The 60,948-nt window shown below is 37.7% G+C and overlaps 4 protein-coding genes across 7 annotated transcripts; 2 read left to right on the top strand and 2 right to left on the bottom strand.

Annotated features, from left to right (window-relative positions):
* Window positions 1-4,906: 4,906 nt before the first annotated feature.
* Window positions 4,907-9,781, bottom strand: LOC108676698. 2 transcript variants are annotated; one of them, XM_018164825.2, is made up of 3 exons: window positions 9,119-9,781; window positions 7,530-7,781; window positions 4,907-5,723 (listed from the first exon to the last, which is right to left on the bottom strand). In XM_018164825.2, exons 2-3 carry the CDS (start codon window positions 7,779-7,781, stop codon window positions 5,340-5,342), a joined length of 636 nt encoding a protein of 211 aa, XP_018020314.1. In that variant the 5' UTR covers window positions 9,119-9,781; the 3' UTR covers window positions 4,907-5,339. The 2 variants fall into 2 exon arrangements, with proteins under 2 accessions (XP_018020314.1, XP_018020313.1); XM_018164824.2 differs by lacking the exon at window positions 9,119-9,781 and adding an exon at window positions 8,726-9,110.
* A 4,773-nt stretch (window positions 9,782-14,554) lies between these two features.
* On the top strand, window positions 14,555-15,534 carry LOC108676696 (myosin regulatory light chain 2). Its single transcript, XM_018164823.2, has one exon. It carries the CDS (start codon window positions 14,667-14,669, stop codon window positions 15,177-15,179), a length of 513 nt encoding a protein of 170 aa, XP_018020312.1. The 5' UTR covers window positions 14,555-14,666; the 3' UTR covers window positions 15,180-15,534.
* Window positions 15,535-16,152: 618 nt separating this feature from the next.
* On the bottom strand, window positions 16,153-40,088 carry LOC108676695 (kinesin-like protein KIF23). Of its 3 annotated transcripts, XM_018164819.2 has the most exons (17): window positions 39,908-40,088; window positions 27,099-27,285; window positions 26,653-26,856; window positions 26,227-26,441; window positions 25,819-25,992; window positions 25,384-25,582; window positions 24,958-25,093; window positions 24,645-24,844; window positions 24,106-24,264; window positions 23,768-23,930; window positions 23,066-23,265; window positions 21,981-22,115; window positions 21,367-21,531; window positions 20,425-20,508; window positions 19,695-19,853; window positions 18,884-18,980; window positions 16,153-18,316 (listed from the first exon to the last, which is right to left on the bottom strand). In XM_018164819.2, exons 1-17 carry the CDS (start codon window positions 39,916-39,918, stop codon window positions 18,186-18,188), a joined length of 2,619 nt encoding a protein of 872 aa, XP_018020308.1. In that variant the 5' UTR covers window positions 39,919-40,088; the 3' UTR covers window positions 16,153-18,185. The 3 variants fall into 3 exon arrangements, with proteins under 3 accessions (XP_018020308.1, XP_018020309.1, XP_018020311.1); XM_018164820.2 differs by lacking the exon at window positions 19,695-19,853; XM_018164822.2 differs by lacking the exons at window positions 19,695-19,853; window positions 20,425-20,508.
* Window positions 40,089-40,669: 581 nt separating this feature from the next.
* LOC108676712 lies at window positions 40,670-57,166 on the top strand. The gene is made up of 5 exons (XM_018164842.2): window positions 40,670-40,927; window positions 50,875-51,014; window positions 52,238-52,407; window positions 52,586-52,904; window positions 54,307-57,166. The coding sequence occupies exons 2-5, from the start codon at window positions 50,875-50,877 to the stop codon at window positions 54,497-54,499; spliced, it is 822 nt and encodes a 273-aa protein (XP_018020331.1). The 5' UTR covers window positions 40,670-40,927; the 3' UTR covers window positions 54,500-57,166.
* The last annotated feature ends 3,782 nt before the right edge of the window (window positions 57,167-60,948 follow it).

Here is a 60,948-nt window from a genome sequence, read left to right as displayed (position 1 = left end):
TACAATTTCACACTCACAAACTAAACTTTCAAGTATAAAAACTCATTCACATCTTTGATTACTAAATAGGACAGCTTTTCAATATAATCTTTTATGACCTCAGAATTGACAAGATCCGCTATTGTTATTGGTCAAGGTGAAAAGTATGGAATTTCACCTGACAGCGGCGACAAGCTGCACATTTTGTTTCAAGGGTTCACCATGGACACGAAGCATCAACATTCAGCGTTCAAATTATGACGTCTTTGTTGACGCGTTTATCCGGCCAAGCGCAACAGTAAAAGTGAATAGTAATTAAAGTCAAACGATAAAGTTAGTTTCAATGATATGTTATGATGACACTTGACCGATGACTTATTTATAATAGTTCTTATGTATTTATAATAGTCTATTTGTTAGCACTTCGTACTATTAGATACGTACTATCCTAAACTATATCAATAAATACGCCATGATGCGATATTGAGAGTTTCATGATCATTCACGAAAGGAACACCTTTATTTAGAGCAGAAGATAACAACACAACGGTAAAGGGGATCACAAACTACCATGAGCCTATCAAGTGCAGGTGCATCTGGTGCCACAGCGCACAATGCCCGCACTGCTGTCGTCACGGTAGGCAGGTGCTGCCTGAGGCGCGTCACTCGTTCGAACCCCGGTGCCCCTCCCTCGTCAGAGGGCCGTAGCCCTTCCTCTTTTTTTGCTCCAGCATTTCCCTCTCTACCTCTAGCTATTCCATGACAAACCGTCACACGATACTTCATTTGCACTTTACGATAGGGATAGTTTTCTTACGATATGTTGAAAAATCTTTGTGCGTTTGTAGCAAAGTCTCAACTTATTGCCGCTTCATCAACAGAAGCATGAATGGCAAACGTTGAATGAGGAAACAACGATGATGAGATAGCAGAGCGTTTAATTATCATTTCCATTATCGTGAAATCCTTTGGACGATTTAAATTGCAATCTGAGAATTATGCCGTTTGAAGGCTGTGAGCCTTCAAACCGTACCTCGGTTGCGTAGCAAGCGTTGCCGTGAGTGCCGCGATCAATGTTTAACCTGAAGGCGCAAGAGGTGCCTTATCTGTGAGACGATCAGCCACAAGCCCGCTCCACCGTTTAATTAAGTCCTTATCGCATCAGACGCTCGTTCACTATACCGCGCTGATTTTGTGCAGCGGTCAACCCTTGCTCAGAATTTCAAATAACTTCTCATAAATCATGAATATATGACAAGGCGCTCCTTATTGGTTCGTGAAGAGTTTCACATCTGCTTTACTTCAATGTTGCAATTCAAAATATTTTGGGTTTCAATTGAAACTTCACGATGAAATCAATAAAGCATTGATGGTATTTAATATTTTCGATCTTCCAAAAGCCTTTATTGACTTGAATTTATATCTAGAATGTGATGATGTTGCTTCAATTACTTGAAGCTCTTACATAAATTGTTTTATAGGTAGCATTCCTTCATATTTTACGTATATTTGGCGGTATGGTTCACCTCTTAGAGATAAAATATTTATTTTCCCCATTGGTTTTATCATAGAAAAATTGGTCTAGGCTTGGAGGTAACATTGTCATACTGTAAGTTGGTCTTCAGATACAGATAAATTAACTTCTTGATGCTCTCAAAACAATCTACGGTCTTTACGTCTAAGATTTAATTTACTTATATCAACATGGCCAAAAATAACGAATGAGAAGAAATTTGCATCCCAACTTACTGATTCTCAACAAACCAAACTATGAAAAGATTTTGCTACTGATAAATGACAATTAATACCGGAGCTTGCAAATTTATACGACCTATTTGTATTTTGATTACCAATAAATTCGCTAGCGCCATGCAGCACACTTAGTCCTACGGTAGTTCGTTACGATTTTGAGAACTCTATAACAAAATGACACTTTTATTACATTATAATGAATTATATTTTTCATTATTTTTTTAATCGTGGCTGGAATCGATGGTAACACTAGGCCTTCTGATGCATTATTGAGTGAGTCGACCTCGGCTGGAGAGTCCCCCACTTCATCACAAACAAATAAATAAAGGTTTGCTTTACAATGTTTACCCGAATAATAAGTGCTTTGCAAGCATTCTGTCTGGTAGCCATAGAAATTGTACTAAATGTATTGTGACCAGGCAATACTAGTTCCAATATCGTCTTATTTTTAGTTCTAATGCTCAGGTAAAAATTCCTCGGAAGTCAAAAAGGTAAATATTATTTGGCAGCGTCGCGTAAATATTATTTGGCAGGAGTTGCAGTAAGATAGAAATTATTGTTAATGCATCAGTTATTGAACATGTCGAATCACTTTGTATGAATTCGTACTGTAATTACGTGTCATCAAATTTATGCGAGTTTTGACTGTGAATCGCCAAAAACTTGTATTTTCCTGTCCTATTTAATTGAAACCAAATATATGTTGCCAACTTCTTCACTCAAGTCAAAAAGAAGTAGGAATTTAAACTCATAAAAACACAAATCCTGCAAAAATATCTATGAGTCTATGAAACCTCACACTAATCAAGATTATGAAATTATTGCATGAATGTTACGCTTCGTAGCTTGCTGATTTCAGCGCTGAAGCAAGTGTTGCATTGCTAGATCATTAATTATAGCACTGGCCTAGAATAACAGCGTGCTGGTTAATGGTAATGTAGTGGTCATAGCAACCCGCAGAAGTTTCTCAGTTAATACTGATTTTAATACGACAGCTTGCGCGCTGCAGCTATAAGCCATATAATTTACGTATTTTTACATTTAAAACATGTTTCCCAATTGTTCTTGCATCAGCCGACCCGAGTATTGGGCACTTGAAGAGCAGGCGTTTTCAACGTGACGTGATTTCGCGACCGTCAGAGACTTGCCGAATACTTCTGTTGCAGAGAAAAGCGTAGCCATCAGTCTGAGGTCACTTTAAAATATCTATAATGTATTGAAATAATTGAGTGCAATTAAATCTTCTGAATTAGGTAATGAAAAATCTTCACTAAATTTCGTACGAGGCAAACCTAAAATAATAATAATTATTTTTAATATGTAAGTTGATGAAATAGGAGGACAATGCTATAACCATTCGGAATTTCATATGATATCTAAGAAATATTTTGCCTGGAGTTACTGCAGCTTTAAGGCCTGGCCTCACAGTCATTTGCGAGAAGGGGAGATTGAGAAAGTTTATTGAAATGTTCATATATTTTTGAAAATCTGAAAGCAAGAAGCCATTGAGATCAATTCGAAATTGCTCGTAGAAATTTTAAAGGTGAAATATAATGCCGGAATCAGAACAATACTAACATTGCATTTCTTTAACGTGAAACTCTTTAACAAGATAAGACGTTTACTTACGAAAAATGATGTTCTTTATCGCATCATTACTCGATGTATGAATTGTTTTACCATTTAACGGCCATTGAACTCCAATCTCTGCGTATTATTCCGAAATTGAGTAGCAACTTAGTTAACTATATTGAAGTATGCAAGTGAGCATTGATATGGAAGCGAAATATTTTCAGAAAAGATTTTCGGAGAAAATTTTTATCTGTGATGATATTAAGTAAAAGAAGTTTAATTTCTACACTTGTGCAACATGTTCATTCTTCAGTTCATCACTGCTTATTCCATTTTATGATTTAACAGCGGCAATTAATCATTACAAATATTTGCATGAAGCTCAACCTTGTTAAATGGTCATACACGCGCTCATCTACTTCGGATTCAAGTCTCGGACGCTTATAAAGAGACAACAGTGAAAAAAATCATGTTTTCGGCGACTCAGGAAATTTACAAATGAATGAATGCTAGAGTACGTAATGAAGTTTGATTTGGTAGTAGCAATTATCGTGATGACATGAGAGCTTTTCATTGCTGACATGATACGGTCTTTAAATTTCATGCAATTTCTGGATCAGTTAACATAAAATATATATATTTTTAAAATGCTGGAATAACTACAATTTTTTGCCCTTGCCGACGTTTAAATGAATAACAATCTACTAAATTGTAAATGAAGTCCAAAAGGCGATTTCCAATAAAAACTATTATTGGTTATTTCTCATAATTCTTTAAAACATCAGAATATCTACAAAATATAATCATTAGCTTTTAAATTACAATTTTATCACACTAGGATACCAATTTTTTATTGCATTCGGAGCTTTACATCGATTTTCATTTTACAAAGACAAATGATGCTTGAATGCAAACAAACATATACGATTCTATTTTACTAAATCAAAATAATGCCAGCCAAAAAAGTTTGAATCATAACGATTCATGCTGAATTGATTTCAGAAATTTGACTATTGATTCATGTTATCTGTCGAGGATGAACTAAAAATATAGAGGGCTTAAATATTTTAATTTTAAATTTTAAAATCACAAGGTAATTTATAATTTTCAAGTCTTTATTATAAGTGCAGAGGAAAATTGCGGTTATGGAGGTTTCGCTTCCTTGATGGAACTTAATTTCGGTTTTTCATTCGGTGAGTTAGAATTTGCTAAACTTGTATAAGCTGAATACGAAGCAAAATAGGTGCTAAAAAGTTGCGTAAATTAAATATATGTGCTTCATATAGTGAGAAAAATGGAGGATGCAGAAGTTCGAAGTAATTGTACAGATTATCGTATTATTGAAGAAGATACCAACTCCATCACGAGTCATTGTAAAAATTTATCCAGAGGTGATTTTGTGCATGGCAGTTCTTGCTTGAATACGTGTTGTAAGATTGAAATTTCTGAACAGGTTTAAACGATCTTACTTATTTTGAAGAACTTGCAGGGCAAAGATAAAGTAAAAAATGTATTGTTTTTCTGATTTCAGCAAGTAAGTTAATTATGTTCAGCGAGAAATTTTTTAACATGTCATTCGAGCATGAAGCAAATTTTTTATTACTTCAGTTTCCGATGAAAAATATCACAAATACATTTATAAAAGCTTTTAAAATCTCTCGATCCTCCAATTCCTCTCAAACCCAACTGCCAACGAAGCGTATAGTTAAAATTTTGATCGAAAAATGTTCGGGTAACATAGTTCATAGTGATGTTCATATTGATTCAAATCTTCTTGTAATCCATTAGGTATTTTTATCAATAAAACATTATTCGGACACGAATTTCAAGTTTTTGTCACGATAAGATGTTGATTTTGACTTAAAATATGTAGTCACGTGTTAAATTGAAATCGATGGCAACTACCAGGAACATAACTCAACCGCGCAATTAATTGTGCCGTTGATTCCTTTCATTGTTCTTTAGTCTTAATTTATCATTCAGTTGGATGATACAAACAAAGATCAAACATTGATTATAATGCTGATGGTATCTCACTAAGTTTGATTGAACTCTTCTGGTTCCGGATGAGACAGAAACTCGGAAACAATATCTGCGTTGATGCTTCCGTCACCGGACAAGGGACTATCCGTTTCCAAAGTCTCTCCTGTATTGAGCAAGGTTGCTTGTGGCTCCACATCCAGTAAATTTGCCGTGTCTATTTTGTTCGATTGAAATCCGGAAATCAAAAGTTCTGGTGAAGTCGAGTTGGGAGCTTCGGACACATTGGTCTTTCGGTTATCAAGCCACGGCATTCGTGTTTCGTAGGGCTTGGCGTTGAGCGGCGGTGAGATGAGAAGCAGCCAGAATACTCCACAGCTCATCACAATGAAGGTTAGGATGGCGGAGTAGCACGAGAGTGGGGTACAACCAGGCTCCACCTGCAACAAATAAAAATCCAAATAAAACATGTACGCAGGTGGAATCTGAGAGTAGAAAGTAACAGTTCAGAATTTATAGAAAACAAAACGAATAACGACATTAACAAAACTAAAGGCAGGGGCTGTCGTTTGGAAAACGAAACAAAGCATTCAAAAGTGAAATAAGTGGAATAGCTGACGTGATTGGTACCGCCACTTGACTAGAATTGCATTAAAGACGTATCCGAGCTGGCAATGAAATGACCTGCATTGCTTGCCCAATGGGCGTACCAGCCAGAAATGACGAGATTGTAAATGCAGAACATAGCAACGAACAGTATGGATAGACAGTAATTTAACGTCTTGGTATGCAGTGAATTGATTAAATGATATCATTGACTTTTAATGATATAGTTATTCAGCTAAGAATATAATATGCACATGATTATAATCTTTTATGAAAATATTTCTGAATTTCACGAAAATAATAAAAGTCACTTCTTAGCGCATGTGGCTTCACTAAAAAATGCAGAAGTACATAGGTGGGAGAAATCTCTATTTCTGAGATGGGGTCAGGAGATGTAGAGACGTGTTGAAGGAGTTGAGGTTTAATCTAATGATGCACAGGTAATGGAACTTTATTACCGTTGTTCATGGTGAAAATTCCATGCCTGTTTTAATTTAACAATTTAATATTCCCCGTCCGATCTGTCGCTCGTTATCATGGTGGGGTTGGCTAATCCCTCTTGCCAATGGAATCAACTCCATCCCACTTTTGTTTTAAGCATCTCGCTGTTTAACGAGCTTAGGCATAAATCATCAGTTCTAGATAGTCTAAAAGCTAAAAATTAGCAAAAAATTGGCTACGTGATGCAAAAATTTACAGTTGTAAAGTTACATAGAACTTCTTGGGCGAGTACATCACTCGGGGCCCTCGGGCTACGGCAGTGAGTTGACAACGAGGACTTGAAACATTGGATTTACGTGTCGTTGAAATCAAGGCCCATTTATTACCAAAGTGTACTTCCTTTTGAACCCCTCTGATACCAAAAGATGTCATGTTAGAACAGATTTTTATGTGTTTTTAATTTGCCTACGAAATGAGGATATCTTCTCTGCCCCACCCTGAAGGACGAAAGCATCTGGAAGTTCATCACTGCAGACAAGCTAAGGTTCCGTTAAGCATAGAATGTCGGTGGAAATTTGCGTTAATTAAAAGTACTAAGCTTTTTTTATGAACGTTCAAGTTTCTTGATTTAGAACGAGCAGTAGCATTTTTCAGACTAGACTGGTCGAATGTTAACAAATTAATCATTTGATTAAACGAGAAAAATACTGAGTTACACACTCAGTATTTTTCTCGTTTAATCAAATGATTAATTTGTTGACATTCAACCAGTCTAGTCTGAAAAATGCTACTGCTCGTTCTAAATCAAGAAACTTGAAAAAAAGCTTAGTATTCTTAATTAAAAGTTTTCGAAAATTGGATACGCGACCTTATTTGATCACAATGAAGTTGATCACAATCCACAAATTGAGAGAAAATTTTAAAATGAGAGAACTCTCAACATTATGACCAGGACCAGGCAATAAGTCCAGCAGCTATCTCAATCAATTATCAGTTATGGAAAGATCGGGTTCCAAAGGCCGGATCCCTTGTAAATCAAGTCACGAAAAGCGAAAGAATCGGCAACAGGCCATGGGCCTATTTCTACAGGACCGACACTTCTATTCTAACCTATTCTAGGGAAAAGCCAGCTTACGCCAAACTGATCCCGTTTGGGCCATCATCTATACATCATCTCGGCCATCATCAATTTCACTCACGATGAGGTAAACGAAAGGAACTTTGAACTCAGTCTTGATTGGTTCAGCTTCCTCATCACCAGCCACTCCCTCCTCGCCCTCTTCCTGGAGCTCGCCGTCAGCAGTTTTTTCAGTGTTGAGGTCATCACCCATGCTCATCGGTTCCTCCCTAACCACAGCCCCGGCCTCGACATCCAGGTCTGCAGGCTGGCCCTGGTCGAATGTGCCTCGTGTGTCGGTGCACAGCGCAGCAGTGTCGCTAGGATCAGCCATCTGCAACACGGAACTCTGTGAGAAGTGGCGTAAAGTGAACTGCATTTTAATCTGGTATTTGTGATCAGAACTCCGCATAGTGAAAGCATAGTGAACGGAACTGAGTCGCAAAGTTCCAAAATTTGTTTAATGAAAGTTTCGAAGAGAAGCGACGGATAAAAAGTAGCAAGCGAAGAAAACGTGAAATTATGTTGTATGGGATAAATCTTGCGAGCAATGATTACGAATTCAGAGGTTTGAAAGGTTTTTGCAAGACTATAGATCCAGAGAAGCTCAAAAGTTCAGCAATAAAATCGCACTTGATAAATGATCAAATAGTATTAGTACCCATTTGGTTTCAAAGTAACATATTTGGCTCAATTATCCTGAAGATAAAAAAAATTTGTCCTGGATTGCGCAGCCAGTTTCATACCTGAGGGAACAGATTACATGCAGTTGAACAATCATTCCACATGCAAGTTTCGAGGCGATAAAAGCGTTTTCCTTCCTAACTTTGCATGCCGCTCAAAAATTATCCGTCAGCAGTTATCACGAAAAGAATTTGTCTTAATTTAATGACACTAAATTTGGTAACATCTTTACAGTCTGAAATAAATAAACTGTTGGAAAATTGTCTCACGTCGGCTGCAAGACTAATGCAAGATTGAGTTCTGTTAGTTGAAAAAGTTTGATGTTTGTTATTTAGTCGAAAAAATGTTCTCGATATTTCAACAATTACTTCTTTGTCTTTATTTATCCGGCGAATAGAAATTAATATCAATCTTCTTAGTTATTCAGTATGTCTTTCACTACGAAATTTCCAGTGATTCCGTAACATGTTGTTGAGCTGTCAGCGTACAAAATGCAAAGATGTTTTAAAATTAAAAAAAAATTTGAAATAAATTACGGATTTAGCTCGACTTACTTGGCTCTAAAATTACCATCACCTGTTGAGTGCAACTCACTTGGAAGAGGTGCTGTTCCAAAAACAATAACATAAAACCGCCACTATGAGTTACGCAAGAAACAGAACATTGGGGGCAAATCGGATTTCAAATGGAAAATAAAGATTGTGCCGACGAAACTAATTTTTCCGTGCGGTATCCCTGGATCAATTCAAGCGTCACCAAAACCTACTGTCTAATCAAACAATAAACTTCCAAAAACCGATTGCTACCAAGTCTATTGTTCCGAAGATTTTCAACTGAATGGATGTCTGATAATTTGACTCAAAACAGACCGAGTGCCGGAGAGATCGAGTGTTCTAGCCGGAAACTCGAACGAGACACAAAACGATTGAGTGCAGCCACACGTCTTTCGTGACAAACTACATACACTGTGAAACACCAGGTACTCACTTGGGAGGAGTTATGTCAGAAAGGTCGTAACAATCTACTTATGGCTGGTAGCAAGTATTTCGAAGTGTTCGTAATGCGCATGTTGCGTGTGAAGACGCCACTCTGACGCTGCTGCGATCAGCTACACTTCACTCTCTTGGTACCGTCGCTACCACAGCGCTAGTACCGCTATTGCTGCACCCGGCACCTTGCACCTTCTAGGTTCTCCTCAATCGTTGGGACGCTAATTAAGTGCCCTATATCACTACCGCGTATTTCACTCTTGTTAGTTTGCACCGGTCAACAAACACTGATCTAAATAATTACTTCTATAGAACAGTACCCAATTATTTACTTATTTACAATCACTCTCACGCTGAATATGTCAAGGACTTCAGTTAGTAGCTCGGCACTGTCTGGGTTCTTCAGAATAGCTTCAAATAATACGAAATTGGCATCAGTGTACTAATTTTAATTAATAATTCAGAATTTATTTTCGCGCTTGAAGCTGAAACTCCTAATACTGCTCAAACAGATATAGAATGAATTCTTATTTTAGCCGTGGTTGTAGGTCAATTGAAAAATAGAATCGGAATGAAAGCTCCTAATCTCTTCAAATGCAGAGTTTAGTATTATACTGCTAAGTCATTATAATCTGATCTGGAATGAATGTTTGGTTGCGTTACAGACGTTATAATAAATGTAACATTTGATTGTTATCAATAGTTAATTTCTATTCCTACTTGTATAATACAATTCTATACCCGGATATCAGCAATAAAAATTGGTTGTAAATTACCATTAAATCAATTCATTGCCAGCAAATCCTATATTTCATGATGCCATACGATGTTTCTCCACATGCGACATCAAATCTTATACAAGTTGTTTCTATCGTTCTATATGAGCCTCCAAGTGAGAACTGTGTTTTCGCTGTAAAATTTATGTTCTGATCATATTAGTGAATTAAGGTGAAAATTTCCCACATTATATTATATTAATTTATCTAAAAGTAAAAAGAGAGCAAAGTATAATGCCAAATGATACACGTTAAGCGCTAGCTTTTAGTTCAAGTTTCGAATGCGATGCGAATCGAACCTGACTTCAGTCAGGCTCGAGACTTCATATTACAAATCACTATTTCATTCCACGGATTTTGACTTCATTCAGGCTCATGATTTCATATGACGCATCATGACTTCGTTTCACGAATCATGACCTCATTTAGGCTAGGTTCGTGATTTCGTTTCACCAATCATGACTTCATTCAGGTCATGACTTCACGAATCATGAATTTATTTAAAAAAAATGGCTTCATTCCCCGAATTACCACTTAATCATAGGATAATTTCATTTCACGAATTCTGAATTAATTAAGGTTCATTAAATAATTTCACGAATAATAATAATTCAGGCCCGTGACTTCATTTCACGAATATTTAATCAATTATAATTATTCAGTCGCATAACTTCAAATCTTGAACCAGAATTTTATTTCACGCGTTATGACTTCAATGTTCGAATCAATCCCTTTCCCAATTGATATGAATATTTGAGAAACTCTAACCTAGCTTAGCATTGGGACTCGTCGTGGGAAGTAACATTACAGTAAACCCTGGACGCCATTGATTCTAAAGCCGTCACAAGACTTTATCGTAAACGATTCTATGAACTAACACCTCTCTAGTTAATTTTCGCAGCAGGTTCCTGAAGTATAGCTTAATTTTACCAATGTAATGCCTGTACACTTCGTTATTGTTGTTAAGGTATGGAAAGCGCTGGAAGAGAGGCTGTGACACGTCCAGCTCCACGTCTGCACTGCAGCGTCAAGCGATCGAAGGTTGGCAGCAGTTAGTGCGCAACGCGGGGACTATCACCATCTCTGCCATCACCACCACCAACAATGGTGCTTTCATTCTCAGTCACGCAGTGGGTATACAGAGTTTCTTAATACTCTAATAAGAACTCATATGCGCCACGTAACTCACATTTTGTTCACAACAATGATGGCAATAAAAATGACGCGCCCTTCACCCAAAGCAATAGTGATTAATTTATGGAGCCAAATTCTTGTGTATCCAATGCATTTATAAACATAAATTTTATTTTGTTTCCTCATACAATGTCGACTTTAACTAAAGCAGCATAGACTCGGTATATTATATATGCGAAAAACTTTTTTTGCGTGAGAATTAAAATCATTATCATTATCACAGGAAATTTAATACCTTATAGGAATAGAGGATTCATCTAAGGAATTTCAATTGCTTAGTCGTGCTGAAATTTCTTACTATAGTCCAAGACACCACCGAGTTTATTATACAGGGAGTTTCAAGGAAATTTCCTATTTTGTATATCGCGCCTAGTAGTCAGATGTAGCAGAAAAAATGCGGGGTGTATTTCATATAAAAGTCAAGGTCATGAAGTTTTGTGTCCCGCCTAGTGAGTTGACACTATGTATTGGACAAATGAGCAAAGTGCGCTTACTATAGTCCAAGACACCACCGAGTTCATTATACAGGGAGTTTCAAGGAAATTTCCTGTTTTGTATATCGCGCCGAGTAGTCAGATGTAGCAGAAAAAATGCGGGGTGTATTTCATATAAAAGTCAAGGTCATGAAGTTTGGTGTCTCGCCTAGTCAGTTGACACTATGTATTGGACAAATGAGCGGAGTGCGTTTGCTGTCGAGGCGTACTTTTATAATGGCCGTTCCATTGTCGCTACTCAACGAGCATCCCGTGTTCGGTTCCTTATTCGTCCTTCATGTCAGGTTCCTGATCGGAAATTGATTGTTACGTGGGTGAACACATTTAGGGCAAGTAGACGTGTGAATGCAAGAGGGTCTGGAGTTCAGCGGACTGCCACAACACACGAAGACAACAACAGGATGGAGCCACGACCCGCACAGCGCGCTACGTTCAATGGATCTTCTTAGACATTTTGCCGAGCGCCTCATCCCTTTGAGAGGTGACCCTGTTGGACCGGTCTGATCCCCCGATTTGGCTCCATGTGATTTTTTATGGAATTACCTCAAATCAATTGTTTACAATGACTGTCCAAGGACCCTACCTTAGTTCCAGAACAACATACGTCAAGCCATCGCCAACATACCCGTCAAAATGCTTCAGAGAGTTAAATGGAGCTTCAAAAATCGACTAACCGAAGGCATTGATCACGAGGGGCCGTCATTTGTCCGATGTCATCTTTAAATTAAGTGATAGGAAATTTCAGGCAAAGAATTTTTCAATAAAATTTGTAGTGTAATGATATCTTTACTACTTCTTTTTTATTGAACTTTCCGAATGAAGTCTGCGTGAATCACCATGAACACATGTGCATAGTCAGCATCTGCAATAATATGTTGAATATTAGGCTAATTTTTTTGTTAAAAAATTTTCATCATAGTTGAGCAATGTTTTCCTACTCGCCGCTACACTATTTATTATCGACATTACACTATATACATGGACGAAAGTGTAAATCATATCGTCGTTCATCAATAAGGGCTGCAGCCCAGGGAAAAGGAGATAATCACAATGCGACGGTGGGAGGTAGCATTCATGATTAGTAATTATAGGAGAAATTTTACTTAAACTTTGATAAAAAAAACATGGTGAAGTTCTACAACAGCTGGCGTACCTGAATTCCTGATAGAGCTCCCCTGTCAGATAGGTGACAGGTGAACGCGTCGGCGTGTTGGTATGACATTGACAGGCCCCTGGTGCTTTGTGTATACTAGAACAATAATGCCACCCACTGGTAATTTTGCAATAAGATTAATCAAAGCTAAGCATGTAGATTGTATTGTATTGTTGATGGTTGTACGAGTCTACCACAAAATTTGTTGTGTAGCGTTGTGATGAGAACTCCATTTCAGCAATCTTCTTTGAATTTCAATTTATTTATTGACAATAGGCATTGAAGTATTTTTAGACAGAATTGTATTTCTTGTGTACCTCAAATGTTGTTGTTACAATCAAACAAACATTTTGCGGCAAAAAAAATTAATTTGATAGCTGAAGTTAATAGAAATACACTATCAGGTATCACTATAGAGATCCACGGCATTACAATGTATTTGACTTCATTAGCTTACGAGGATAAGATTCTCATTGATGCAGAGCACAAGTGAGGCGGTTACAAGAGTTTAGTTGGCAGCGGCTAATGGTTTAAATTTAGACTGGGAGGTTGAGGGCGGTGAGTGCACCCAACCGCACGCGTCTGCACCGTGATCTTTTTTGTCCATTACGAGGCGTCAGTTCAGGTATAATGGCGATTAGAATTACACTACAAATAAATCGAAGGCGTNTATGTTATGTTATGTTATGATCGACAGGCAGGGATTGAAATGTTTAACCCGTTTTTGTTAAGTTATTTAAAGACGTTCCTTCAAGGTTAATTCCCCGTTTTAACAAAGCGTGTTCCTGTTTTATACATAGCTTTATATAAAAAAAAAAACTATATGTCACTTACAATAGCGAAGACAGTGGTTCTTCCATCAACGAATAACGAACGAATAAAGGAGCAGAGATTTACTGAGAGCGGAAGAATGAAAGTAAAGGAAGAGTTGCGAGAGTCGAGAGTTTTAAGTGAAGGGAGAGACGGAGTATTCATAAGCTTGAACCCCGGTGAGGTGAATACGTTGTTTGGGTTCTGCAGAAGGGTCAGCCTTCCGGTGAAGAGCTATTCTCAACACATCTCGTTCTTGTGAACACTAACTTGAAGCTACAATTTTGCTCTCATAAATTTTCAGTAAATGTGTCAATTGTAATGCCCTACGTACATGTACAAAAAAATTATCTTTTCACTAACACCTGCACGAGACACTTAATTTTTTTGAAGTGCGTAGTTTGAACCAAGATATTCACTTAAACTATCCAAATAAACTTATGTAAGTGTAATTTTACAATTTAGATGAGAATTGTGGCATCTAACAATGCTGCAAACAACTTTGAAATAATAAATTGCGGTATCAAAAACAATTTAGTGTATTTTGAAAAAGTCTTACCGTGACATTCATGAGCGGTGAGACATCGCAAAGTGATGCACTTACGAGTCGTCCAGTTATTGTCTACAACGGAGCTGCTTCTCATGGAACTCTGCCAAGAATGCAAGGTAAACGCGGCAAATGGGCCGGGAAAACGAGCGAATAAAGAAAAGTAGCACGTAAGGTAATTTTCGCTAGCTTGCAGGTATCATCGTCATAGAGCTCGATATTTCCCATGGACAGTTAATGCATATGAAGAAATAAATAATACTGAAGGTATATTATCAAAATTTCACTTAGTGTTTTTACATGCAAAGGACTGCAGCGGCGCATGAACGATAACGAGAGCAGAGAATGCCTGCCAAGAAGGTTGCTCTACCACCCAATATAGCAGGAGGAGGTCTGGCTCTCGTGGGTGGTGCGGTAGGGTAGCAGGCGCCTGAACCTATAAAGAGGGGGTGATTTGACACCCATGCCTTAGTGCCCGTCGCGCTCCCGTCTGTCGTCTTACCGCAGTGGTTTGCTCGGCTCTAAAAAGTTATTAGTTTGGAGTTAGTTCAGCTTCGCATAAACATCACAAAATGCCGAAGAGTGGTTCACGTTCGTCTTCCAAGAAGGCACAAAAAGCCGGAAGCAATGTTTTCGATATGTTCTCACAAAAGACAGTGGCTGAGATGAAGGAAGGTTTCCAAATCATGGACAGAGACAAGGACGGTATTCTGAACAATGAGGATCTCCGGGCAATTTTTGATGAAATCGGTCGCATCATCAGTGACGATGAGATAGCAGAAATGTTGGGGGAAGCCGACGGTCCCCTAAACTTCACGATGTTCCTCAACATGTTTGCCGAGAAGAACAAGGGCGAGGTCGACGATGATGAGGTGATCAAGAAAGCCTTCTTGGCGTACGCCAACGAAGAAGGTTACATCGACTGCGACAATTTCCGCCACGCCCTCATGACCTGGGGAGACAAATACACCAGCGCTGAAGTCGATGACGCCTTCCAGCATCTACCCATCGATGACGACAATCAAATCGACGTTGAGGAACTAATCGGCATGCTTGTTGCTGGATCAGGAGCCGATGAAGAATAGTTCGTGTAATTTTTGATTAGATCAAATACGTGATATTTACGGCATCTCATAGGAAAATACAGAAACATGGTAAAAGCGATACCATGTTAGAAATTGACTCGAAGTTCAGTAGTTGAGTCACCTTTGACTGGGAAAATGCCGTGGTTTGCACATCTCAACCATGACGTGACGAGTGATGCAACGGAGTGGAAAAGTGATACGAGAGGAAGTTCGGCTTCCTAATCACAACTAATTTTAAAAATCTTCCGTACTTGAATCAACTATGAAAATTTCAATTTCTTCGTCAACGTCATCAATATTCCCTTCATAGACGACGGAATAATAAGATATTCATAATAAAATGTTAACTCCTGAATTGTATTTTTTTCGCTCATGAGAAGTGACAATTTGCTTGTTCCATCAAAAAAACTTTCGCTAGGATATATCATTCCACTTGAAATGTACGAGTTTCCCTGCCCTAAAAACTTCGTGTCGGATTTATGGCTGAGTTTACTGCCACACAACATACTTGCCAAGTAATTAATCTGCTTTAAAAAATATCTACTGCCGCCATTGGATAACGCAATAACCAGACGGAGAGCTCGGTAACGATAATTGGAAGTCACACAAATAGAAAACAATATTCTACTCGTGCATCTTGCGAATGCTTAACGTTTTTTCCGACTTTGATGGCGCAGGAACTTCAGTCTATTTCTGATTCAGAAGATACGTTTCATTTTTTCTAAAATCAGGCCAGGTCTCAGAACAGAGATCAAACATAGTAACGCAAGCCTCCCACGCAGGTAATGGTTTTGTTGCAACTGCGTCCTTGACTTCGCTATAAATAAACTGCGCGAAAAATGCCGGTTTGTCAATTAAGGCAAATACTATCATGACTCATACAACAGATAAGCGTCGTCATTATTTAAAGTTCATGCACACGGTTCTAGTCTCGCGAGCGAGACATTATTTTTGACGTTAATAAAATGATTGAGATTTTCCAACATTATACTTTTCTCGTGGGTATGAAAATGGACTATCTGCTTACAATAAAGAACACATCACGAATAAAAATCCTTCGTACCAAAATCTTAAACCTCTAAGACATTTAAAACTAGGTATTATTTACATCTTCAAATCGATGTCTCATTAGCACCGGAGTCGAGGATGGGATATAAATGCGAGAAAAACCTTAATACTCTCGCCATCGTGATGATACTAAATAGATTCAACAATACTTTTGAAATTACGGGAATGTACCAGAGGCATTCATGACTGCCAAGCTTAATTATGAACCATGATCTGTTCATATTCGTCCGTACAATGAACTGGTCCGAGATTCAATAGATCAGCCAGTCGTAAAAACAGATGCACTTTGCAGCAAACAGTCTATTTACTCTATTAGACGTATTTTCTATTGCAAAACTGATGACTTATAAACAATTTTTGAAAGGGAAATTTTTAATATTCATGCACCAGGCATCAAATGCAAGCTAAAAGAGCAGATAAAAACAAAGGGAATAAAGGCCAACGTGGTTCAACAATAGCAGTGCTAGAGATAAATCTGATTAGCGACAGAGATTTTGGGAAGTTAATTCTCAATTGAGAGTCATTAAACGGAGAAGGGCCTAAATGCAATTGCCATTCGTAACTTTTCCAAAATCAAATAGAAAGGTGATCTATTTAAAAACCTGATAAGGTTTTTATTGAAATATTTTTTAACCTTATTAGGTTATGCTAGATGTCAGCGCTAATCGAAAGAAAAAAGAATACATTTGCATTGCGAGGAAAAGACAAAACTCGTCATCCTCGAAGGCAATAAAATCACTAAATGGACGTCACTCGTTTAAGACGCTTTGCTGAACACAGGTCAGCGACTTTCCTATATTAGCGTCCTAATCTGAATTAAGTGATCCAGACGAGCTAACTTCGATATTTCTACCCTTATTTCGTTTTATAAAAAGATATAATCTATCCTTAAAGTTCGAATACAAGCCAACAAGAATCTTTATAGGAGTATTTAAATACTACATTTTGCAGTCATATGCAGTTGGCTCATGAACTAAGCTTGTTTGTCCTTGTTATAATATGGAAGACGACGACATGAAGTGATACATAGCCAAACTTATACATTTGATTTATAAAACTAGAAGGCATTCATACATGGCAGGTATAAAATATTATTTAAAAAATTCACTATTTCTAACTTCACACATTCTGCAATTTAGTTTTTTTTCTTAAATGCGACTAATCGTTCACGTGCACGTAGAAGAGTCATGAAAAGACAACCGTAGATATCAGTCATGGTTATTTATTACCAAAAACATGTCGACCCAGAGGGAAAATGTTTCTTCTCAAGAAACGATTAACGTACTCAAAAATTAAACTATGAGTAATAAAAAAATATGAACATTAAACGACGGCAAGTCAATGAAACAAAAGATCTTTTCACGTTCGAGCACCTAAAATCTACCGATAATCAATGATTAGACAGAATGGGGCAGGAGCTAATAGAAATAAGCAACTGAATACAATCCAATTGAATGAATATCAAGATTCGAACTAATTCGTTCGAAATCAAAATTCCGAGTAGAATATTTGCAACACGAGCGTAAAAAATTATGATAAAATGAGTACTAAAATCAGAACTGCTCAAACGCAAGCCAATTCTAATATCAACATCGAAAGCAAGAGAAATTACTCGTTTCGGTATGATTCATGATAAATGTCCATTGTGACTGACAATGAAGGTTTGAAAGGAAAATATAAAGCGGTATTATGTGGAGCTCATGACGATAGTGTGCTGAACTTCTGTGAACAATTATTGGCGAGGATAAGGAATCGCGATCGACCGGAAATTTTGTTGTACTGTATACTACTGAGGCAAAATCAATAGAATATTCATATCAACGAATTACATTTTATATTCTAATACGAGGATGCGGTAGAAAACCAAGTCCTAATAAAGCGATTACTCTAATGATATTTGAGGCTTGACCGTCAGTGAGTAAGGTTTAGGCTGAAGGTTTAGAGTCTGGTCCTCTTGTTGGCGGGAGCTCTGGGCGTGGCGGGACTGGCAAGCGCCTTCCAACGCTCGTGCTGTAGCGCCGCGTCCAGACTTCCCGTCGCTGGAGTGCCGTCGCTGTTTCGCTTCACTCCTGACGCAATTAAATGCACTCGGTCAATTCACTGACGCAACTAAATCGAAATATTTACAAAAAAAAAAAAAAAAAGATCATGCGTGTTCAATAAATCAGTGCTAACTGACAAATTCAAAGGATATCTACTAAATCGAATTATTATATCAATAAAGCTAATATTAAGGCGAGCTAACTTATAACGTATTTTAATGCAAGATTTAATCATACGTAGTGCATGAATCTTTTTTGTAATTTGATAATCAGGTAAGAAGTGTATAAAAAGGTTGGTAGTTCTAGTTCGCAGTCAAATGGGCAATCAATACTAATTGAGAGAATGCGACTATTTTGTAGTTGAGATGTAGAATTGCACACTCCATATTAACTGCACATTTTACGCAGAAAACCAGACTGGGTTCTATCGGTTAAATCAGATACAACTCTGTCGCACAACCCACCAAATTTTTAATCGCTCTGGTTACACGAAAAAGATCAATGATACCGAATGTAAATTATGCCCACAGTAGGTCGACTTAGCAATCGAGTTAACAAAACACGAACATAATGAAATTCTGTTCCAAAAAATACCTGAGTTGGGCACAGCTAACGGGTCTCTCTGACGAAGAATCTCGACGTCTTGAAAGACGACCTGCGAGCCTCCTCCTGTTGTGGGTAGCACGTCACCCTGTTCGAGGACTCGGGTTATTTTCCCTAAAATCTAAGACTTATTCAACGTTGTTAATTCAACTAAACGCTACAAGATAGTAAAGAAAATTACTATAATTATTATTTTCAACTTCAAACTGGATGCAAGGAAAGTAGCAAGATTTGTATATTGATAAGATAACGTATTTCTTAGGATCAACAATTGTTTAAAAACGTAATTATGGATTAAAATGAAAAAGTTTGTGAACTGAATGAACGAAAAACCACGAGATTATTGGCAACAAAACCACACATCTGTAATATAAACGCTGTACTTCAAAATTCATGCCCTGAAATGCCATGCTTGTCAATGAAATCCCACGGACAATCAACACGAAAATCCGCCTTCAAACCACAAACTGACAAAAAATATTGCTATACATGTTATAAAGAATTAACGGTGAATGGATGGATACACTACCACACATAGAAGCAATGTCAGAAAAATGATCACAGCAGCCAACACACAATGTTCAAAAGCAAAAAAAAACTCAGTCAACACAAATTAGTGACACTGATACAAAGGAGAACTAATGAAATTTTGTTCAACGTTTGAAAACAAAAGGGTTTTTGATGCAAATTTTATAATCCTTTATTAGGTTTGTTATCCTTAGTAAGACTTTGATGAACATTGCCCGCAGCTTTAGTGACAGTTTAGAATTAGTCTTAAATTCTTGACACGGGCGTTTGCTACCTTATAGAGCTTAGTTTCTAGTTCGCCTTGAGAGTCCTGGTTTTGTGTGGTGAGACAATAATGAGTCACGCGGTCATTGTTGAGATCTTCGGAGCGCAGTTTGCTTATGGATCGTCGCTTGCCCAGCACAGGACGAAACACAGTGTTGGTGTCCAGCGTCTTGAGGATCATGAGTCAAAGATTGGGTAACGGTGTTATTAGGATGCAAAAAGTATTTGGGAATCGCAGTAGACAATTCTTCCGAATAATTATCTATCATTACCTACAGATGTCATGCCACGATGGAAAAATGAATGGATATTGAGTAAGGAACTTAGCATTATTTCCTGTAGAGGCATAGCCTTTACAGAGCAGCTAGAAAGAACGTAGACATGGATAAATTCATTCACTTGAATGGGAAAAGCATGGAAGCAAACAAATGAAGCTTTCATGCAATATGCAGGGTTTTAGATTGGTCATTCAATGTGTTTGAAGAGGACAAAATTAAGATGAAAATGAGTGAGGTTGTTTCAGCAGCCAGCGAAGAAATCGCTGGTTAGGAGGTAAATGTAAAAAAATCGAGGTAAGTCCCACAATATGAATGAAAAAGGGCGCTTCATCACAAAACGAAAAGCTTTGCAGATCTATAATGATAAAGAACGATCGTAAAATGTAGCATCAAAATCATGGAACGTGAGTAATCTGGATGTAAAAGCCGAAGCATTTGTTCCAGTAAATGAACTTTTTGTACCTTGAGGGGTCTGTGATCAAGTACGACATTGACGTTGCCTTGGGAGAATGATCGGCGGTGGCGAGGGTTGGATACAGCAGGGCCCTACAGTGAAGAAATGAGGGAGGCGTTGATGAATTAAACCTAAAATAAATTGTTGATTAATGATAATAGATAGTAATCGTAACTACTCCCACAGAATCAAATACAGTTTTTGTACTGATTATAATCTATAATTACTACATACTGCTAACAAATTTGGGTTTCACCATAGATGCGGAACTAAACTGTACCCGAAACAAGCCCAGCCATTAACAATGCTTCCAATAACCAACACATCAGAGTTTGAATCTTTTACATTAGATCAGTGGTTCTCAAACTTAATTGTGATCAAGTACCACACCGGAGGTCTCGTATAGTCACTAATACTACATATTGGTGGCAAATATTTACGATTATTTACATTAAATCTTCTCTTCATGCACCAATGGTAGAAGTAGGCGTACCCTCGGAAGTCGTTGAGATCACTCGAGCGCTATCTCTTGCAAATTGTTGTTGAATATTTTGTTACAGTAGTACATATTTTGTCGAGTAGAACATTACGAACTGAAAATCATGCACTTACTGAAAGCGTAAGGAACCACCAGAAAGTCCCTCGCCTATGATCAGTGGTACGCGTACCATTTGGACTAGAAACACTGCTTTAGATGCTACGCGTAATGGACTTCGATGAATAAAATATACCTACAAGCGATGTCAATGAAAACATTATCAACAGAGGAAAATGATCGGTTGATGAAAACATTATCAACAGAGGAAAATGATCGGTTGATGAAAACGAGATGAGAGAGATCGCCCGCTGATATGGAAGTTCGCCAGTCAGATGAAAGGGATCGTTAGTCAAGTTTATTAGATTAGATAGCATTGCAAGGGATTAAGTAAGAGTAAGCCAGTAATACGTACAGCGAGGCTCGGGACGGCGGAGGAAGGATGAGCAACCGTCCTGGCGCTCTGCCTGGTGATGGGGCGGTTGACGGGCGTGGCAGCCAGGGAACCACCACTGCTGCTACTGCTGTGGCCTTGGGCGAGTTGCTGCAGGGCTCGCACTTGCGTCAACACCATCTTCGTCTACAATAAACAAGAGCGATACTGGTAGCATTACAGCATATTTCTACCAATACTAAAGGCATGAATGCGTAACGGGCTTCTTCAGGGAGTGAAGAAACTGATACGGTAAAAGAAACTGATATGGTAAAATCTGAACAGCCAGATAAAGTCGAAATCAGATGTATATTGAAAATCTTTTCAAAACATTTCAAACACTGTGCATAGCAAAAGGAGCGTTTCAACTCAGAGTCGTTTAGAGCATAGAAATTCAGCAATAGGTTCCAATATGAATACTGAAAAAATATAAAACATGTCATTAAGACTAAACTGATATAACAAATTTAATCACAAAATATCAACTTCGAAGGAACGCAACTGCAGATAAGCTCTCACCATTCACGTCTTCCAGTGAGATTCAGTTTTCCAGCCACCAAAATACAAGATTCTCGTCATTAGTTTATGTCACTGACCTGATGTTCCTTGAGTCTATTCTTGAATTCCTTGTCAATCTTTTCCTTGTGCATTTCAAGTTTGTTGGTGAGCTTGGCTTTGATGCGCATCTTCTCAAGTTGCCCTTGATTCTGCGCCAAGGCACGTTCTTCCACCTGACAAAATATGTTAACGGAAATCATTGTAAAATGAGCAGAAATAAAAATTTAATTAGCGATGAAGGTAAGCGTTCAGGTTGAAAACTTATCCGTCATCGTCTTAGAAGCTCAAATATTCATAAGAGCGAGACTCGTAATTTCTTTTTCATCACAACTTACAATTTAATGCCTCATTATGAACATGACTGAAAAAAAGCATGAACAGAACACCAGACGACACGAAGATGGATAGATTTGAGAAACAAAAGAGAGTCAGGAAATGTCAGTAAAAGTAAGATAAAGTAAGAGAAATGATGTAGTTGATAATGACTTGTACGATCGTTGAGCGAGCGTTTCAATCTAAATAAACGCTAAGACTCAGCAATCAATCATTTTATAGGTGCTAGCTTAGACTCGCAGCCACCTTATGGCTGCAAGCTCTGTATAACACCAAATAATGCATGGCTCGGTAAAATTTTGTCAAAATGCGTTATATGTGAACGAGAAGAATGTTAGATGTTGTAACGAAATGTCTGGAGTCATCCAGACATTTCATTGCAACAAAATGACTGGATTAATCGTGGCAATAACTCCTTGAAAACGTATCGACGTTTGATAAAATGAAAATTCCAATGAATGTACACAAGACAATGTTTGTTGACGAGAAGGCAACATTACACTAGTATTAATTATGAACGCTTTTTTTCAGACTTATCTGGAGAAGAAAACATGTCTTCAAATAACGTTTTTGTGAAAACGAGAAAAAAAACATGAAAAAAGAGCATCTAATGAGTGACCAGCATCAAGATTACTTAAAATTAACTTACTATAGTGGTTACATAGCTGCAACAATGCTATTAATGTTTAGAGTTCCAATAAAGAAACGTTTTTTTTTAAACTTCAAGAAATTAACAGTAAACATGGCTCACTACAAGCTCACTTGCAACTAACAATTTCCTGAAACGTACCGCCTGATTGTAGTCCTCAACGAGCGTGTTGTAGTTGTTAAAGAGACTCTCGTTGACCGCCTCGGCATTTAGAAGGAGAGCCTCATACTCCTTAAGCTTGCGCTCCTCCGCAGCTCGCAGGGCATTTAGGCTGCTGTTACTCTGCCGGAGCATCAGGTTCTCTGCTTCTGCAGTCGCAACGCGTTCCGACACCGAATCAACTGTGAGGGGAACTTCGTTCAGGAAAGAGTTAAACAAATTTCAATCAAGATAAAATAGCTCACCAGTATTTTTTTGACCGAGGTGTGTTAATACATCACATGCTGCATCCAAAACGTGGACAGAAATAATAAATCGGATATTAGAGATAGAAAACTTTCCTTGACTAAGTAGTAGGTAGTAGAATAATGGCTTGCTTCTTATCACTCAAACAAGGACAATAATCAACAATAAGTGATAACCGCCAAGTTTCCTCAATCTTTTACCAATCTATAGAGAAGAATCCCAAGTTATGCATTGCTTTTTCAACAAAGAACGACGAATTAAGTGATAAAATGCATCGCATTTAATTCAAAACACACCGTTTGAACATGACAAATAATAGAGATATAATAAATTACCTAAAATTGAGGAATCAATAACAAAATTCACTGCACATTCTGAACATCAATACTAGGGGAGCATCTACCAAAGCAAAAGTTATGTTTCTAGCCTCCCAGGCACCTTTCACTCGTGTCTGCTGCAGCAATGTCTCCCGAGTAGCGATGCGTCGCTTCAAGAAGTTCTTCAGTTTGGCGAGCGTCTCAAGCCACGTGTCATCTGAGAGGGATGTGTCCGGCCACGCGGGGCTCAACGTGTATACCGGAGAGATGTCGATATCAAGTTCCTAGCAGATCAAAAAACACAACACAATAATACTTAGCTTCACTACCCATCAACAAACTAGAATATTAGTCATTAACTACTTAGTATAATCAAAGTGGACTATTGGAGAACAAGCAACAACACATTAGTTCATTCCATTCAAATCAATCGAATAATATTAGATCAACCTGCCGCACCTTGGCCTTGTCGAATCCTTCATTGATCATGTTTCTCCTGACTTCTCTGAAGAGGAAGTTAGCTCGGCGCCGGCCAGGGGGCAAAGCAATGACTTCGTTCCGCACCACTGATCGTTGTACCTGGACTTCACTTGCCAGCTCCGCGAATTTCATCACAGGCTAAAAAAGAGAAAAAAATACATTATAGTTAGGGATAGAAGCGAAGGGAAACTTCTGTATCAAGCAATGAAACGCAATAAATAGATTACTGGAAGCATCATCTTTGCCCCATGTCATTCTTCTTCGTATAGATGTAATGTTAAACTGATGCACAGGTTCAAATCTACTGATAAAATTAAAATGGACGGATACGGTATGTGTTATATGATAAAGAAAAGTAATATTCTTGTTCTTGGAGCCAATCGGCCTATGACTCTGTGAACAATGTGATACTGACACTACAATTTACTGATTAGTAATGCACCAACATAAAATCACAAACACAAACTCAGTGAGGCTCCCAATCAGGTCTTCAAAGAACATTATAAGCACAGACTTACCAGTGTTTCGTCATAATCAGAGGTTAGAGGGTTGACGCAGATCACCATCTTGACTTTGCCTTCTCCATCAAAGTAGTTTTTGAAATAGTGCGTAATCTTCGAGTCTCTGTAAGGCACCATGCGGTTGGCGTTGTTGAGTTGGTTGTCTCGCAGGACCTCGATACAGGTGCGCAGCATCATTAGAGTATTGTTGATGTTACCTAATGGAAAAAAATATGGATTGTATATTTTCTTGAAACAAAGTTTTAATTAATGTTAACAGGAAAATACGATTGATCGTTCCACGTTTGTCTCAGCTAAAACAGAAACTTACCAGCCTCCTTTATTCTTAGCCCTGCAGCGCCTGTTCTGCTGGTACGTTCTGACCCTGCCAGGTCTACAAGAGACAGCTGAGATATGCGTAGCGGTACGGTCGTCAGCACATCTTCCCCTTGCTCATCTAATGGGCACTGCAAACATGACCGAAGCATAGATTAGGAAACCAAAAATTAGTTTATTCTACATAAAATGACATAAATAAACAATTGTAGCCTTAAGTTTAATGAGAAGTTCTACGATTGCGAGACACAAAAGCTATGACTGCATGTCATTTCAAAACGGTATTCAAAATTCAAACCAAACGTCCAAAACTCAACAAATGTAAGGTAAATAATTTAAAATAAATAATCATAATGATGCACAGTTGACACCCTTGTTAGTGTGCACATGAGATCAAATTCTCTACCAAGAACTGCCTTACTTGAACAACTCTGATGGTGAATATGGAGTGAGATCGGGACGATTCAGCATTGAGGCTGGTGTGCGCAACTTTCCTGCGTTTCTGGCCTTTGCTTAGGAGCTCTAAAGCCTCTTCAGGACTTTTCACTTCAACCTCATTACAACCAAACACATACATGTTGCGCTGACCGTCCTCGCGTAAAATTTTGGTTTGGAGACTCCTTTGGCAAATTGAAAACAAGAATTATGTCAACAATCAGTTGGCCACATACAGAATAAAAAAAAAAACAGAAAAAAATTCGGCAATTCTTTGCTACGGATTACAGGATGATAAGAGCATCAGGGAACCAAATTTCAAAATTTTATTTCAGCAAACAAAAAGTAAATACCGGTACAGTTTCCTATTTAAAGAATGAATTATTTCCATTACCTTGATATAATGTAATTTAATTCTTACTTGGTCATATTTACACCAGATATATTCTCCAGGAGATCATAGATGTAATTATTATAGGCCTCAAGGTAGGTGATGAAGACTCCATAAACGTTGTCTTCATTGAGGCCATCAATGACGGTGGTCTCTGGCACACGGTCAGAGCTGCTGCTGGAAGAGCTGTTGCTTGCATTACGTCTGAGCAAACAAACATTCTGATTAGAAATAACTGATGCCAATACGACTATCAACTCTACAAATATCTTACACGGATGATGCTGCAGCTTTAGTGTCTATTATGATAGCAACTTTTATTTAAAACATTCTACTGAGCTCCTCTTCAGTGAGGAAAGTTTAACTGTTTTTTTTAGGTGATTTAAACAACAAGAAAATGAAGCAATACACTTAGAAGAACAATTTAAAAGCACTTACTTAGGTCTAGGATTCTTAAATTTGGAGAAAGCTTTTTGAATATTGGATGCAGCATCGAATTGCCGTCTATCAGACGAGGCATCAGCATCAGCCTGGATTTCAAAACCATTGAGGTGGTCAGGCTTCAGCATGTAGCGCTGGGACTGCCACTCACCAATGCTATTGAATATCACATCCAATGTGCGTCGTACTATGCCACCATCTTTGGCAGAACCCTGCACAGAATGAGGAATCTGAAGCAACTATTTCACAGACTGAAAAATATATTCAAGGCAGGAATTATAAGACTGGTTCCATAAGTGGTGCAAGGCACAAATATTAAGCCTAATGAACGATCCAACAGTCTCTCAGTAATGAATGGAAAATGAGAACTTGAAGTGTAAATAGATAATCTAAAAAAAATTGTAAGAGGATAACCTAATTCACCTGCATTGTGTGAGTCTTCCCTGATCCAGTGACACCATATGCAAAGAGCAGACCATTCTTGCCATTGAGAAGATCTGCAACCAATGGCTTAGCAACCTTGTCAAATATTTCTTTCTGCCCAGTCTGAGGTCCAAAGACCTCTTTGAATCGGTACTGTTGTTCCCTGCCACAACCAGAGCGTCCAATTGAGTTTGGTGGACTGATCTGCAAAATTAAAAATTGATTATTACCATTATTATTATCAAATTTTCATTCAACATATATTCCATATGAATAACAATAATGAGGAAGTCACATCTGTGTCATAATGAGGTTTCATAGTATTTACACTGCAGGCAATAAACCTTTTTTCACCAACCAAAATAGTTTTTGCTTAGGTATTGAGCTCTTGACCATCATCATACAATCGATTCACTCTGATGATTAATATAAACAATCTAACATACTTTGAGAGTGGTAGAGTCAACAACGCTGACGCAAGTTTCCAGCGAATCCACAGGACGAATGCGGCAGTAAACATCCACAGGGTCCTGGCCTCCTGCATTTTTCACATTATTGTTTTGCTCTGAATTTTGCTGAAGATGCTCCAGAGTATTTGGCTTAGGAGGCACTCGTGGCCTCATTGGTGTGCGGCTGTAGATTTTAAAATCTCATTTAAAAGGTATTGAATATGCAAGATATATAGAAAATTACACAATGTAAATTTTACAAATATAGTGGCATAAAAATAATCTAAAAGATGGCAGTGTGGCAATTCCTTCAACAAACTTCTCATACATTTTCAGAGTGACAAAAACCTGCCAACTAGTTCTATCTTAGCACAAAACAACATGGTAAACCAGAATAAGTCCACAGAGCTCTGAAGTGAGTGGCAAGGAAAATAACTGCACATCAGTTGCTTAGGCTTTCTCACTGCCATCAACTGAAGGTGATAACAATGAACTTTTGAAAATAAATATCACAGTTACAAACTTACAATGTGCTAAACTTCTTCTAAGAAGAGTCTAAATCTTGCTAAAAAGTTGGAGCGCAATAATGGAACAGTGGGTTGATCAAATTTCTAATTAATTCAATAACTTGATGAAATTTAGTAATCCCACAATTGTGTTTCAGGTCAAATATCATTAGTTGAATGTAATAAATAACATGTATTAAATCTTATTTATTTCTATTTACATTTTTTGGAGGAATAAATCATAGTTCAAGCTAATTACTTTTCATTTTACATTGCCCGGTGCACAATTACCTATACCCGGTATCTATGACATTCTATGCACAATTTTGTGATGAACGATGATGCATTAATTTTTTGTAAAGTGAAAATTTTTTTCGCTATGCAAGATAAAAATAATCAGAATTTTTTGTTGTTAATTGTTTTTTCATTAACTGGAGCCTTTGCTAATCAAGGTTCTACTGTAAATGCGTTTTTAGAGGTGTCCCTAATTACCCCAAGGGGTGAGCCTTATTACCTGGTCCTCTGATACCTTTTACCTTTTCAGCACATTTTCTCATTTATGGAAAAAAATGCACTATTGTGCTTGCCATGTCCATCTGTCTGTCCTTCCATGACTTCACGTTTTTGTCAATGAGAAAATGCGCGCTGTCACGCACAGCAGTGAGTACTGTGTTATATTTTTTTTTATTGAACGAGATATGCAAATTCTGTCAATCTCGTTTTTAAGCATGCACCTGTGTGCAACTTTTATGTAAGTAAAAAATGTTCTAATATGGTGGATATTTTTTTTCCCACAGACCTTAGTAGAGGTACGTTTCCAAAATCTCACTTTTCACACTTTTTCCATTCAGGGATTTTTTAGTGGTAGTAAACGTTTTTTTCAACTTACTTTATGCTACATAAATGGTAAAAATGTTGAATTTTCCACCACTATTTTTAGTTTTGCAATATTTTGATTAGTTTAGCTGCTACAACATTTCTACAAAATGTGGGACGACTGTCCCTTATTACCCCGCCCATCCCTTATTACCCCATTTGACAGTACTTACCCATCATTGTCAATAAACTTGCATCTTGCATAACAGGACCATCACATTTAAAATTTATCCAAAACATTCCACTTCAGAGCCAGGAATAGAACATACCTTCCAAGCTGTGATCATGGACTTACCACAATTTTCAGAGCCACATTTCCACTAGGTGAATTATCTCTCAGGATTGGAAAGATCTTACCTTCTCTAAAATAATTCAACTCCAATATCATTATTTTAGTGGGTATGAAATTTTGCAGCTCTAAAGTCAGGATTGCAAAAATCCAATTTTTTTTTTAAATATGGCAGCTCATAGTATCACATAATTTTGACAGGCGTGAAATTTTTTGGCTTTGAAAAAATCAGGGTATGCAGATGTATCATTTGATGATATTGCAAACTTGCGCAGTTCAGTACCATGCTCCTGCCAAAAATATCCAGCACAATGACTGCACCCAAGATGTTTTGTTGATGATTTCATAGCTGTAGTAAAGTGTGAAAACCATCTTCATACCTTCCAGGTTTTGAGCAATGCAATATTTTCCTGGTTGCATAGAGCCATTTCTGAGCCGCCAACTCATCTGTCAAGCTATGCAAACAAATTATACGAAACCTCAAATTTATACTAAACCTCAATTATACAACAGTGCTAGTGCTAACAAGAAATAGCACTAGGTACATTTTTCTTCACTTTAGAACTTTGAACAAATAAAACAAGTTATCATGAATCAAGTCCATTCTAATGGAAGAAACGGTTATAATGTTGTCCAATACAATTGCAGCTGTGCAACCATCAACAAAACCTTGGCCTTGGGTGTACACACCATCATTGTATTGGTGTAGTCATTCTGTAGAATATTTTGGTGGGAATGTGCCACTGAACCACAGTAGTTTGTGTGAAGACAAATGATACATTTGTGAGCTGCAATATTGTCAATCAAAGCAAAATTTATTACATTAGAGCTGTAAAATTCATGACTACCAAAATAATGATATTTGAGCAATAATATTTTCTAAAAAATAAAAATTTTCCAATCCATGTTGCAGTCATGTCTGAATGCAGTATAGCTACATGGTCTCTTTAACCCATGCTGTAAAATATGTCCTTTTAGACAGATATTGGCATCTCTACATCAGCCATCTTGACCTTAAATCAGCATGTGTGACCAACCACAGACTACAAATCAATCATCAGAACCATCATTACATGCATCTCCCTCTTGTTTTGATTGATGGGTCACTAAATGATTCTAATGGGCATGAATTGGTTCCAATTGTTGCACATCAACCATTTTGATTACAATTCTTTCTCATATGTGTGTGCTGATCATTGTGCATCAGCTGTATCAATCATTATGCCCACATGCCTGTGGAGATCTTCCTGCATCAGCTGTATGTAGCATTCACAATGCACATAGGTATGTCTGGCCAATCATCGCCCACTGGCCATATTCATCATAAAATACAATTGATGGAGAAACAATTAGTAATCAGTGTCTGCCTGGATTGTACTTGATCTTTGGGGTGATGAATTTAGCAGTGTTGACCAATGTTGTGCCATACTTTACTGTCTGCTTTTCAAGGAATGCCAAGGAATGCCCAATGGTCAGCTATAACTAATTGGACTAGGCCAACCACTGGCCACATATTATTTCTTACCCCAATTGAGTTCGCCTTTACCATGCCGCCCGTCATGAACTGACAGTCGAATTATTTACAATGTCTCTTTCCCATCATACAGGGTGCGCCTGAGAAACTTGCTTATTTGAAAAAATTCCTGCGCGGCGAGTTTTGCGGGTAGAGGGGCAAGAGCCATTAGCGGGGAAAGTTCCCAAGGGGAAGCAAAGGGGAAGGTTCCCAAGTTTGTTTCTTAAATAAATTTGCTGTTGTGCAAGAATTAACTGAACGCAATTTTGTTGCCCGTCAAATTGCATGTGAAATGCTGGTTGACAACCTGCCTGAAGACACGGTCTTTTTTTCAGTGACAAGGCTCACTTCCACATTTCTGGCTGCGTCAACAAGCAAAACATGCATTATTGGTGTGGCATAAGTCCACGTGAGCTTCACCAGAAGCCACTCAACTGTGAGCGAGTTACCATCTGGTGTGCGATGTTGATAATGGGAATAATTGGTCCTTATTTTTTTTTCATAAAACAAACGTGCAGTTACCGTTAATGGAGCTTGTTACAGCAACATGATTGAGGAAATTTTTTCCAAGTCTCCAAGAAATGAACATCATGTGGTTTCAGCAAAATGGAGCCACAGCACACACACAGCACGAGACTCAATGAATTTGTTGCGACAACATTTCCCCGACCGCCTCATCTCTCTCAGAGGCGATCTCCAATGGCCACCACGCTCTCCAGATTTGACTCCTTGCAATTTCTTTTTATGGGGTTACTTGAAATCTCTGGTTTATGTCGATTGAACATGGACCATAAGCACGCCTAGATAACAACATTCACGACGTCATTGCCAACATACCGATTGATATGTTGCAGAGTGGATACGAATATAAAAAAATTGACTTCATCAGTGTAAGCGCAATGTGGGTTGCCATTAATCTGATGTAATTTTTAGGACTATATAAAAAAATGGGAAATTGTATTCTCAAATAAAAAAATTTTAAACAGTCCTTGTAGTACTTTATTTTATTGACATTTCAAATAAGTAAGTTCCTCTGGCACACCCTGTACCGTAAACTGGGGTAACTTTGACTCCCGGGGTAACTTTGACCACTTTTCGTTTTTTTAACAAAAACCCCCAAAACTCAAAAACTATTTGGAATAGAAAAATTTTGTCAATGGGCATTGAAGGCCTTACACTGAGGCTACATAACACAATAGAAAAATTTAAAAAGTTTGCATATCTAATAGTAAAATTGTGACCCACGAAAAAAAGCTATTATTTAAAGCCTGTCGGAGTACCCCCTCCAATTTTTTTATTTATTGCCGAAATTACTCCAAGTTTTGATGCATTGTGGTCGAACTCCTCTAGTTATATATGCAAATGAAAAATTTTAGGAAAGTGTCATAGTTTGCAAATGGGGGGCGATGCCCCCCAATGGGGTAACTTTGACCACCCAATGGCAGCCATGACGGGGTAACATTGACCGGCTTAATAATTAATTTTAAATGACCATATACAACATATTTTATGTCTACTACACCTATTAATGTATTTTCTTTATGTTTCAGACTCTACAGACTTTAATTATTGTTAGATATAGAGTTTAAACTTGGTGTATCTTTTAAGTATTGACCTTAGTTCAACATGCCTAGGTCTTACAAACGTTCGAAGGGGGCTCGTACCTACCAGAATTACAGCGGAGATTTTGTTGATCAAGTAGTGCAGAAGATCAAAGACAAGGAATTAAGTTTGACAAAAGCTGCGAGTCAGTATGGCATTGGTAAGGGTGCTCTTTTCAACAGAGTGCATGGAAAAACTGTGCTTAGTCCTGGAAGACAGACTATTCTCTCACCGGTAGAGGAGGCGCTTATAGTGAAGAGGACTCTTCAGTGCAGTGACTATGGCTTCCCTCTCCAACCAATGGACTTACGCATCATAGTCAAAAGCTACCTTGATTCAGAGGGGCGCACTGTTCCCATGTTTTCTATGAATTTGCCAGGCCCAGACTGGGCCCTGTCCTTCATTAAGCGGCATAATGAGATCAGACAGAGAGTATCCAATGATATTAAAAGGAGCAGAGCCTTTGTAGGGGAGGCAGAGTTGAGGGATTACCATCAAAGGTTAACAATCGAGCTCCAGGGCATTCCTCCCAGTCATATCTTTAATTACGATGAGACAAACCTAGCAGACAATACCAGCGCCTCAAAATTCTTATATCGCAGAGGTGTCAAGTATCCTGACCGGGTTATTAATTTGAGCAAGAGCTGTGTCACGATGATGATGTGTGGATCTGCTGATGGTACATTGTTGCCACCATTCATAATATACAAAAGTGACAACCTCTACACATCATGGATACAAGGAGGTCCAAAAGGAGATCCTTGCTGTCATTTTCGCTGCTGTAAGAATGGTACACAATTCCATAACACAGCCAGTGGCTGGATGGATACTAATGCTTTCCAAAAGTGGTTTAGTGAACTCCTCTTGCCTCACCTTCAAAACCTGGATGGTCCCAAGGCTGTTATTGGTGATAATCTGAGTGCTCACTTCTTAGAAACTGTACTCAAACTAGCAGAAGACAATGACATCAAGTTTCTCTGCCTTCCCCCTAACTCCACTGATAAAACACAGCCACTGGATGTGGCCTTTTTTGGACCAATGAAGAAGGCCTGGAAACATGTCCTGGAGGAGTTCAAAGTAGAAAACGCATCTGTAAGCATAGTGAACAAGCAAGTCTTCCCAAGACAGGTGAACAAACTCTTCAAAGACCCTTCATTCTATCCAAACATTGAAAAAAATCTGAAAAGTGGCTTCAGGGCTACTGGGATTTTCCCCTTAGACTTAAATAACCTGCTTCGCAGATTGGGCAACACCCGTAGGGGTACTACTGGTAAAGATGCCACGCCTGTCTTATCACGGGCTACCAGTTGCTCTTCCCTTGTGATTGAAAATTCACCTGAAGCAAGCAGTCTTTCAAATACCTTTGTCAATTACCTTGAAGAGAAGAAGTTTCCAAAATGTGCTAGAGGAGCTCGTCGTGGAGGAAGAGGCGCAAAAATTCAACCTGGTTCTCGTGTTGTGTCAACAATAAGCCAAGATGAAGCTGAAGTATCTGGCCAATCCACTCTTGACATGCACCCTTCAACATCAAAAGATGCATTTGCATGTGCAGTTCAAAAGAATGTTAAGAGGAAATTGGATTTGCTTGCAAAAGGAGATAATGCTGAGTCAGAGAGCTCAGACATGGATACTGACCCAGATTCAGAAGAAATATATGCTGTCAGGCCTACACGCTCCAGAAGTGCCAGAGTATTGACACCAATGCTTTCACCAGCTGGCACACCATCGAAGGTGCAGAAAGAAATACCCTCTCCTACTTCTGGGACCCCTACAGCAGGTAATACAGGAACAGTTAGCTATTAGGTATGTTTATATCTTTAAAATATGTTCAAAAAGTGAAAATTTCTTGCTAGTTGTATGTTCATTGCTAAGAAGTTAATATTGTATTCCCTGTACAGGTACATCAGCAGGCACACCATCAAAGGTGCAGAAAGAAATACCCTCTCCTAGTTCTGGGACCCCTACAGTAGGTGATACATCTAACAACGTAAATCCCAACCCTACCAAGAAACTAAAAGCCACTGCTCCTATCAGTGCCACTGATGAAGGATCCTGTACCTCAACAACAACTAAAAGTAGTGCACTCAAAGTGGGTAGCTTTGTAATCACCAAAGTCTACGTCAACAACAGCAGTGACAAACATCGAAAATATTTAGCCACTGTTGATCAGTTTGATGAGACTGAGGTGTCTGTCACATTCCTCCATTCAAGTGAATCCAAGACTGTATTTACAGTGGCTAAAGATGACACAGCCTCAGTGGAGATGAAGGACATCTGTGAGATAATTGATGTGCCTTATAAGTTTAATAGTAGAGAGCAGTATGTGTTCAATGCTGCTCTTGATGTAAGTCTGTAGGCATTAGCTTAGGTCAGTGACTTTATGTTTATGACTTTAGCTTAGGTCAGTGACTTTACTAGTCTTTATTTACCAAAGGAACATTTTTACGTTTATGAAAAAGTCATTACGTTTATGGAAGAGTTATCATGTTCAGTTACAAAAGGAAGTTAGTGCATATATTTACAGAAGGAAGAGTTACGTACCGTAGCTATAATGTTTACCGGTATTTCTTTGAAATATGTTCAAAAAATGGATTTTTTTGCCACTTGTGTGTATTTTGCTCAAATGTGGTATTGTATTCCCTGTAAGTGAAGATAAATAAAGTGTATTGTTAAATACTTGCAAAATTATTACCATTGGGGGCAGCTTAAACCAAGATGGGGTGACTAAGACCACCCAATGGGGTTACTAAGACCACCCAAAGGGGTTACTAAGACCACCCGGTCCAAGATACCCCCAGAGCCGGGGTAAAAAAGACCAGCGATTTTTTTTAATTACATCAAAACTATGAGAGGCAGGAGCCTGCAATTTATGGTGAGTAAAGCTAGAGTATAGACCTGTATTTTGCATGTTTCAATTTAGGTTTAACTTATCTAGTAAAAAAATGGTATCATTTTGAAAAAAAAGTGGTCAAAGTTACCCCAGTTTACGGTACCTTCCTGTCCTTCCACAACGCCTCTATTTGAGCAGCTAGTATGCAGGATTTTCCCCCTGAGTATCAGCAGTCTTGATCATAACTATTTTTTGAGAAATAATAATTATAACAAGGAGGCTGGCTGATCAAGGAAAGCCAAGTATACCATACAATGGAGAATAAAAATTACAACCCATTTACATCTCGGAATAAAGTACCTATAAAAATTGCAGACTTAGTGAACAATAATATTCAAAGTTTCTTGAAATTTACTAATTTAAACTCTTTTAATTGAAAGTTTACATATTTTTTGTAACTGGCTGCCGCTTATAAATCAATTGCTGGGTAAGCATGGAAAAATCCATATATTTTTAATTTCCTCATTTACTCGCAATTTAAACCAATTTCTTATGCATGATAATGCAGGTTTCCAGGATACTTTACTAGTCTACATATAGGACTCAAAAATGAACTTGAGGGAGAGTCTAAAAAACTCTCTGCTTTGCCACTATGCTTTACTTGTCTACTTATAGGACTCAAAAATGAACTTGAGGGAGAGTCTAAAAAACTCTCTGCTTTGCCACTATGCGGAGTGTTGCCATCACGGCGTGATAGCAACTAGGGGGGGCGTGACACCCCTCCCCAGTGAGGAGTGAGTGATAGGAGTGTCCCAGCGATAGGAGTGTGGGGGCATGATGCCCCCCTATTTTGGCTGCGGGCAATCACGCCAACTCGCCAAGCAGTGTTATGTCCCAGTTTCTGACAGTAACTTTTTAGTGTGTTAGCTTACACCTCTGGAACTTCAGATTTGCGTATTTTAGAATCATTGTACATTTTTAAACTTAGGCCCAGTTTGAATTCAACTAGTTGGCTCCTATGCTCCTGGAATTAATTATGAATATAGGGTTTTTGTGCTCTGTTTTACTGTCTATACTTCATCATTTGTGAATTTAGATTTTGAATTTTTTCTGGGTTTTCAAGTTTCAAGGATTGTATCAATTTGTGACTTCTAATTTTGTGATTCTACGAACTAATGATGGAGCTGGATTTGGATGAAGTTGGCCATGTTAGGGTAAACACACCATATTCTGACACCTTATGGAAGTAGCAAGAAATAAATGGCTATAAATAGATCACCTTATGCGCAACTCCCGTTTGGATTAGTTTACGTCACTTTCAAAACACTACACTATGCGCCAGCAATGATGAAACATCACAAACTGTTGCCATATTTATTTAAAAGCCTTTAAAATTCAAAACTACAAAATTGCTGAATTAACACATGTAGTTCACAATATCTCAAGGAGTTCTTCAAGTTTAAGAATAGAGGCTAAAACTAAAAAAGTTGCATAAAACATTTTACTGAATAGAAGTTCTAGGTAAACAAAACAGAATGTTTTGGGCTATGCCCATCATCAGCTAGTAAAATACATCTGGAAATACATGGCAATCAATTTTAGTAAATAAATTTAGAAAATGATAAGGAAAGAAAGGAAAAAAACACAACTATTGACCTAGAATCGAAAGAGGAAAAGAGCTGGATTGGTTATTCAATTTAGGTTTAAGTTTATGGATGTAAAGACACTCTAAAATTCGTAGATCGGTTTGGCTGCTAGCGTTACAAAGAATTTCAAATTGATTGATGGACATGGGAGGAGCAAGTGAGCACTGTTCTGTTCTGTATGAAGTCTGACTGATGAATGAGGCGGCTGAGCAAGTGGACGCCCAGTACGGAAACTTCTTCCAGCATGTTCGGCAACTCTGGTGAAAAGTGCTCATGCGGTCATACCGACGTAGCTAGATGCACATTGTGCACAGCTGAAAGAATACACCAGAGAAGACCTTGATGCTAAAGGAAGTCTATCTTTGTAATTGAAAAAAGAACCTATTGTAAATTTATTTACCAAAATATATTTACCATTGCCAATCTCATTTGTCTTTATTTCTAAATTATCTGAATAGTAAACATATGAATATCAAGTTTACCATGGAACCTGAAGTAGAAAAAAAAATTATCATTTTTAGATTGTTTGGTTCATAGAGATGGCAATAGTTTTAAATGTTCGGTTTTTAGAAACAGTTCATTTTCTGGTTTAGGACTCAGTTTTTACAGTTTCTGTATCAGTTTTTACAGTTTCTGTACCTCTAGGTTTAAAATAAATCCTGTGAAGACATTGTTGTCCCGAGCTTTTAGAGTTTGTTCAAGCTATGTGTTTTTACATGACGAATTTGTATTTCTCAAAGAGTTTTTTCGCAACAACGGCTACTGTCTCTTATACACATCTAGATGTGTATAAGAGACAGCTTCTCGATGTCCCGAGGATTCATGGGGATTTGGTGGTATGCTCGGAGTAGGTCAATCTTTGAGAATATTTTCTTGTTGTGCAACTTTGGTGATACAGAATGGAGTAAAGGCAGAGGATATCGATCAACAACTGTAATTGCATTTAGATTGCGATAGTTGCCACAAACTCTCCACTCGCCAGGTTTGCTTTTGGGAACCATGTGGATTGGTGAAGAAAATGGTGATTTGGAAGGTCTAATAATGCCAGCATTGAGTAGAGTCTTGAATTCTTGTTTAGCTATCTTCAACTTTGCTTCTGACAAATGTCGTACTTTTGCGAATACTGGCTTGTCCGTAGTAAGTTCTATGGAGTGATGGACTTTGGGTGCAGGGATTTTGTTCCGAGATGAATTCGCTGGTAAAGTTAAAGTTTTGTATTCAAAGAGTTTTTTCGCAACAACGGCTATTCATCCTTTCTTATTGACAAACTCATTTCAAATATTTTATCTAAAAGGTACGACCCACCATCCATCACATTTGGCCCGTCCCTCAGAAAAATTTACCTGTCCTTTCCTTATTTCGGCCACCAATCCAAACGCATGAAAATTGATATCCAAAGGCTTCTCTCGGAATATTTCATCGGTATAGAGTTCAATATTATTTTGGTAAATAAATTTACAATAGGTTCTTTTTTCAATTACAAAGATAGACTTCCTTTAGCATCTAGGTCTTCTCTGGTGTATTCTTTCAGTTGTGCACAATGTGCATCTAGCTACGTCGGTATGACTGCACGAGCACTTTTCACCAGAGTTGCCGAACATGCTGGAAGAAGTTTCCGTACTGGGCGTCCACTTGCTCAGCCGCCTCATTCATCAGACTTCATACAGAACAGTGCTCACTTGCTCCTCCGTGTCCATCAATCAATCTAAAATTCTTTTCAACGCTAGCAGCCAAACCAATCTACGAATTTTAGAGTCTCTTTACATCCATAAACTTAAACCTAAATTGAATAACCAATCCAGCTCTTTTCCTCTTTTGCTTCTAGGTCAATAGTTGTGTTTTTTTTCCTTTCTTTCCTTATCATTTTCTAAATTCATTTACTAAAATTAATTTCCATGTATTTCCAGATGTATTTTACTAGCTGATGATGGGCATAGCCCGAAACATTCTGTTTTGTTTACCTAGGACTTCTATTCAGTAAAATGTTTTATGCAACTTTTTTAGTTTTAGCCTTTATTCTTAAAATTACGACATGTGTGTGACTAAATGCAGCATATTGTGAGACTAATTCTGACAGCGCTTCAAAATCATAATTCCACCGCTCTGTATTTGGAATTCCAATAACCTGTGTGAGCTGCATCAGAATATGACAGATAGGAACGAGCTGTGTGTGTAATTCCGAGCTTTGTCAGAATTAGGGTAAACGCGGTATATTCCGACACATTAAGGACGCATTGAGAAATGAAAAACTATAAAAAACTGTATGCGTTACGTAAGTTCTGTTGCCTTCACATGACTCAAAACACTTCACTACGCGTCAGCAACGATGAAACGTCACAAAATGTTGCCATATTTATTAAAAAGCCTTTAGAATGGAAACCTACCAAATCCCTATATTCCGTCACTTTGTGTGGCAATATTCGCCATGTGGTGAGTCGTATTGCGCTTCAAATTTAACTGATACGTATTGCCGACATCCACGTGTTCGAATTCCGTTTGCTGTGTGAGCTGTACAGCAATCCCTTGATTAGNAAGTAACCCCAAGAGCTGGGGTAACAAAGACCATCACTTTTTTTTAAATTACATAAAGACTATGAGAGGCAGGAGCCAGCAATTTATGGTGAGTGAAGCTAGAGTATAGACCTGTATTTTGCATGTTTCAATTCAAGTTTAATTTAGCTAGTAAAAAAATGGCATCAGTTATAAAGAAAAAAGTGGTCTAAGTTACCCCATTTTACGGTACTTTAATGGTCTACATATAGGACTCAAAAATGAACTTGAGGGAGAGTCTAAAGAACTCTCTGCTTTGCCACTATGAGTGGAAGCTGTGGAACTAAGACAAAGCGTAATTATGCCGTAATATAAAGGAAAAAGTTGAGAAGTGTTGAAATTACCCACAATGTTGATTGTCACTTTGTCGGAATATGGTGTGTTTATCCTAATCTATTTAGATGGTCTTTTTTCAATTTCTTCAGTGGAAAATCTACAAAGAATCTTATTTTTATCCACAATTTTCAAAAATCAACTACAAAACAGCTTATTACCCACAATTCTAATAAACTTCTGCCAACTGCCACATATTCCAAATTGGGTTTTATCCAGATTCCAGACTAATCTAGTGAAACTGAAATTGCTATCAAAACTGCATTGTTAGGCCATGAAATTGTAATTTTATTGAAATATGTTTACTTAGAGCCATACAATAGGCCTATATCCTAGCCCATAACTAGAATTAGAAACAATCCAATATTGTCTGGAGCCTAGGTACGTGACCCTAGCCTATGCATTTCAGTAAAACTGTAACGGTTCTCATTTAAAACCTTAATCCTTAGTCAGAGCCTAGCCTAATACTAATAGGTTTTTCCGTATTTGTGTTTAATCCAAGAATATTCCAACTAGGGATGAGCAACAGTCAGCTGTTTACTAACTTTACAGGGTAGCTGAGGCCTGCCTGGGCCGTCCGAGTAGCAGAGGGTACGAAATCATTGAATATCTTATGAGAAACTTCAGTCTTAAACAAATACTCAATGCAACTCATACTTACACGCTTTTCATGGCGAAACCGCGTCAGTAGATAGATTAGAAATTACACTCAAGATTTAGTCAAGACAGAAACAGGTAAATTTTGTTTGACGCCCTGCGGTTTCCAGTTCAAATTTTGCCTCTACTAAAATACAACCGGTAACTAGCCAATCACGATCGAGATGTCTACAAAAGAGCGTATGTGATGGTTCTCTAGTTTTAATGACGTAACAAACAAACAAACAAACTAATATATAAGATTTAAGTAACTAAAAGCTAGTGAGTGTTGGATTTACAACACTTCAATATCTGTTAGAAACCGATTGCAGGTTTAATATAGATGGGATTCAGGATTATTAAAAAATTTGACAAATCAAATTTGTTATATGATAAGTGGCAGCATACGAACACTTAATTTAGACATATACTGTCAATATTCAACTATTTTTGATCTATTATTGTTGTATTTGCATTTTAATCGCATAAAATATCTAAGAAAATTTGAATTCCTAATCTTCATATTCATTATTCATGACTTCCTCACAGCCACCCCATATTTTGGTATTTTTAAGGATATCACTAAATTATTTGAGAAGGCTCATTATTGATATTTAAAGAGCTTAAATTTAATTTTACAAAGTCGTTGTGCCTAAATTTTGCGAGCCATAGCTTTTTAATTGGTTACTTAATGATCAGATCGACATCTCTCCGGACTAAGCTGCAAACCTGACAGAAGACACAAAAACGCGCATGTTAGGGCAGATGTTGACTTGCATGCCTAGTGTAAGGCTCGAACGTTCACAGTCGTCGAGGAGATTTAAGGGTGTGAGGTGGAGGCAAAAGAGTGCGCGCGGCATATATTCACGAGTTTGCTTAATAAACTCTCGTTAACTCAGCGAATTGAATATTAGTTTTATGTAGCTGGAATGGTGGTTTGGCGAGCAGCTCACTGAATTCTATATCTAGAGTTAGAGCTTGTATAAATTTACTACGTGGTTGAACAGGCTTTCGAGCGCACAACTTTTATATACACTGTTTTACTGTAAGTAATTTTTGCCTAAAGGCGTGTAAGTTTATTAATTTTAAATTTTGAGATGATAAAATGCGCCATTTCATTATTTGTGTTCTACTTTATTCCAGTAAAGTGCATCAATTCAAACTCTTTTTCTTGTGTGATATAGATTAAAGTTTCTTTTAACGTTGGAACGTTTTTTTTTTACTTCTATAGCTTTAGTTGTCATCGTATTTGAATGCCCTTGAATCTCCATGTATGAAGTCAAAAAAGCGTTGAAATTTTGCATTATTTCATGTGTCATGTGCACTATAATTCCATTGGAAACGATTTGCATATGGATATAGAAAAACGGGAAACTTCGGAGTCATTTTGGAAGCCCCCAAAAATGGGTTAGTCCATTTTAACTACGACAAAAAATATCATTAAATCCATTAACGCTATTCGTTTCTCTGTTGAATCTTTGAGGGCGTGGGTGCGTTCGTGCCTTCACTCTAAGTCCTTGAAACAAATGGGGTGTTACCGTGATATCCTCATTAATTAATGATTTGAAATATTATAACGAACATGGAACATTAATTTGGTATTTCAAATAGTTAATTTTATATTGCCAAACGTGAGTTAAACTTGAATGAATAATTTATTTCAACTTAAATTTCTTGATAATGTAATTTCATTCTGAAAATAAAAACAAAATTTTTCAAACCCCAAAATGGAGGCCTATTGATTTTTCGAAAAACGACTTGAACATGAATTTTAAAAATTTGACTGTTGCTTCAGAAGGGAAGCAAGGAAGACGATTGTTGTCATTTAAAGCTTTTTTCATATCAATGATCAATAAGGCATATGAGCATCAGAGAATCAAGAAATCTCATTAAGTATCCATCCCGAGCCACTACGGGTTAACTCTGTTTTAGATACCATGAGGCGGTGGGCTTGAAGGCATCGTTGCATAAGTGAAATCGCTGCTGGAGGGCATGATGTGGCCTTGTATCTATGATACACCTAGGCCTAACTGGAGGTCCTAATGTTGTTCCTTGCTGTGAAAGATCAGAGAAATCCAAACATTATTGCTGAATTAATTCGTAATGGCAGTTGAGTACGCAGCTGGATAGTAATTGTTTATCCATGTAAGGATAAAGTCATGTGCTATTAAAATTATTCATAAGCCTCGCTTGTAAACTTCAGTTAGATGATGGCGATAAAGATAAAGCAGCAGGGAAATTCTCTTCCATCGTTTACAACGAGAGTGACATCGTTAACTGAGTGTTTTGTTTGATTATTTGCACCACCGAATCTGTGTCCTCAGTTTAGTTGCGACCGAAGAAGAGAGTAAACCAACCCGCCTGTCATCCAACATGTAATTACGTCTACAAAAAACGCCAAGCTACTTTCCCACTTTCGCCTATTGCACTTGTATACAGTTCTGCATCAATCATTTCCGTCACGAATCTCTTTGAAGCGTAAAAATTAACGTGCACTCTTGAGCCGAAAAAGTTATGTTTCCGACAATATTTGTAGTACAATAACGGTCATTTTAATCTTTCGGTAAGAGGAGCGCCTCATTAACGCCATTATTTAAATGATTGCTCTGCTGCCTCAGCATTTCTTCTTTCATGGCAACCGGCTGAAATAAATTACCTAAACTTAAGAATTTTACGCACAAATTATTATTTTTTTAACGCCAGATAATTCTGATGAAAATGATGAACATGCAAAGAAAGTTTCAGAAATTGTTCATGATAACCTACCGATTGATTCCATTTCTATTATGATTTTCGTACGGTTAGTCGGTATTATAATTAGTTCATAAACTATCGTATTCCATTGATTGTCCCGATAGAGTACCGTGAAATAAATGCTTGGAATTGTTCCACACAGTGTAAGGATTCACGAGATTCATTGCGAACCAAATACAATGATCTGATTCTATAATATTAGTCATTTGCATCGTTGACCGCGATACTCGCATTAAATTTGTTTTCGGCTAAAACATGGCGCAAGCACAAAATTGTTCTAGATGGAATGGGCGTGTGGCTGCGGACAGGACGCGCGTGATGAGACGATCGCTGGGTGAACGAACTGCCTTATGAGGCTGAATCTGCCCGACAAGCTTCGCCTGCACAGGACGCTGAGTTTGTGCTGTATGCTCTCAATGTCTACAGACGTGACAAGAGTGCATTGTTCTTGCGATCAAACTTTATTCAGTAGCTGAGATGTGGAGAAGATTCCAACTGAGATTTTGAGATGACTTACCAACAATAGTCGCAGTTCGTCGACTACCTACAGCCATGCTGCCTGGAGTGCCAGATCGGTTTGTTATATATAGGGTGGCTATTTATAAGTTTAAACGCTGCTAATGTTAAGTTGAACGATCTTGAATGTCATACGAAAATTGTGCCTCATGTTCTATTCTAAATCGTGAACATATAAAGTCAAGAAAAAAAATGATCATTTTATTTTAAATTGTAGTTGCATTTTTTCACATGCTATCTTTAGCGATGGTGCCACACTTCCGCTGGAGCCGACCTAGTTTTGTACCAAAAAGGACTTCTGTCTATTCAAACGGGACATGTTCCATCTGACTGTTCCAGTCTACTACCTCCATATCAGCTACTGCCGTCTACTAAAAGTGTTACTTTGGCCACAACTCTGTTGTGTGCGGGGAAGAAGTTCACCTCCTACAAGCCCCATTCCCAGGGAGTACCGGAATGACACTTCCGTTGATATATTTGCAGCGGGTTACCCGCTCTAGCCATACTGTCCAACAGGTGCATGTGTGGTTTACCTGCACTACTTTCTCCCCGATTTTCTCAACTTTGTCAACGTCACAGAGAGAGAGAACGGTTTCAAGCAAACCGGATATCGATTGGTTGGCTAGACACTGTAACCAAACCTCCAGAAAAGAGTTAGAGGTAGAATTTACTAAAAAATATGAAATCCAGAACTTCAGGATAAACCCCTTCGCCTCGGAATTGGTTTCTCGGAATGAACTAGGACAACGAGGCGAGAAAAATATTGAGACCGAAGAAACTTTTCCCTGAAAAATGTAAGAAATAGGGAAAAAATTGTTTCCAAAAAGTTACAAATTTTATAAGTATAGATTACGAGGCTTATATAAAAAAGACAACATTCTATTACGAAGCGAATCAAAGCGAGACCCTCTGAACGCAAAGATCAAAGATAAACAAATTACATACTTGGTTATTGACGGGCAATGCCAATAGGGTAGGTAGGTTAAGCTACATTTGGCTGCCAACATAAGTTAGCATCTATTATCGTCATTTGGAGACCTTTTTTTCTAAGTTACATATAACAAAGTTCAATTATTTTTTTGCTAAATAACAAGGCTATGCCTATAAGGCCCTATCAATTAGACAGGTAAAAGTGTGTCAAATATCAGTTATAAGATTTGTAGCTGACAAAATGATTTTTTCAATTTTTTTAATATTGAAAAAAAAATTGTAATTTTAAAAATCATTTATTTTGACATTTGATTCATGCATTATCTCCAACTTTAAACAAGTGTGCAAAATTTCAGATCGATAGGATAAGTTGAAGTGTATTAAATTTCGATTAATTACAAGATTTGTAGCAGACAGACAGACAAACAAGAAGTGAAGTTAAAGAGAAGTGTTGTAAAAATGCCCGATATTACATTCAATTTAAATTCCATGCAACCACCTTCTCTACTGGAGAATATAAACAAAGAAACTTTGAGCACAATTGTTTCCAAAAAGTTACAAATTTTATAAGTATAGATTACGAGGCTTATATAAAAAAGATAACATTCTATTACGAAGCGAATCAAAGCGAGACCCTCTGAACGCAATGATCAAAGATAAACAAATTACACACTTAATTATTGACGGGCAATAGGGTAGGTTAAGTTACATTTGGCTGCCAACATAACTTAACATCTATTATCGTCAGTTGGAGACCTCTATTTTCTAAGTCACATATAACAAAGTTCAATTATTTTTTTGCTAAATAACAAGGCTATCTCCATAAGGCCCACTCTCCATAAAGTTGGCGCTCAACAAAATAAATAGCAGAATTCGCCAAACCTTGAATTAATATTTTTAATTTATTTATAAAGAGTTTATTTGCATATCATTGTCTGATTGTCAATCAGTTAGGAACAAACCAGGAAGTAAAAGTGAAATTTGACCATTTTTGCGTGTTACTAAACAAGAGAATAGCTCAAAAATATCTGGACACTCATCATTCAAATTTCAAATCAATGATCAACTGATATGTTTCATTACCTCTCGATAAAAAATTTACATTTTGGAAAATTCTAAAGCTCCTATATAGTCCGTTAGTCTCGTTTCGTTGATCGAGGTCCCAATTTTATTTAATTTTTATTATTATTATGCTCCCAGAAAACAAAGCTGGCTGCTCAAGATCGCAGGCACGAGTACATGTCAATTAGTCAATTACAATGTGGGCACTTTTTATCATAAAATTTGTAGTGTTATAGATACAAATATCAGATTTTTCATTGAAGGATTTCAGTTATGAGCATGCAGCTAGTGAGGTTGATGTTTTCATAAATAAGTTGAGCGCCAACTGAACCTCAACATAAAAATTGAAAAATTGCATTTTTAAGCTCTTTAAATGGGTCTATATGATAAAAGTATTTGTATGGATCAAATGCCGTATTTGAATGGTGAATAAAAGCACACTAATTATTATCATATTTGATGTAATTTTTTGTTTTGGTCTTGCAGCACTACTATAAGTGCTTCTAAAAAATACAGGAAAAAATACAGTTTTGCAAAGAACTTGAAATTAAGTAGGAATTCCTTCTCTGCCATTGCCATGGTTTATTCCAAGTTACTGGTAAACAGCGAATATAGTAAAAAAATCATTTTTGGGAACCGGCATCCAGATTTTCCTGCTATATTTAGGAGGCGATGCTCAGAACGGCTTTTCCAAAGCTTTTTATTTGGCTGATGTCATTGCCTGCATGAAGTCGCACATTACGCCATACAATCAACGCGAATTTATAGTTCTGAGTTTCGCCTTCGGGATTCACATTAAAAATTAACTATTATAAATGTTTCCGCGGGTAATTGTTAATTAGCATTCTTGTAGACGAGTACCCACGTAGCGACAGCTGTCGACGGCATGATAGAGTGATATAGTTTTAACATATTTGTTTGTATCTCGATGGGGAATGAATTCTATTGAACAAATTGTGATTACATATCAAGGCCCAGTGCGCTGAACATGTATAAGACTTTGAAAATTGTTCGGTGTTTTTAAGCAGCATCGTGGAAGAGAAGAATAGTTGAATTTGTTGAGTATATGTATAGTTAATTGTTTGGTAATGGTAATGGCTTGGATTTTAACTCATACGTTATTTATGATAACCTTTTGAGGTTGCAAGCTGCATGTACCGTAAGATTGAAAAGGCGCATCGTTGCTTCAAGATTTATTCGTTTCCTGACCTCGTTGTGGTGAAGACTGAACAATGTAGCCTGCGAACAAAAGTATTGCCTTAGTACATCCACTGAATATTATTACTTTTCTTTCATGGTACCATATTTGTGTGTTTATTTTTAACCTTATTGCGTGTGAACTAAACGTAATTTAAGACGCAAAAGCCAAGTGCCATTTGTGTCACTGGCAGTACCAAGCGCGTGTATGGAATATCATACAGGGACTGAATGGTTTTTGAGGCAGACTGTGGAATGGAAAGTGTGCCAGAGCGCCTGACTGGACTCCATGCAGCTTATCTCTTTGCACAAGGGGACCGTGGCACGAAAGTTGAGCCCAATGAGGTTGTGTTTACGATGATTTATAAAATCACACTAGGAAAGATTAAATCTTCTCGTGCTGCAATCAAGCTCAATTATTTCTTCAGTTTCTACTTTGTTTTGCTAAGGTTTACTACTAAGTATAAATATTATAGGTCCTGCAATAGTTTTGCATCCAACGTATTTCAGTTTACATATGAGATACGAGATAGAAAGACTTGCAAGACTTTTCTTAGTTCAATTTTCCAAGAATATGCAGTGCATGGCTACATTCGTTCCTTGCACATTACAGCGACATCAGAGGCTATAAAAAATTTGTTACAGCTTTACAAATAAGCTGTACCGAAAAAAGAAATCCAATTAGAGGCAACGACGTGCCAGGGAATTCATATGTGGTCGTTGCGGATTTTCCTTACGAATCAAAAGGATGAATCAAATTGACTTATAATTTCCTAATTTTTTGCTATGGTTTCTGCCCGCTGATGGACACGAGAAGGAAAGTCATTAAATTCCTCCAGTTAATTTTTCCTTCTAATTAAACTCCTTTTATTTTATCGTATTTATTGTTAAGCGCCATTCTCGCACATTCTTGCTTGTAGAGGAAGGCTTCAGCCCATTATACGTTTTTTTTTTAAATTTTGATTCAATCAAAAGGCTTCATGAGACATGACGCCGGGAAGCACAAGCCTGGTCCCGTTAACTGACGTAACGGTAGCCAGGTTCTGGCGCTCCGAGCGCCTGTTGCTCCCAGCCATCAGATGCACGAGTACAAACTCGTCTCTTACCATAGCAAATACTCGCTGTGATTTCAATAGTCGCTGTGATTTCATTACCGAAAATTTATTAGAAAAATGCGTGTTTATAGTCAGAATATTATGAAAAACTTGAGTGACATATTAATCATTGTAACAACATTAATTTATTTTATTCTAATTAATTAAAATTTTTTAACATAAACTGCAGCTGCGATTTAGCCGCATATACAATCACAGGTAAACTCTACGGAACGAATCATTTCTAATCTGAGGATTAATATAATTTGATAATAGTACAAATTTGCTATTAGGACCGGATAGTACTCAAAATTTTACTCATAGCCGACAAGAAAGTGAAAGAAAGTTTTACTGTCGATCAGCTACTTCAAATTCCAGTCATACACAGTTAGTTAAGCTACACCGTTTTTGTTTTCTCTAACCTGATAGTAATTGCAACGTTTTTTCCAGAATTTTTTTTCCATTCTCCTATAGTGAAAATGAAAATAAATCGATGTCATTGTAGCAGGTTTTAATACGATGTAGGTGAACAATAATGCGTCAACCAACATAAATAAGATACTTTTACGTTACAAACCTGCTGGTGCGAGTGTCGCAACAGGCCGCGTGTCACCTGCAACCCAAATGCTGGCAGTTGGGCTGCACTAATTGTCTCATGCTGGCTTTCTATTTCGTTTGATATTGATTATATGTCGCCAATATAAAATCATGTATTTAATTATGTTTAATCAGCTCAATCGTTCCCAGGGCACAGCGTGATTTTGAATAGGTTTATGAAGCATTTTAAAAACTTAATGCCATTGCAGAAAAGATTCGAATAATTGCTGCGCAGAATTATTCGACATATAATAATTACGTCAACTTTTACGTCAGTAATGCGTTGTAGATGATTAGCCGCTGCCGATTGTTTTGCACGATTGTTCGCTCTCGGCAGCTGCGTATATATGCGTAAATTACGTATTGCTGGATCATGCGTTATAATTGTTCTGCGCGCGCTTGCTGAGCGATGGTCCGGATGCAATGTAGGGATCAGAGCACATTGTTTTTAGCTGTTATTGTTGTTTTATATAGATACTATTTATGGATTTTTCAGTATTTTCTGCTAAACTCGCAGTAAATTATTCGGTTGTAAACGGCTCAACGTTGCAGAGCAATTCAAAGTTTTCTCCGTATTAATTCCTCTTAATTTTGAAATTAGTTTTTCCTTTTCATAAAAATGCTGCCTCTTACACGACAATAGAAAGACCGTTATTATTGAGGCTCTATTTTTTGTAAAGGTCTCCTCGTGAATAGACTGAACGAGATTCGAAAGATGTGCAAATAGGAAAACATTTTGTTGTTTTTAAAAAACACATTTATTCACATTCTAATAAAGCCTTTATCAGTTCCATGGCATTAATTTAATACAAATATGAGTATATTTCGTATTGAACTTGTAACTTACTTATAATAAGTAATGTTCTAGCTCTTTCTTGAAATTATGTAGTCATGAGTGACACAGAATATTGCAGTATGTGCTCCCAAAGACCTGAAAAAACTTGCATTTTAAAACCATTGATATCCTGAAAATATCCTGAATACTCCATCCTTTTTAAACCCTTAATTGGTCATTAATTAGCAATTTAGTATCACCAAATAAGCTTCTTCCACTCAGGGAAATAAGTGAAACAACGAACCCACATGCAGTGAGGCACTTCTTGCCCATGCATGGGTCATTCAGACCAAGTTTCGCCCAGCGTAAGGGCGTATCAGTATTACTTGCACCCTTTGTTCGTAAGGGCGTATATCAGTACCTATTACTTGTATCCTTTGTTCGAGCTGTGAGTAAAAAGTTGTGTCACCTCTCTGGGCCAAAATAATGCTGTAATATTTCTGAGTATCACCTTCAGTAGGTTAGATATAACGAGTCCTCAATGGCACTCCTTATCCTCACTGCTTCATTCTTAGTAGGTTTACGGTATAATTCATGAATATTTACTAATTTTCACCCGACCATCCTTCCTGGAATACAATATTGCCCAGAAAGCTGGAGGGCTTGGCAGCCGCCCAGGGTTTTAGCTCACACGCATTACCTGCATTACGCGTTCACCGTTCATTTGGTTCTGTTTGCATTGTTGGTACTGTAAGCGAGCATTCATGTAGGAGTGCATAATTACGATTATTATTAAGTACGATTTTTTCATGCAGGTCTGGATGTTGACCTAATATGCAATAGTTTTACAGTATATTTTATTCGATTAGGAATTAGGAAATCCTGGGAACTTTTCTGCTCAATTATTACGAATGGTAGTTTGAGTTTCTTAATGGATCGTTTTCCATGAGTATTTGAACGTTGGAACGCAAAGAATCTCATTGTGTTCTAGAAATGGAATGTTCAAGTTTTCTCGGTCGTCAGGTCTCTCTAACAATCACTTTACCATGAGAAATCAGTCCACTAGGAAAAAATACCTTTTATTTTCCGCGAGCTGCCTAGAAAGCCGCTCAAGTAAATCAAAACTTACTTGCTTAATTAAGTATACACGTATAGCGGCCCATGCAGCTACAAGTTGCGGCATAAGAACACGTAGCGGCCTCGGTGCGCGTAGCGGCCCGCTTTTTCGTCTGTGATTGGTGGGTTCCGATTGAAAAGCCGACAGTAATCAGCTGATTTAGTTACAATATAGATTTTTTTAAAGTCCAGTCGCTGGAATATGACAGGATCCCAACAAACGATGCGCAGGACGGAGTTGAGCGGCGGTTGGACGGGCGCCGGCGTTCAGTTGTCCCGTTACCGCGGCGTAATGTGGGGCACGCGTGAGATGTTTCCCGTTACGTGCTGACTATGACCCGAGTCTCTCCGCTCCCTGCCTTCATTATCAACGAAACTTCTCTGAATTATCCATAAACAAACTAATTTGATTACTAAGAAAATAATTCAAATGAACTTAACCTCATTCGGTCGCCATTGTCGGGAATTACATGAACTGTACGAATTATTTATTATACTTCGCTGGATCACAACCATGGACTCGTGCATTCGTGCTGCACGAGAAGCTCATTACGTTAATGAATCTGACTGAAAAGGAGAGGATTCATACATTCTTTTCAACAATTCATAATGCTTTTTGCTCTGTACTATTTTCGATCTTACATATCGGAATTCAACCTAGCAAGCTTGCCATTATTAGCTTGTGAAAGATTCAGCTTTTCCAAATTTTCATTATCGGAAAGAATCTCCACCAGTAAAGTCCAATTTTCTCTTCAGTCATCGCTCCATCATTCTTCCTTTTCAAGGCACTCAAGTTCATCATCAGTGCTTCCCTAAACATGTTGCCATCATACATTCGTCTCTCTCATTAACGTGTTTTATTATTTAGTCACTAGTGATTACATCGGCAGATTCTTTTTATATATATCAGCACATTTCAAGCCGTTATTAAGCAGCTGTGTTTACGTGCAGATGAAGTGCGGGACGCCGCTGCTGCTGGCGACGCTGCTGGGGAGCCTGACGAAGGGCGGAGCAGAGCCTCGCCACCTCTGGGGCGACGCCCTTAGAGACTCCCTCGACTCCATGGGTCCTGACGGAGTGCCTTATCCCAGGTGACTGCTCCCAGTTACCTTGATGTTTACATGATAATTGTAAGGTAAATGTAGAGAAACCCTAATAATACGTTCTAATTATAATGTAAATGTAGAGCAACTTTAATATTTACATTCTAGTTATAATGTCAATGTAGAGCAACTTTAATTTTTGCGTTCTAATTATAATGTAAATGTAGAGCAACTTTAATATTCACGTTCTAATTATAATGTCAATTTAGTGTAACTTTAATATTTACATTCTGATTACGTATAATGTCAATGTAGAGTAACTTTAATATTTACGTTCTAATTATAATGTAAATGCAGAGCAACTGTAATATTTACGTTCTGATTATACTGTAAATGAAGAGCAACTTAATATTTTTGTTCTAATTATACTGTAAATGCAGAGCAATCTTAATATTTACGTTATTATTATGAATTAAATGTAGAGCACCTTAATAATCTTTACTATTTAATTATAACGTAAATGCAGAGCAACATTAATATATACGTTCTAATTATAAAGTAAATGTAGAGCAACCTTAATGGAGGCATATCTTCGTGATTTAATGAAATATTTGTAGAATACAAATTGAAGATTCTGCATGCACTCTTAATGTAAATTAATAAGTCTATGAAGATAAAAGGGGAGAAACTAGAATATCGGAAATGCTGTAATCACATAGAGTTTAATACGAGCTGTAAATGAAAATAATTCAAAATAATGGGACCGGCATATTCTCAGTGAGTGATCGAATTAGCCTGATGAAATATTTAGCTCGCAACTATTGTTATTCCTTACTGCGCTAGGCATGTTATGACACCATTAAATTATGTTTGTAATGATATGATTAGGCAAATAGATTCAAATTATCATATTTTAAATATAGCTCTAAATTCACCAAATGTAAAGAATCTACTAACCTAATTATAATTAAGTGATTCGTGTCACTTATAAGACCTAATTTCTAGGAGTTTCCATAACTTTAATGATAGTTAACATTCCTGTAGAACGTTTGTATTTACTATATAAAAATCAATAATTAGTTTCCATGCAATGTATTTTTCCTAAAGTGAACATATGACAGTACACTATTGCCATGACGACTTGCTCCTTACTAAGGCTTGCCTTTAAGTTTCCATGCACTGTATTTTTCCTACAGTGAACTCATGACAGTACACTATTGCCATGGCGACTTGCTCCTTGCTAAGGCACGCCTTTAAAACCTGACTTCCAGAAGCCTCATCGACGCGATGTACGAGGCCGGGGAGTTCGGGGGCTCGAGACTGGCGCTGGGTCGCGGCCGGGCGCTGTTCGGGCCAACGCTCGACCCGAGCGTGGTGAGCAACCTGTTGCTCCGGAGTCAGGACCTGGGCGGCATCCTGCCCCAAGATCTCCCCATGGAGGGTATGTCCTCATTCTAATGATGTAAAGTAGGAAATAACCGCTAATGAATCTTTTCGTTAACTGATGGGATAATGAGCTGCGTGTTACAGCTGGAAAAAATTGTGTGAAGAGTAATTTTGTTATACAATTTGCTGTTGATCTTAATATCTTGATGTTAACGTGCGGTGTATGTTTGCAGGTCGCAGTTCCAACCGCGAGTCAAGGTCCTATGTCCCCGGGCGGTCGGCAGCGCGCAACCTCATCGCCGGCCACGTGGACGAAGAGATCAGAATAATAGAAGAAGATGCTACCACCAACGCCACGCAGAGACAAGCTGACGGGGGGTCACCCTTGCCAGGAGGCTGCGGCGTGGGGGTAACTCCCCCAGCGCAGCTCTGCCCCACCAAATACAACACCACAGCACCCATGTGGGGAAGGAGCCTAACATCAGGAAAGAAGGTCACGATCGTACAGAAGTTCCCCGATCTCCTGCAACAAGTCATATTCCACGAGTGCATGTGAGCGATGACGTCCACAATATTAATGACCAGCTTCATCCATACGAGGGCTATTCAGAAACTAGGGAACCTTTTGAAATCAAACAAAAACTATGTACAGGAAAGATATTCTATGATATACCTCTGAATAAGTGTATAAAATGCTACATTTTTCGTCACTAAAATACTACTTTTATTGTTACTAAAATGCTACTTTTATCGTCATATTTCTACGTCATATATGTAAATCCTCCGCGCGCGATCTCAGCCACTCAGTGACGCACGCCCGGAGCTCGTCGTCGTCATTAAAACGCATAACGCATTGTCACACATCCACCCTACAGTCCCGACCTAGCACCGAATGATTTTTACATGTTCCCGAAAACGAAGAACTGGCTAGCGACACAGCGTTTTGCTGACGACGACCAGCTCTGGGCGTGTGTCACTGAGTGGCGGAGATCGCACGCGGCGGATTTCTATGACGAAGGAATTCTGAAGCTTGTCCGCCGCTACGATAAGTGCCTTAATTTGTTTGGTGACTATGTAGAAACGAAGCATTTTAGTCACTCCTTCAGATGTATGTAATAGAATATCTTTCCTGTACCTATTTTTTGTTTTATTACAAAACGTTCCTTAGTTCCTGAATAGCCCGCGTACAATGTCTTGCCTATACATATGTCTGTAAATGCATGTTTTTGCAGTGCCGAAGATTTATGTACCCGTGTTATCCTGCTGCGGGTATGTACATCTACTATCTCAATTTAAAACGTGGCTTTGTTATTTACCAGAGCACTGTTACCCTGTTTATCTATTTACGAGATACAATTTATTCACTGATGTTAAAATCGCATGTGGCAGTAATCTTCGTTTATTGTATTGTATTCTATTGTAATTTGACATTAACAATAGTAAAACTGAATCTCCGAATTAATTTCGAAAAAATTCCGGAGCATCAATAGAAGATATAAATTCTGATTAATGGTTGCTTATCGTTTCGTGAATCGCTCACATTCTAACGGATGGAGTTGCACAAAGAGCGCGCGAGTTTTAAAGCTAAGGACTTGCCAATTTTTTCTTCGTCCAAGACACATTTCAGTATCGAAATTACCCGCATGATTTGGTTGCGTAGCCAGATGATGTCTCTCATTGTCGTCGTTGTTGAGCCGGTAAAAACCATAATTCGCTTACCACTTCATTTATGGTCCTGTTGTTGTTCCAGTTGAAAATGGTTCTAATCGCAACGTGAATTTCCTTGACTGCTGAAAAATGAATTCCCTATATATTAGTAAAATATATTTAATATATATAATTACTATAATGTATGATTGGAGTCTTTTAAGATACTCCAATCATTATTAGTTATTAATTTCTCCAAGGTATTAATTTCTATGGTACTGTCATAAAGCTGAACATATTTCGTCAGTTCGGAAGAATGCGACATCATCCACGGACGCTGTACGCAGACCTTCACTCCGTACCTCTTCCTGGTGATCCCGCTCGGTCCCGTAACACTCACGGGGCAAGACTACGTCATGGTGGAGAGTGGCTGCGCCTGTCAGCCCAAATACTCCTCTGGCACGCCTTATGCAACACCTCTGGATGCCTTCAATGGATAAACAGCATAACTTGGCACCATGCGGCCACCTACAACTTCTGAGGCACATGTCTCCGGCGACGCACTCGTCGTCCGGGATGACTTGGAATGTCATAACTTAAACAACGTGTATTAGAACGTGATATTCTGGGGCTATTTTGCCTGTTCGTCCTTAAGGCTACGCCGGGAACAGTGTTGCTTTCTATTATACGCGAATGTGGTGAATTGCGCAACTGTCACAGTCAGTATGTATGGATTTCGTTGATTGTAACATTCGGCCATGCATGTCTAAAATTTATTAGTCTGCCATGTCTAAAATTAGCACGTCCAAGTCCAACACGTCGTATCCTTTTTTGTCGTTCAAATATAGTATTTTTTTTTCGACCTGAACAACGTCGTTATGGTCGACAGGTGGGAAAGTGCAGTGTCGATTAAATTCCATTGTCGGCACCGATTATAGCCACTTTTCAAGCCTTTTGCGTTCTACTTACAACTGAACAATTAAAACTTCTTGTCTTACTTAAAAAATTTAAAAATTTATTTTTTAATATGAAGTTAAGCTTTTGTGGGCAGACGCGCTCAGAAATACTCATACAAAAATATCTTTAGGCTTAAATAACAAGAAATAGCAACGTTGTTTCGAAGAGCAGTAAACAATTGTTGACAATATATTCATTTACGACAAAATGATCCTCATTAGTCGCGCACTTCCGATTCTCAGTATTTTGTATGGCTGCATTTTTTATGCAAACAAAGGAAAGAATATCAGGCGATGAAATTTTTTCACTCTCACAACTTGCATGCATTCCCCGCCGTTGTTGTACCGCATGGAGATAGTGCATTTTGGAGTCCCCGCGTGGGCATGGAGATAGTGCAGATGGAGTCCCCGCCGTTGTTAAGAAAATCCCGTCACCGATGTGCTTAGAAATGAACGAGATCTACGGTATTGTTATATCAATTATTTTTACGGCATTTGTCATGAATTATCTCATTTATATCGATAAGTATTTGCGAAAAATTGTCGGTGATGGTACCGTAAATCAGAAGCTCGAATTTGATGACAATTTATCTGTTGTAGGGAGAGACATTTTAAATAATAATTGTAATTTAAATGATGTACATAAAGAAAGGCATTGCTCGTTGTCAAGATATTTGCCGTCACGACTATGACCTTATTCACATTCGTTATCATGCTGCTAGCAACTAGATTTGTAATATACGTTATTAATGTTTAATATGATTACAGCATCGGTAAGATTGGTTATTGTGACCCTTATCAGCTGATCATTTTATCGCAGACATCAAAGACTTGAAGTAGAGGTCGCATAATATATAATTATAGAGGTCACAAACAAATTATGTGACACAAACAAAATCGAGGTCACAAACATAATAATGTATAATTATAATATATAATTATCGACGACCTACCACTGGGCATCAATGAGCTGTCTAAGATTTAATTTCATAATAAATACCTCATGCTTCTTGTATTCTGAGTTCTGAGTAGAATTTTCTTTTATTATTTTTAATACTATGGCCGGATACTGATATACGATTACTGCTAGTTCAGTTTATGAGCATAGCTGTACATATTACAGCTCTGACTAATAACATATTTTGCTATTTCAGACGATAATATTGGGTTTTGCTCCCAATTTCTTTGTGTTCATTTGCCACAATTTTCGGAGACTAATACGTAATCATATTCATCGTAGCCAAACCGAACTCATTCTTATATATTACGATAATCTATTTTATTGTTATTAATATTTGTCTGAACAATTTTATTCGAACTAGGATCGTATTACGTTCGGAGCAAACTCTTCCTGAAAAATATGTCATTTGAATTTCGTAAATCAATAAGTTTCAGTCTGTGCTTAAGGTATACAAAATTCAATTCAAAACTTGCATTTCCTGTGTACAGTTGAACAGATATCTACAACTGATGCATGATCATTTCAGCAATAAAATTTTCAATTAAAGGGAACCTCGTGTTAGTATTTTCAGTGGGATGTGAATATAAATGCCATTAGTTTTGTGTTTACCTATCCTCTGCATGAATGTCCATTCAACGAAATTCATGCCATGTTCAACTCCAGTAAATGACATGCATGTTCTTCGTTCATAATTGGTTTTGAAATCGATACGATGTCACTTATTGAATGTATTTTACGCTTACATCTTTTCCGTGCAATATTTTCGAGCCCTTATGTTGAGCTCTCGCTTCAAAACAATGACGAAATGAGGGTTCTAAATTCGGTTGCGCAGCTCGTGTAAACGTTCACTAGTGAATGTGAATTGGTTCGTTATTTGATGGTGAACATTTTTTATTGGTGAATTTGTCAGTATTTTATATGTTGTGAATCACGACGCAACGTGTGCATCGCTGCATTTATTGTAAAGGCCACAAAAATTGTGTATTATTATTTCACAAATGTTTTCAACAATTGTTAGCGTTAATAGATAATGTTTATACAAAAATACATTTTTCTTTATTGCATTACTTTCATGTCCGACTGAGGAGAATTTCTCATTTGCTTGAAATATTTCCTGCAGCAATTACATTGCCTTATTATCGCGCGTTGTACATAATTTAAGTATTAGTTCAGTGCCAGCATGTGTTTCGTATTGACTAGAGTTATAACTTTGTACGCTAACTTGTTTTTAAATACATAAAATCTAATAACCTTCGTTTTAAACATTCTCCGCGTTTTCCATTCTCCGCCAGGTCCCTATATAGGACATGGCATTAATACGACAAGGTTTGTAATCTTTCCATAGACAAGGCACAGGAGCTGGGACAGGAAGTGCCGTGCCAGTCGACGTCGCCGGTGACTGCATTATTACCGGAAAACACATGGCTTCGTATCATTAATACTAATATAATCACGGAAAACACATGGCTTCGTATCATTAATACTAATATAATCACGGAAAACACATGGCTTCGTATCATTAATAGTAATATAATCACAATATTGGTCACAGCCATCTGCATGAAATCCTTTACGAGCCGCCATCTGCCAACAAGAATCGGAGCTTCCGACCACTTCTCACGCCGCCGATGATTCCGATTCCCAAATTAAAGATCAAGACTTGTGATGAAACTACGATCCCTGGAACCCTGGCGAAAGGAAATACAAGCGTTTTAATTAAACATTAATGATTTAACTTAATGTAATTTACCAAAGTTTGAGCACAGCATTTACATCATAGGCAGAGAGAGCAAAATTCTTGTTGATTTGATTACAGTCTCGTTAATTTCAAAATCATTTACCTCATAACGAAACATTTTGTGGGAAATTTTGCTCCACTCCTTGCAACGCTGCAGATATCGCTCTCATCCTGCAAGCATCTGGCTGCAGACGCACAGCGATTAGCAGCCTATCATAACTACTTTTTTAACTATTAGGATACATAGATGATGATAGTTATTATGATAACTATTTTTATCATAACTATTACGCTAAAAAGTGCATATGAATCGAGCACACATTTATCCCCATTCTTATACGAATATGTGCTCTGAATTTCGTTATCAACGCTGTATTCAAACTCAGATTTCGTTTACGTGAGCTATTGCAAGTCAATTCATTTTTCGAGGTATTAATAAATATGAAAACACTGGACATCCTGTTGATGGCACAGAGTAAATTAAACGCAATGCAGTAAATGTCACTGCTGTAACATCCAAATCAAATACAAATTAAATATTCATAGTCTCGATTCAACAAACCGTAATTTGATAAATTATATTATTGCAGGATTCGTTTATCTCTAAAAAATTGGCACCGAACGAAATTTCGTCAATGTGCACTTTTCATCGATAAAAATACTCATAATTTACGTGAACAGTGAGGTATATATTTCTCTCAATATTTTGCGACCTTATTTGAACTTGATAATATCAACTACTGTCAGTGCCAGTGATAAGCATAGGCCATTGATTTAATACTGCTATTAAAAAACACGTTTAAAATTACGTTCATATAAAAAGTTTTTAGACTTTAATTCCAGCAAATCCATTCCAGCATCGATTCGGCAGTGCGCTTTCGTTGCCAGCCTTCTTCTCAATATTTTGTGACCTTATTTAAACTTGATAATATCAACTACTGTCAATGCCAGTGATAAGCATAGGCCAGTGATATAATACTGCTATTAAAGGACAACTTTAAAATTACGTTCATATAAAAAGTTTTTAGACTTTAATTCCAGCAAATCCATTCCAGCATCGATTCGGCAGTGCGCTTTCGTTGCCAGCCTTCACATAATTAGACAGTCGTCAAAGAGATAGAACTGATTTATCCTTATTGTTTCATTTATTTCAATCAAATCTTCAAGCTTCCCAAAAATTTACAATCGAATTAATTAACATTTATTTCAATGTGGAATTTTTTGCCAGCGTGAAAATCTATTTCGATTCAAAAGAAGAGCCACGGGCAGAAAACTAGCTACAAAAACGTGTGGCACTCGAAAATGTAGAAATTACAAATAAATATTGGACTACCAAAAATATCTAACATAAAATAGATTTTAAAATCTCCCAGCTGAAATCTCGAAAATCTAATTCAACTCATATTAGCTAGCTAAAGACAAGAACATTTATACGATCAATCGCAGGAAAAAAGTTTTTAAACATTTTTTATTTGCAACACATTGAAACGTAGAGTTTCAACAGACATTATGCGCGATTCGTGGGCGTCCCAGCGCATAATATTTGAGTATATTGAAGTAATTTACCAATTAAATTTACGCAAAGTCTTCATTTATGCTGATGGTCAGCATGCAGTTTATCAAGACGCCGCCACAGACATATGAGCAATACATACACATAATGATAAGTTTTGAAAATTGTATATCATCGAAGAAACGACAATTTAACGTGAAAAATATTAAAAGCGAATTTAGAAAGAATTGATTTTCACGCTCGTGCTAGAGTTTTGTTCAGGATGATTGCATGTTTCTATGAGTGTATAGTGGAGGCTAATTTAAACAACCGGAAAATTACTCTCAAATGGTTTATATGTTTTCGAATTGATAAAAATCTAGAGTTCGTTCATCATTATAACATATGTAGATGTTTGACGCATTAGATTGCAGATATATAATTTTCGAGGACCAAATTTTGTAAGCTCTCTCGTAACCCACAAGAAACTAATAGATTTTTACCGTTAATTCCAATTACTTGACAGAAATCCATCTCAGCGGTTTATTTATACTAACTTTAGGTCTTTTCACTTTAATTGCGTCGTACGATGAGCTCAGAACCTTTGCTTTTCGCTTAAGTCGCTCATTTTAGAGAACTCGCAGAAGCGAAGAAGTAAGCTAGACGGGCTTCGTCATTGAGCCGTATTTTGCCACTCTCATTAACTGTACGAATAATGAACTTGCAGAAGTTAACAAGTATGCTAGGCTGGCGTCATCATTTTGCCGCAATTTCGTCACTCTCATCGGCGTGGTAACAAGAACAGGGGAAATGGCTTAAGAAATGCAGTGCGCTGGCAAAAAGAATCCCCTCTCCATTTTGTTTGTAGTTTCTTAGAATACCAATTATAAGTATGATGACAACGCCCTGGAGCTGAGGTGTCGCAACCAAGTGGAAGGTTTAATATTTCCTTCGTTATAGCGAGATGAAGAGATGACAAAAAAATTAGTCTTACGTAAAGCTCAGAAAACCGAGACTTGATGCTGAGTTCCGCAAGCGACCTAAGAAACATTAATTGACGCTTCCGGTGACGCAAGGTCAGGGAAAGATCGGCGGTAGAGGGGCTAGAACGGGGAATTAAAGTGGAGTAAAACATGCAGGTTTATTTACGTGAGAGTTATCTGCTGTAAATGTCATTAAGCAAGCATATACAAGCTTGCGCGTATATGCTTGCATTTACTGCGCGTTTATTTTACGTTGCTTCTTGCTCCTGCGTTCATAAATTAACGCTTTATTTAGTGCCCGATTCTAGGAAGAAGCACCAAGGCAACTGAACCCCGGAGTGCGGATGGCGACCAAACCCCAACAATGCAAGGGACAGAAGATGTGAGATCAGAGCGCGGAATCTCAATCATACGCACCTCAATTCCCTCGAGCGTAACGCTTTCTCTTTCACTTCGAAGTTTTCCAATTTACACTTGATTGAGCAGTACTAAATCTTCAAGTTTCTTCTATCTACTTCAGGAAAAATAACATACATGCAAGAAGAGCAGACGGGTTATTTGTAGTCGTATAGATGCGAATGGTGCGCAAAAAAGTTTTTTTTCAATTATTAGATTGCCAATTTCGTTACACAACTTCATTTATATTTTTCCACGAATAGAATTAAGCACAATTAGGAAAGGCACGAGTATGAGCATATCCGTAAGCTTTGATATTTTTGCATTACATGTAACAAATTTTTTCAACACGCAACAGAGCATCAAATGATGAAAGAGATAACCGTATATACTCCTCATTATCTGTGGTGATCCGTATTTTAA

This window comes from Hyalella azteca, unplaced genomic scaffold, assembly GCF_000764305.2.
Source record: "Hyalella azteca isolate HAZT.00-mixed unplaced genomic scaffold, Hazt_2.0.2 contig8774, whole genome shotgun sequence".
Classification (NCBI taxonomy): domain Eukaryota; kingdom Metazoa; phylum Arthropoda; class Malacostraca; order Amphipoda; family Hyalellidae; genus Hyalella; species Hyalella azteca.
Note: the sequence above shows the minus strand (reverse complement) of the source record. Positions and strands in the feature narration are given on the sequence as shown.

Excerpts from the sequence above, each read along its gene's own strand:
- LOC108676698 (XM_018164824.2), bottom strand. The coding sequence starts at position 8,758 with ATGTTATTGTTTTTGGAACAGCACCTCTTCCAA. Across the intron at positions 7,782-8,725 it reads TGGAACAGCACCTCTTCCAA|ATGGCTGATCCTAGCGACAC; the intron begins GTGAGTTGCACT and ends TCCGTGTTGCAG. Across the intron at positions 5,724-7,529 it reads TTCCTTTCGTTTACCTCATC|GTGGAGCCTGGTTGTACCCC; the intron begins GTGAGTGAAATT and ends TATTTGTTGCAG.
- LOC108676696 (XM_018164823.2), top strand. The coding sequence starts at position 14,667 with ATGCCGAAGAGTGGTTCACGTTCGTCTTCCAAGAAGGCACAAAAAGCC.
- LOC108676695 (XM_018164819.2), bottom strand. Across the intron at positions 25,993-26,226 it reads TTTAAGAATCCTAGACCTAA|ACGTAATGCAAGCAACAGCT; the intron begins GTAAGTGCTTTT and ends TTGTTTGCTCAG. Across the intron at positions 19,854-20,424 it reads TTGATCACAGACCCCTCAAG|ACGCTGGACACCAACACTGT; the intron begins GTACAAAAAGTT and ends ATGATCCTCAAG.
- LOC108676712 (XM_018164842.2), top strand. The coding sequence starts at position 50,875 with ATGAAGTGCGGGACGCCGCTGCTGCTGGCGACGCTGCTGGGGAGCCTG. Across the intron at positions 51,015-52,237 it reads GACGGAGTGCCTTATCCCAG|AAGCCTCATCGACGCGATGT; the intron begins GTGACTGCTCCC and ends CCTGACTTCCAG. Across the intron at positions 52,408-52,585 it reads CCAAGATCTCCCCATGGAGG|GTCGCAGTTCCAACCGCGAG; the intron begins GTATGTCCTCAT and ends GTATGTTTGCAG.